The sequence below is a fragment of the Pyxicephalus adspersus genome, chromosome 11 (assembly GCF_032062135.1).
Source record: "Pyxicephalus adspersus chromosome 11, UCB_Pads_2.0, whole genome shotgun sequence".
Lineage (NCBI taxonomy): Eukaryota > Metazoa > Chordata > Amphibia > Anura > Pyxicephalidae > Pyxicephalus > Pyxicephalus adspersus.
This window is the reverse complement of record NC_092868.1, coordinates 29,696,573-29,768,661: the sequence shown is the minus strand read 5'-3', so window position 1 is coordinate 29,768,661 and position 72,089 is coordinate 29,696,573. Positions and strand designations below refer to the sequence as shown.

The 72,089-nt window shown below is 37.7% G+C and overlaps 2 protein-coding genes across 3 annotated transcripts in view; both read left to right on the top strand.

The window, feature by feature from the left end:
* Nucleotides 1-8,594, top strand: part of GRIK4 (glutamate ionotropic receptor kainate type subunit 4) — a 147,755-nt gene extending 139,161 nt beyond the window's left edge. The window contains exons 17-21 of the mRNA XM_072425981.1: nt 1,163-1,328; nt 2,780-3,005; nt 5,225-5,353; nt 5,801-5,919; nt 7,249-8,594. Of these exons, the coding sequence (XP_072282082.1) occupies nt 1,163-1,328; nt 2,780-3,005; nt 5,225-5,353; nt 5,801-5,919; nt 7,249-7,611 (1,003 nt within the window). The 3' untranslated portion in view covers nt 7,612-8,594. The remainder of the gene's footprint in view (nt 1-1,162; nt 1,329-2,779; nt 3,006-5,224; nt 5,354-5,800; nt 5,920-7,248) is intronic.
* A 16,315-nt stretch (nt 8,595-24,909) lies between these two features.
* TBCEL (tubulin folding cofactor E like) lies at nt 24,910-53,606 on the top strand. 2 transcript variants are annotated; one of them, XM_072425486.1, is made up of 8 exons: nt 24,910-24,968; nt 36,294-36,435; nt 43,708-43,847; nt 46,090-46,271; nt 47,447-47,703; nt 48,769-48,895; nt 49,340-49,456; nt 51,265-53,606. In XM_072425486.1, the coding sequence occupies exons 2-8, from the start codon at nt 36,303-36,305 to the stop codon at nt 51,581-51,583; spliced, it is 1,275 nt and encodes a 424-aa protein (XP_072281587.1). In that variant the 5' UTR covers nt 24,910-24,968; nt 36,294-36,302; the 3' UTR covers nt 51,584-53,606. The 2 variants fall into 2 exon arrangements, with proteins under 2 accessions (XP_072281587.1, XP_072281586.1); XM_072425485.1 differs by lacking the exon at nt 24,910-24,968 and adding an exon at nt 32,459-32,633.
* Nucleotides 53,607-72,089: the final 18,483 nt, after the last annotated feature.

Sequence of the window (72,089 nt, the reverse complement as noted above, 5' to 3'; positions counted from 1 at the left end):
ATTTCACCTTTCCCTTCATGGCTGGTAGAGTCTAAAGTAAACTGGCAAGTTGCAATGCCCTATAGTGGGCAACACATATAGAAATGGTAGTGCCTTCTCCCTCATATTGCCTCATTTCTATTCTGTGGTTCCATAAGACAATGACAATAGACAGTATGTTCTAATAGTGATCTAAATTAATGTGTCAAAAGCATAGGTATAATTGTTCACTGTTCAGCTTCAGTATTGAAAAAGAAATCAAACCTTTAGCCATTGTAATTTCAGTGAACCATAATTTGAATTATAGAGCGGATTCATTTAATGACTAAATAGGACTACCGGCCCATCGCTGTGTTGAATGAATTCTCTTAACCAAAATTTAAACTTGCTTGAGCCCACAACCACGGGGGCTTGCTTGTTTGCTGTACATAAATTACGTGCAAGTAGCTGGAGGTTTTCACAAGGCCAAAAACAGAGTCGGGTCACAGGCAAAAGGTCCGTCCAGGCAGCATACAATCAATAGGTCAGGAACAGAAAATCAAGTGAATCAATATACCAGCAGGAAGTCAGCCTAGCTTAACACTACAACAGGCACTGGTCGATGGAAGCAGAGAGGCTACAAAGTCTCAGCTGTTCACAGCCTCGGAGTGTGCAGGGGATGCCAAGATAGTACATCTCAGGCTGCACAGCTAAAGGGAAGCAGTAGAAGTTCCTGTTTATTTTTTCTCCTTGCTGCTGCTAGTGACATCTCTGGACAAAATAGGCAGTCTGGAATACTGCGGTGGTGAGCCCATAAGCGTTTCCTAACACATTTGACATAATCTACCCAAGTTTCACATGGAAAAGGGATTATCGGCCAGATATTGAAAATGGTTCTGGAGCCACTGGCCGATATTAATAAAAAGAACTGGTCCTTGAGACTGGGGGATTTGAGATTCCTCAAGTTGATGTTTTTGTGAATAAACATGGGCAGAGAGCCCTAAAATTGGGACTGAAGTCTGAAATACTTCTTTGCAGTGAGTGAGTTTGAAGCTAATATATATTTATATAATGATTAATATGTTTCCTCTGCCTTTGTGCACAAAGCAGCATTGTTTACATTTTGAGGTGTTAGTGTATATGCAGATGAATGGAAAACCAATAAGTAATTCAAAATTGTGATTTTTTTTTTTTTTTTGGACAGGTGGGCATTCACCCTGATAATTATTTCCTCATATACAGCAAATCTTGCTGCCTTTCTCACTGTGCAGAGAATGGATGTACCCATTGAGTCAGTGGATGACTTAGCCGATCAAACTACCATTGAGTATGGAACCATACATGGAGGATCCAGCATGACTTTCTTCCAAGTAATTATTACCATAATACTAATTTGATAATAGGAGATCAATTACATGTAAACTTAATAATTGCATGCTTGACTGTGGCCTCTTTACACTAATTAGCAACACATTAGGCTTTAATGAGATTAGGCTGTTCACTTAGCAAAGTGAATTATCACACTAAAAACGATAAATGCTTAGCAATACGGAATAATACTACTGAAATACTACTGTTGCTGTTACATTTTCTTTTCTCACTAGGTAAAAATAAGGAGTTTTTTTTATCAGACTGCATTTTCTTTCAAAGTTATGTTGTGGATTTTTCCATACTCACTGTTCATTTCATGCAGTAACTGTGCATTGCATTTGCAGAAACAAATCATGTTTAAGTATATTTCCTGCAGGGAATGTGCCAACCTCATACTTAGAAAATCAGTAAGACCTGTCATTTCAACCGGAGCGCTTAACCTAACTAATTAAAAGTTAAGATATGAACACAACGTAGGTTTTGGCAGATTGTACTGAATGCAATGTAATATTTTTTAAAACATAAATAATTTAAACACAGCTGAGCAGATTTTGCAGATTTTCTGTAATTCAAAGAGAGTGGTTATTTTCTGATTACACTAATTTTCCTATTTGCCCGGTCTGGCCTAATCCAGCAACTAAGAACTAATTAAAAAAGATATACAAGCAGTCCCCCGGTTTTGAACAAGATCTATAGGTTTGTTCTTAAGTTGAATTTGAATGTAAGTTGGAACAGATACATTTTTTTTTATTGAATGCAACTTTAGATGAGATGATTATCCTAAAATATCATACCTTTCTGTAAATGCTTAAACAGTGGTGCAACTTCAAACCATCTTGGTAGAAGATGATGGATTTGTTGGAGAGGATGGGACAACAGAAAATAAAATCTCTAACCACTGCATATACACATGGAAAAAAGAGATCAGGGAGAAATGTATATTCTGTACATTATAGACAGAGCCCCTGATTCATCAATAAAATCCGCGCTCGCTGGAAGCGCGAAAGTATGCGCGGCCATCGATCGCGGATTACCGCGGGCCAGTGTAAAGCTGCCGGAGATGCGCGGCTCCGGCCGCGATCTTTTTCAGTTGCTGAATAGCGCGATCGTGTACGATTTCGGATCGCGAATACGAATGCGCGACCGATAATCCGATTCTGCTTGATGAATCAGGGGCAATATCTCTATATCTAGAATGAACAGACCAGGAAGCATACAAAGTGTAAATGAAAACTTCATAATTCCGGAGCTGGAGCCTACTTTGTCAAGTATAGCAATACCTGGTGGGGAGTGCCAATATTGCACCGGAAATGCAGTAGGAGAATATAAGTACGATTTGAATGTAACCCGGATGTTTGTAACTCAGGGGCTACCTGTATAGGTAATTTTTTTAAACACAAGCTTATATTGCTAAAGTTACTCTTTCTTATTTTATGTTGTTAATTACCAGAATTCCCGATACCAGACCTATCAACGAATGTGGAATTACATGCATTCAAAACAGCCCAGTGTGTTTGTCAAGAGCACTGAAGAAGGAATTGCCAGAGTGCTGAACTCAAACTATGCTTTCCTTCTGGAGTCCACAATGAATGAATACTATCGTCAACGAAACTGTAATCTCACTCAGGTTGGAGGCCTGCTTGACACAAAGGGCTACGGCATTGGTATGCCTTTAGGTATGGGCAGCAGAGTTTATCTCCCAAATTTCTTATTTATTCAACGTATATATACCTTGTGTTGAAGGCAATGCAATAGCAGAAATATTTATATATACTATAATATATATATATATATATATATATATAAACTTTTTCATGTCTGTCAATCAAATGTGCTGGCAAATAAAAATAACTAGTAACATATGTTATTTATGTTATATGAAATAAATAGTTCAATATACAGACTTAGTAGATGTGGATTTGGTTACAAAAAAAAAGAACTGTTCCTCCAAAAGAGCAACAGCTGTCAGTCTTGATTTATATACAATTCATTATTCACTTAAATCCTTCTGCAAAAAATGCTTGTTTTCTATAAAATATTACAGAGAACCTCATTCAGATTATTATCATAAGCCTCATTTCACCAATGGGGAGATTTTTGTCTATTTGCCTAAATCAAAGGGATGAAAGGGAGATCAAGTGATCGGAAACCCCATCAACGGAGCCAAAGGCAGCAACAAAACATAGGAGAGGAAAAGGGTTATTGTTTGTATGTCTTCCTGTCTTAATATCATTATGGTGCCACAGGGGCAAAAGGTCATTGTATTTTTTCCTGCTGGGTCAAACCTCCTGTGTCTAAACCTCCTGTGACAATAGGGTGGTCTATTTAACCTCAAACCTGTGTTTGTAGAATAAGAGAATGGCATTGAACACAATGCCACCCAATTTGTTTGAAATCATAAATAAATATTTTAGAATAAAATTGCATATTTACATTTGGCAGCCTCATTGTGACAGTATGTGATAGCATGGTCTGACATAAAGAAGTATGTCTTAGAATTAATGTAGAAATATTGTAAACCTAATGCAGTCTGACCCTAGCAGTCTCCTCTGTAACCTAATGACAACTAGTGAGAACATATCTTTTTCCAAGAGAATAGTATATCCTTCTTCTACCTATTTGATCCAATGGGACTCAAAGTGATTAAGAATGAAAAGAGACTCAAGTGATTACCTGAGCAATCTACAATTACTGTGTCTTCCATCAAACAATTCCACTTTCACTATGCAACCTATGTGAAGCCAGAGACTGGAATTCGTGCCCAAAAAAACACATCTATTCCTAGTCATTGTTACTTTATGATTTAGCACCAACTCAGACAGGATCAAAATTCAGAATAAGTTAACAAATAAATAGTTTAAACATTAAATTTTGTATTGAATAATTCTGCAGATATCTGTTCTGGCTTTTAATAAACACTAATAAAAAATGTATACATTTGGGGAAAAAATAATTTATACAACCACTCAACTAATTTAAGAATATTTTACTAGTGCAGAATAAATGTAATAATGTATATGGTGTACATTTACAAATTATTCCTATCAATCCAGCTGTATTTTCTTTTACAGTCATGCAAATCCCTATTTATTGCTCATTTCAAAGCATATTAAACAATATTCACTCAGTCATCTAGTGGCCAATTATCAAAAGTGCCCAGAAGTCACAATAGTACAGTCTGTCTCTTCTAATAGATACCAGGACAAATGTAGGTAAAATGATTAAGGTAGTCATTTAATAATATAGAGATATACCCCTATCTCCTAATAAACAATGTGTATAGTTACACATTTGAAATTTTTTTTGGGTCTAACTGCTTTTTAGGTAGCTTATCAAGAACATACTGTCAATGGATCTGGTTACATAAAGTTTTCATACCTGAAGTTTAGTTGCTGTTGAAGTAAGTATTTAAATATGGAAGAATTTGTTTTTAAAAAAACTTTAAAATGGAATGACTGCTTGAATTAGGTGTGTACTGATCAGAAGCTAGCATTCTGTGATTTTTTAAGGGTATCTCAGAAAATCATATTTATTTTTAATAATGCAAAAACAAGTAAAAGGCATCCCATTTTTTCACTCTGTATTCCCTGTCCCTCTATTTGGGATGACCCTTGTTACTGAGTCTGAAAATCTAAATGTTAGTGTTGTCATGAGAGCAAAATGTGATGTGTTCCAATAGAAATGCGTGTTTTAGTGGCATTTGCTTTCTGATTTCTTTTCAATTCCATCTGCATCTAGAAGTCAGGAAGTAAAGCTACATCTGCCCAGCTGGACACGAACAGAAAAGAAGTAACTGATAGGGTTTCAATCTTTCCTTATTCTATCCAAAAGAAACAAGTAGGGAAAGTTAAGGCTTTACATACATCTAAGCTTCATACTGTATTTGTATTGACAGGCTCTTCTTTTCGAGATGAGTTTGATCTGGCAATTTTGCAGCTACAGGAAAACAACTGCCTGGAAGACTTAAAACGGAAATGGTGGGACGGAGGTAAATGTCCAAAAGAAGAAGACCACAGAGCAAAGGGTAACTGATTTTAATTTGTTTTTTGATTATCCATTTTATTATGTATTTTAAAACTCTAAACTTCTTTTATACAAGTGGTAAATGAGAAATGTTTTCATTGGATTCACTCTTTCAGTTTTAGAAAACACCAAGCAAACATACTTTATTGAAACCATATTTATATTGCTTTAAAAGATAACTAAACTTTCATACAGTTATCCCCCCCCCCCCTTCTTCCTCACCCCTAAAGAGATAACAAGTAGGAGCTAACTGATTATTCTGCAGTAATAAAATAGAATTACTTCATTAACATTAAAACCATAGAGTAGCTTGTACCAAAAGGTATAGCTCCATGAGAACAGTGCAGTGCAGACACAATATTTATGGCAATGTACATCGTCATAACCAGTGCCAGATCATAAGTCTATATTTCAAATCTAATATTGACATGTTTTCTCATTTTATTAGGTCTGGGCATGGAAAATATTGGAGGCATTTTTGTTGTGTTAATCTGTGGACTAATAGTGGCTATCTTCATGGCCATGCTTGAGTTCCTGTGGACAGTTAGACATTCGGAAGACACTCAGGTAAGATAGTACAGTCTACCTGTGCATCTTTTCTTTAGAATCTATTATTTTCTATTTGTATATACTATATGCCTTTGAATAAAAATGCTATGTGAATAAAGAAGCATGAGGCCTGATTTAGGTTTACCCTAAATCAGGCCCATAATGTATAATAGCACCCTGTCACGAAAATATCAGGTTACATTTTTTTTGTATATAATGGATTTTGAGTATTATGTTGGTATATAGAGACTTATAAAGAAATTATCCTATATACTCAAATATAAACTGATCCAAATATAAACTGAGGTAAATACTTTCACCTGAAAAAAAAACTAAAAAACTACATTGACTTGAGTATAAACCCAGGGCATAAAATGTGTCCATCACTACTAACATTCAAAACAGTAATCAACAGCAATGACAATACAATTTATGTGAATAGATACATCCATGGTGTAGAATTTTTTAAATAATTATTTAAAAGGGTAAACAAACCACATTAGGCTCAGTCTGTTAAGCTTCTCTTTCCATCTTTTTACAGGTTAAAGTATTTTGTACTTTGGGGTTAGTTATGATGGGTCATTTAATCATAAACAATATTCTGTGATTATGGTAGATATATATAGTAGATGGGTTGAATCCTCGTGTACAGTGGTCGCCAACCTTTTCGGACCTACAAAGCACTAAACCTATGGGCTTTGGACCATGGCTTTGGCTTTGGGGAGCCGCGTGTCACTCAAAGGGGATGAAACTTCCCCCAGAGTGACATCATGATGCCAGAACCTGCCCACTCTCCCATGGCAGGTCTGAGCCTGTGATGGGAGAGTAGACAGAGACATAACACGCCGACCTCCCTGAGCCTGCAATGTCTATCATTGTCTGCGGCTCTAGCCGGTGCGCCCCCCCTCCCCAACGGGGTCCTTCTTCTGACCCCACTGGTGGGCACACCAGCCACAGCCGCGCACCACCAGTTGACGACCACTGCTCATGTAGGTTGCTACAAACTCTGCCTCAGATGGCGAGAGTTTGCTATACACATTACTTGAGGATACAGAGCCATCTAGTGGCCCCCAGTATAAACCTGGAATTCTTTTTGTAATGGCTTTTTCAGGTCAACAAATCTACTTGAGTATATATATAATGGTTTTTTTTACCTATTTATAAAAAGACAAAGCTATTTTATTTTTCTGCTGTTTTTTATTCTGTAGTTATCACAGCAATTTTCCCATTTGGTTTGAACTAATTTTTAAATATCTAAAAAGAACAAGTTAATTTTTCACTCTTGTTATTAGATATTAAACAATAAATACCTATTAATGAGAATGTTTTGCTTCTGTGTTGTTACAGGTTTCTGTGTGTCATGAAATGATGTCAGAGTTAAGCAGCATTATTCTTTGCAAAGACAGTTTTCTGCCACGTCGAAGGCGGGCAGGCATCATACGGCCTAGATCAGCTATACCCGAAGATAAAAGAGGACGCAATACCAACATTTTAAGCAATGGTAAACTGTGTGGGGGCAGCGGCCCCGACCCTCTGGCACAGAGACTGGCACAAGAAGCAGCTCTAGTTGCCCGAGAATGTACACATATCCGAGTCTGTCCGGAATGTCGTCGTTTCCAGGGTCTCAGAACGCGTCCATCTGGTGGATCTCCAGCACAAAGTGAAGAGAGTTTGTGGGAAAAGACTACAAATAGCAGTGAGCCAGAGTAAAAGAGCCACAGCAGATAACGTGAGCAACAATACATCCAGTGCTGTTTTATTTTTGTCTTTTTTTTAAGACCATATAATTATAAAAACTATTTTTTTTAAACTAGAGTAAAATCCTATTATTGGATTACCCGCAGTATAAAACAAAATCCCCCACAATGGGTCTACGTGTTTCCAGCTGGCATTACAGTCTTGGCACCATAAAAACTGGTATGTTGTTACCCAATATAGTAGTGGACTGTTGTATTGTTTCCTTGGATTGTGAGGAACATCGTCTTCCTTCATTTTAAGTCTTTCATGCTTCTGAGCATTTATTATTTTAACACCTGCAATGTTTGTAATGATAAACAGAACATTTTGTCAAAAATCATTATTTGGTTCTGGTAAGAATAAGGTTGTTCTCCTATACATGAACTAGAGACAGTTTCAATGTGTTTCTTGGTTGAGATTCAATGGCTTTTTGTGTGTCTTTGAAGGCTGTTATGCCAGAATTCATGTTTTGTATGGAAAAAAATCATTTCTAATATGAACAATACATCCTCAAACGCTCCAAAAATGACATAAAAAACAGTCATAATGGTCATGTAAATATAATGCTTTGCCATAGTGTAACTGAGATGGATAGATTTACCACATCATCATTTATGAAAAGTGACAATTGTTCTAATGTGCTGCAAAGTCTCATTAATGTCTGCCAATTTTACAGTATAACAGTAGCTCCTGGAATGTTCTCCCTGGTAAGATGGGCACCGTACTGATAGAGTGAGGTCATTTTTGGTGTTTTTATTCTTTATTTCTTTATTCATACCATGAACTAAAACCTATGAGAATCATAAATAATGTTTTAGTAAATCTATCCCTTACTGTAAAAATTGTCTTTTTCCAGACATCCATATAAAGCTGTATATGAAAGAACTATAAGGATATTTTTTGATGAAAACTACTGTTCTATGCAATTTCTGTAAAATAAAAAGAATCATTCTTAATGGCTGTTTGTGCGTCTGTTAAAATGTTTAGAAGTTAATTGTAAAATAATTGTGTAAGGTGGTATTTGTTGTTTGCAGCCTAAGTGCAAGAAGAACACTTAACACATTCACCAGATTAGATTCTGTTACAAATCCGTATTGTATAGGAGTCACATTTGTACTGCACTTCCACCATGTGTATGTGTCAGGAGAACAAGTGCTACGTTCCTCCCCATTTCACAACCATTTCCCACTCTGCGCCCACCTGCCCCTCCTCACTCAATGGTAAAATATGCTTTTACACTGCTACTTTTCCCCCCCTGCTACAGTAAGATCTTGCTTTATCTCACTACTCAAATAAAATAATTTCCTGTGTTTTCAAACACACAGTCAGTGCTTGTTCTTTCCACCCTTGGCCATGATTATTTCCTATTTTGCCTTCCTCCATAACCGCTGATGAAAACCCTTTCCCACAATTAACTAGTACTCTATCTCGTTCCTGTACCTCCTCCTCCCTACTAAACCCTAATCAGCTTCTATTCATCTCTGCACTACAAATATTATGAGCTCCCACTTTCACCTATTTTTAGTTCTTAGTTACCTTTTGATGTGCACCCCGTTAGTCCACAGTTAGGTGCCTATTTGTCTCCATTTCCAATTACTGCATCTTTCCTTGCTCCAACCCCATGTCACAATTAGCTCCACAATTTGCCTTTTTGTATCCTCTGTCAATGATCAATTCCAGCCCTGTCTACCTTTCCCTAAATTAAATTTAAATTTACTCTGCCTCCTCTATCCCCTTTTATGACCAGCTCCTGATCTACTGTCCTCCTATCCACCCATAGTCATCTGTCACTCTATAACCAGGCTATGCTTGGTTCTACCAATGTTTTGTATGCTTAAAGGTGGTGTGTGGGGGGATCAGTTTTATGTTCTATTTTCCTAAGCACTAATAATTAAAAAAATACAGCTTCTTGTTTACTAATGTATTAGAAATGTGGAGAGTCCCAAAACAACGATCTATTCTAACTATTCAGAGGTTCTTCATCATCTTAACTCTGTGGCTAAAAAAATTTATTCTAGAATGGAGAATTCTGTGAAGTTCCCTTGTGCACTGATCAGTACATTTATAGAAAACATAATAATAGAACACACTGCAGCAGACCTTGTAAAGTGTTTTGTTTTAATCACTAATAAATTGTGGATGACACATTCATGTTCTGTTCTTTAACAGCTAAGGGGCACTTGTGCCAGGAGCAAAAACTTTAAAGACAGAGTGTATCCCTGTACAAGGCACCAAGGCCTGCCATCTTGTATTTCTTAAATATAATCCTTATGATTTGAATTATTAGGACATTTTAGTATTTTGATAAATCAGCTTTATAGTTTTTACAGATGCACTTTACACTGGAAATTTACATGTCTTGTACAGTTTCTAATAATTTTCAATGCAATAGTGTTGGCTGGTTTTAAATTTATGTTAAAATAAAGAACAACTGGTAGCAAATTTTTTATTGCTATGTCTGTTTTAAAAGCCTACTGCCTTCCTGCTTACTGATATATATATATATATATATATATATATATATATATATATATATATATAAATCCTTTGACTTGTTTTGTGTGTTTTTAATGTGTTTTTCACTTTTCTGTGTCCTGTTACATCCAAGAATCCAGCTTGAAATGCATAGTCAAGGTGGGAAGTAACCAGTGACATATGACAACATGAATCTTACAGGAGGTATCAAAATGCTACAGGATTTTGGTCCAAATGGATTAGGATCTGCAATAGATTCCCTTCATACGACAAGCAAATATTTTGATGGCCTCCCCCTGAAGAGTGATTTGAATTGTGTGCTGCTGTTTGCTTTTACAATTAGCTAAGGCATTTGTTCAGATTTTTTTTTGTATTATTTTCACATTTATAAATGAATGTTTTATAATATTTATATATAAATATTTGTGTTGATTTTCTAAATAAACATTTCATGCCAGATGCCTATTAATATATTAAATAGAAAGCTCATTTTTTAAACATGGTAGTCTAATTAAGGATCAAGGAGGGTCATGTAGATCAGAGAGAGATGGGGTATACCACTTCTCTTTTTCTTTTAGTTGTTTGTTTGCAGTCAGGGTATGGGAAAAGCACAGAGCTGTATAATAGTCAGGAATCCAAAGCCAAAGATTGCCTTTTATCAATAGGTAAATCCCAAATAGCATGGTGAAATCCTTTCTAGAGACTACTACTGATTAAGCCTGAAAATGTTACTTGTGGACATGACAATACAAAATTCCATCACTGCAAATACCAAGTCCAAGGCTTGAAAAATTACAAGAATTTAACACATGCTTTTTCATTGCTCCTGTGAATGTAAAGTAACTCTAAACCCTAACACTCAGTTTGCTAAGTACTTAGTAAAAGAAGAATATAAACAAATGCAATTGTTTTCATGTTTTATTATTTGTTGGATTATTTTTTATTATTATTATTTGTTGGATATTTGTGATACAGAACTCCTCCAACTTTTCTTCAAGTTTTCTGTATATCTACTTGCTGTAGCTTTTGCTTCACATTATGCTTTAAGGCCAATGTCCCAGATAAATGATGCAATGTCTAAAACACGTATCAGTTCTCTTAAACTTATCTGTTTTTACACTTAGATTGGTGATAGTGGATTGCGCTTAAGTTAATAAACCTGATTTATTAAAGCTGTCCAAGGCTGGAGCGGATACACTTTCATCAGTGAAGCTGGGTGATCCAGCAAAACTAAAATGAATTTGTTAGCTATTTGCTATCTGACAAACCTTTTGTGTACATGGTGGTGAATTGATACAAGGGGGTGAGCTGTATACAACTTCCTTGTAATGCAATGGACATATCCACATCAAAAAACTCCAGTGACCACATTAACACTGGGAATGGTTTGTAGCAGTCCATTGAACACAGTATTAGGACTCGTCCTAACACAATCCCTGCAAGCATGTAATGAAAACTAGGGATCAAATCAGGGCTTTTCTTCAAATGTTTTTATATTGATTACCCACTAGATGGTGCTCTAACCTGATAGTAATCAAGACAAGCATGGTATAATTCTGTCTCCTAAAACCCTCATTGCTTCCTATCACTCCATATCTCCCCTCCTATTGGGCCTGATTTAATAAAGCTCTCCAAGGTTGGAGAGAATACACTTTAATCAGTGCAGCTGGGTGATTCAGCAAACTTGGAATGGATTTCTTAAAAGTCATTTGCTTTTTGTTAGCAACTGTTTTCAATCCTGGATCAGATCGGTTCCAGGTTTGCTGGATCACCCAGGTTCACTGCTGAAAGTGTATCTTCTCCAGGCTTGGAGAGTATTAATAAATCAGGCCCAGTGTGAGTCTTCCCTCCACCTCCTAGATTGTAAGCTCTTCTGGGCAGGGTCCTCTTCTTCTCCTGTGTCACTGTCTGTAACTGTCTGTCATTTGATACCCCTATTTATTGTACAGCGCTGCATAATATGTTGGCGCTATATAAATCCTCTTTATTATTATTATTATTATTATTAATAATAATAATAATAGCACGTCCTTTGTATAATGTTTTCTGAATTAACATATATCCCTCTTTAAAAACATGGAATATAAACGTTTTTTAAATAAAAGAATTGCGTTTACAGGTAATATCACACACATACATATCAGGCATAATTGGCTTGCCAGTAGTTAGTTGTTAAACTATTCTATAGTAAACTATGTACAGCAAACAAAAACCTAAATTTACCTAAAACTGAAATTTACATGCTCTGTTATTTTAAAATGGTAGAAAATAAACCTTTACATAGGGTAAACCTACACTGTCCTAAACATAGTGCTGTCTTGAAGTGGTTGTGTGGCTTTTATACCATGATTTGGCCACTGACCTCCCAAAAACTGCAGATTAGGTCTGGCTTCATCTACTGCATACCTGTGCTCAAAGCAATGACAGACAGGGGATATCAACAGACCCCTAAAATACACATTCTTATAGCAACTGTTTTGTGTTCTTCATTCTGTGCTGTGGAATATATCATTGACAAATTAAAACAGAGCTAAAGAAATGAGGGAAGATAATAAACATACAGTATATGAATGTAGTTAAAAAAAAAGTTATTTTCGCTAAACAGAGCTGCTCACATTAACATGGGTAGTAGACTGTATGGAAATGTGGCGCTAAACACTATTACACAATCAAGGGGTTAACTAAAATGACAGCACAGAAGAGTTTCATATAATAGTATCCTATATAGTAATAAAATCAATAAGACCGTCCAGCAAAGGTCCTGCTCTCAGTCTCTCACTATCTAGCATAGCTTTGTTTCACAATTGACCTTTGGAGATTGGAAGACATCTTTTTACTCACCCAATGTATGTTGTTAACTGTTTTTGTTGATATGGTTCAACTAAATGGGTAAATTCCAATCTTTCCCAATATATGATGTTATGAATTGAACAAATTTAGGTTATATTTGTATACATATATAAAGTTTGTTTTGTATAGGTTTGAACAATCTTGTCAGTTTTGATAGGTTAAGAGGATACTAATATATGAAACTTATATGTCAGGTACTTGTAGTTGACCCTTTGAATATGTAATTTTTTTTACACCACATTTACACACAGTATATGAATATAGTAGGAATGTTAGGTTATAAACTCCTCTAGTGGAAATTATTCTAAATAAGTGAAATGTTTATAAAAGGTCCATGTATAGCAATAAGGGTAATAATAATTGTAGTGGTGAGGACAGAGTGGTAGAGACTTGTATGAGGATTTGAGTTTTGAGTAACAGGATTCCCTGACTGAAAGGATTGTGAAAAGCTTACTGTATACCTATTAGCTGGTTTTGTTTAATGTATTATTTTTAATATTATTATTATTAATAATGATAAACAGGATTTTTATAGCGCCAACATATTACGCAGCGCTGTACATTAAATATGGATGCTATATAACCTTTGGACATTTATATATACAGTGTATATACATGATGCGTCCATTTAATATATATTACCATATTCAATAAGCTGATAAAGATCACAATATCACAAGTCATCTAATAATTTAAGCACTGGTAAAATTTATTTGGAACTCACTCAATAAACCATCAGATCAAAAATCTACACTGCAACAATGAATATTGAATAATAAATGAAAAACAATTTAGATGAAGGGATGACAGTTGTTAGGGTTTTTGTTACCAAATTGTCAGATTTAACCATACATAATATAAAATCAAGATACGCTTTTTTTGCCTTACATAGTAAAACCAAAGCACATAAACTATTAGTTTATGTGATAGAAACATATATGACAAAACATAGAAGCCTGAAGGACGTATCTCACAGAATTCAAGAACTTTTTCTCTGAAGATGTAAACAAGGAAATAAATCGCATTTAACAACCAAAGCAGTTTCTTCGGAAGTTAACTCAGTGACTGGAGCTACATATTAGAAAGACAGGATGAGTAAAACCAACCAAATAGGAAGGTATATGTAGACATTCAGAAAATTACAAATTAAGCACCTACAAATAAAAGCATGACTCAGATTAGTAAGGCATAAACCAGCAGTGCTTTGGACAAGAGCACATTCCCAGGTCTTTCTTCTTTGGTAAAATAAAACATCAATCTCAGCCAGCCTAGTAATAAACTTAAATCCCATTAAAGATTTATTGAAACAAAACAACAATAAAAAGATCATCATACAAGATAGTTAAGTATACAGAGTATAAATAGTCATATTGTTTGCAAGTGGGATAAATGTAGAAAAACAATGAACATCATTGTCATGACTTCCTCAAAGCTCAGTATCATAATCATCATCATCCTCCTCACTGGCTAGTATCTTCCTCGTTATCTTTCTCCTCCAGTATCATCATCATCTTTCTCCTTACTGCCCAATTATATCATCATCCTCCACTTCATGAATATGATATTGTCACCAAAATTTCTGGTAATGTCTGGGAAAAAGTGAAAAAGCATGTAATTTTCCAAAAAATAATGCTAAAGTGTACTTAAACACAGAATTTTTACTCTACATGGAAAGGTTAACAACCCTTTTATTTAAAGAAAAAATTTTGTTTGTGTTTTTTTTAAGTGCAACACCTTTTTTTTTAAAAAAAAAGGGTGCAGCATCGCCCCCTTAACTCTTGACCCCTTAATTCTTGATTCTTGAGTGCAGAACCTCTTGGGATACCTATGTCACACATCTCGGGAGGCTCTTGGCTGCTCCTTCTGCTCATGCCCGAGCAGGAGCCCCAAGCTGGAGCCCCGAGCAGCCCTTTCATCAACAGGGAAAAAATTGCAGATCTCACACATGCGCAGTAAGATTGGCAGGTTTTTTTCCAATCTCGCTCCTGCGCAGTGCAAGATCGGGTGACGTAGGATAAAGAACTCAGAAGAAGAGAGGAGAGGATGTCGGCAGCAGGCGCTCCCTCTGTGCCAGGCCGAAGACAGATACTGGGACGACGCGAGACCCGATGGAAGAAACCTCCCAATGGATAGCATGATCTGTGGGATTGAAAGTAAGTGTGATTTTTTGGTTTTGGGTTTACTTCCACTTTAAAGTAAGGGAAAGAATGGCCATTTTTTAAAAGTAATTGCAAAGCCTCTGAACACAGTATTGTCAGCAAAATTGCTGGGGAAATGGAGATATGACAAAATGTTAGCTTTTCACTTCACTGATTTATAAATATATGTATATATTATATAAAAAATCTATATTTGAATATTTGAAATAAACCTTACTATTTGTGAGTTTATTGTTTTAGTAATTTTTGTGTTTTTAATGGCCTTGCTATTTTAGTAATAATTCTCTTCTCGCATCCCAGTACAGTAACAATTTTTTATTTGTGTCCTTGGATTAAACAGTTACAAAACACTTGCTATTTAGCTTTTTAGATTTGAACAATAACAACTCTACAGACCTATCTAGAGTATGTAACAAGTCTGTCCAACAAATACAGACAACAATGGACCCTCCCCACCTCACCCAATACCCACTCCGCCAGCTCATCCCAGGAGTAAAGAAAAAAATTAAATATGCTACAATGCTAGCTCCTTCAGTTACTGAAGCCAATGTTTATTCAAGTATGAAAAATCTTGCTCAGATTCATAATACATATTTAATGTTATTTTTAGACCCTTTAACCTTGTACTGACTCAATCTTAATAGATTTTGCACATATTCCCAAAAATAATGGCCTATTGTAACCATCCGGTGTGAGGCCAACAAACTTGCTGAAACAACTCATCCACAACCTAAACAGAGTAATTGAACTTATTTTTTGAAGGTGAGACATCTAATAAAGTAAACGATGAAGAAAACGTGTCTGACACACAAAACAAAAATGCTGCACGATAGGCCTAAGACATCCTTATGACTAAGCACGGTGCAAAATGTGCCAAGGAAAATCACTAGTGATGATCACTAAATAATGCAACTATTATTTAGCATACTACACAGGTAATAAGTCACACAAAGGGAATATATAAACAGAGAAATCCATTGTACTCAAAAGAAATGATTGAAGCAGACAGTGCAGTATTTGCTTTTTTCCTCTCTTTTGTTGCGGAGTTACCCAAATTGATGTAATTGAGTTCCACACAGAAATGGCGAGCTGGGTTGAAAAAAATACTGGATACTGGTTTGCTTTCATTTTCTATAAAGGAGGACGCAGCGGGAAGCCTCCTGCTCATCCCCCCTCCTTCTCTCTCTGTAAATATGAACAGCACTGTGTATGAAGTGCTTGTTTGTTCTACTGTCAGGGGAAACAATTATGAAAAATAATTTCTGGTGAAACTGGAATCTCAGTTTCATTTTGAATGTTGCCATTTAAACAAAATAAAAAAAAACATTTTTTACTTATTTATTGACTTTCACATTCATTGGGCTCTATTTATAAATCAGGGAATCTGACATTCCCTCAAACATGGGAATCCATTACTGGCAGTGAATGAACAGAATGGTGAACTGTGAGAAAACCCAGCGAAGGCCACATCCCTCAAAATAAACCAAACTCATTGTGGTTGCTACTTTTTGATATAGATCCTTACTGCAGTCCCACCCTCTTAGTTATTTCCTTTGCTTTTTGCAGCTCTTTCATTTTTCCCTGCAGGACTCAACTGTCAACTGCCTCACTGACTCTAGCAAAAGCTCCCAAACTCCTTCTACTGGTTTCAGCTGTTGCCGTGCAACAAACTTCCTCCTTGTCCTCCTCACCAGTGTATCATGAGCTATAGGAATCCATTGAGATGGTGATCAGGACATTTCATAGCCATGCTAAATGTGGCAGACATATTCTTAAAGAGACCCTGTCACCTTAAAAAAGGGCAAGTAAAAACACAGAAAAAAGCACAGCAGTGTTCCTTTTCATACTATACTCAAATGTTAAATTCAATGTGCTTGACTTGCTATAGAATTCATACATTTCCTAGCACAGCTTCCTACCTGTTTGTACATTGTAGTCCTCTCTACCTTCTTGGTGTGTTTACTCACAGCTCCCCACATAACCTTTTGTCTGCTGCTGTGCTATAGTGCATATGGTAACAAACATCACACAAGTTGTTGTTTATGCTGAACAGAAACCCTAATGCATTATAGAAGCTCAGCTCAATGAATGTGTGTTACAGCACTACTGTGCCTTGTGGTGTGCTGCGTCAGGAAACACAGGGCACCAACACATACAGGTGTGAACGACCTTATGGTGCTAAAAAAGCCCTGCATGTATCATGATTGTGTGCTCTAGCAGTTGTGAGAGTATCAAGCATTAGACCTCATGAGAAAACTTCTTTAAACTTCGAGAGTCAAAATGAACACAATCATATTATGAAGAGGGCATCATCTTTAACACAATCTGACATAAAGCTAACAGCATTTTGAAAACTTCTGATCTGCATATGATGCTTATTTAGGGTAGCAGTATTTTTCAAGGCAGAAGTTGCAAGCACCAAGCACAGTGTGATTCATTCTGAAAGACACAAAGAAAATGCTGCTAGTATTAGCAGATAGCAAGAGTTTTTTTATGGAGTCACATTGGCTCTGCTTGCATGAATAAATTTACCGAGCCTTTACTAAAGCTTAAACTTTGCCTATTATTAATACTATTATACAGTATTTATATAGTGCCAACATGTTACGCAGCACTATAAGTCCAGAGTGCTAACCTCTGAGCCACACTGAGCCCTAGATAAATGAAAGGTTGACTGCCAGTGGCTTTTAACTTGGTCGTGGCCTTAACTATCAGTTTCAAATAAATTGTTTATTACCACAGCCATATCTTTTAGGTTTCAAATCCAAACAATAAAGTATATAGTAGACAAAACCAATTGGTGAAAACCTAGCCACAGTCCAAGCTTTAAAACATAAAATTCTTATTGACCTCCCTAGCGGTAATCCCAGGTGTGGCTCGGGGTGAATTAACCATCCAAAAGCGGTAACCTCCAGCCACACTCAGGGTGGAATTCCCAGGGAGTTTCAAGTCTTACCTGATTCCTATATTCCCGTGGCGTCCTCCAGCGATGCCCAGCATCTGCGTCCCCAGCGTGTGAATGTTGTGGACACGAGGCAAGGGGAAGCAGATGCCGGCTGGGCCAGGCAGTGAGAGCATTGCTGGGAGGGTGGGACCAGGCGGAACATTTAAAATCATTATTTTTAAATTTACCATTTTTACATTTAAAAATACTTATTATTGAAACTGCCAGGGAGGTTATGGTCCTCCTAAAACAAAGAGACTAAACCACATAATTTTGGTTCACAACATAGGGTATGGTGTTTCATGCTTCTTCAGAATCTTCTCAACTGTGTTCTAACCCTTTGGGAAATGCGAGGCCCCATCGGTTACCTAGCTCAAGGAAAACTTCTCCAGCAACCTAACATTTTCAGGTAAGTGCATATCTATGTAAGTAAAGTGGGGGAGAGGGGATAGTAGTGAAAAGAAAAGGGGTGCAGCAAATGCACTACCCCACTGTAGCTGACAAAATCCCATGTTTTGGAGCTATGCATTTGCAATGCTTCATGGGATGAAGATGCTACGCAAGGTGACAGAAGTTTTTCAGTCTAAAGGGGAGACTTCCCAATTCCTCAGATGTTGTAAAAAATTTGTGGTAAAAGTTGTGGACCCAATTTTGGGCTATTTAGTAAATGTAAGTATGGTTATACAGTTACATGTCAATGCATTATGGTTTTTGTGGTTATTGTTACTGGCAGTGATAGAGGAAGGAGCAATGGGATAGAACTGGAAAGGAAGGTATATGTGGGACAGGCTGGGAGGATGATACTCTGTTGGTACTACGGGTTCTGACATTCCTTTATACTGATTGAAAGATGGCAGGACTTTCCATAATACTGTGTTTTCTTTGGATAAAGAAGATGTACTTTTCAGCAAATAACTCACAGCTGCATATCTATTGAACAGAAATGCTATGCATGGAGCCTCTCCCACAGCAAACAGAATCTGAAGCCAAACTGTCAATTAAATTAGAGCTGCTGAAGTGCTGTGGGTCTCCGGAGCATTTGCCATAATGTACAAGTGTGCACAGCACACTTGCCTAATTTGGCAGACACTCTAATTTGGTCTCCCCAGTGGTGCAAGATCTGCAGTCTCTTGCGTTGCTTTGTTTATTGCAACCTTTTCTTGGTCTTGCAGATTTTGGCAATAGTCTGAAAGTGTACCCAAAGTTTTCAGGGAGAAAAAAATGAGCACAGACAGGTAACAGTCAAAAAATTTTTGGGCAAAAGAGATTCACAAAATGCTATCGTTCTGAGCATGAGCAGGGAAAGTCCTATTCATTTTATAAAAAGGCTATGTACAATTAGGACACATATTAGATTAGAGTTCAAAAGTAGGATCAGCCTGTGCAGCTTCCAGTGGGCCGCACAGTGTTGATCTTACAGGGAAATGGAAAAATTAGCATTAAAACTTTCTTTTTGTTTGGGTGGGTGGGGACTCAAGGATAACTTTGCAATAATACACTGATTAGCCAAAATAATAAAACCATTAGTGGGGGAAGTTAATAGATGTGGGTATCTTGCAAAACTGGGACCTGCTGCGCAACATCCTCACTTCTAAAGGCTCTGGAGAAGACCGGGCTGTTGCTTAGACTCTGAGCCCTGTGCACATCTCCACCCCCTGGGCTGATGACAAGGAGATACCACCATCCTCTCCTGTGGAGTCATGACAAAGACATGACCTGGTCTAAAGAATGAAGGTGAGCATGGCAACTGCCCAGCTCATACCTTAGGACTATGCCAAAAGATGAGCTTGGACAGTGGCAACGCACCCGTTTGAATTGTTGTATTAACTAATAATTATAAAAAAAACTGTATTGTCCTATCAGGGATGAGAGGGCCCTCGCTCAGTGACTGTTAATGTTCCCGCACTGCAGGGACCTATAAGACAGTACAAACTTAAATTCTTGTTAGATTTACATACCAGAGGTTGCTTTTCCCTCCGCTGTGAGGCTATAAATTAATGGATTGAAAATCTCTCCTGGTAGGAAGAGGATTGTGTTGCTTTGGAGCAGGGGCGGCAAAGTTTTATGGCCACTGGGCCATTTATGGGGTGGGGGGGGCACACTAGGCCAGACCCGCCCTAATGGCTCCGCCCACCACCAGGGAACACCCCCTGAAGTGAAATCCCTCTCCTCTGTATGCATTGCGGAGGAGAGGGATTTACCTTCAGGAAGCTTTCCCTATTTACCACGGCGGCGGAAGTATCAACGCTGGCTACGGTAAATAGTGGAGCAACTGCAAGGGGGCGGCACCGGAGCTCCGGTGGCTCTGGAGCTCCAGCGGCTCCACTTCCGGTAGTTCCTAATGCCCCCTGGCCAGTCCTCTGGCAACCCACGGCTCCGGAGACCAGCCGGCATTAGGTCATGTCTAAGTTCAGTAACAGTGGAGTCATGTGACTAAGTTCAGTAACAGTGGAAGGTTTCAAGTGAATCTGATAGTTATAAGTTTAAATATATGTTTGCTGTGGTAATGAGATTAGAAAAAATTTAACAACCTTTAATAAAGGCTGAGGCCAAAAAATGTAATTGTGTTTGTGAGTGTTTATTAGTTAGAAATAGGGATTGTGCTGGATATGGTACCATCATGTTTCTTTTAGATCACATGGATGGCAGGGTTCCATGTGCATGAAATGCACTATGGCAAGATGGCAGAGTGGTGGAGGTACTGTGTCCTAAAAGATCCTGCCAATGTCTGTGCCATCTGTTACAGGACACCTTCAGAGGTCGTATGGAGTCCATATCTCCTGTCACAGTCAGAGCTGTTTTGGAACAAAAGGAACCTACAATAAATTATGCAAGTGGTTTTAATGATTTTGGTTGATCGGTGAATGTTTTATGTGGAAACACATACAAAAGACCAAGAAAGACTGGGTTAAACTAAAATTATTTTTAGCATGATAGCGAAAGCATTATACACAATGTGTACAATTTAAAAGATAAATACGAGCGTGATTCAGGCTCCCCTATACACACTAGTAAGGGAGATTGCCTGCTGTGCTAGATAAATGTCACCTATGTAATAAGCTGAAGGAGTCAAGATGGTACTTGTTTCAAACCCGATGCATTTTGCCAGCAGGCTTCATTGGGGATAGAAAAAGACCATAAAAGCGACTGTGTGAAAAATACATAAGCATTTTTCTCATTGTATCAATATTGTGTCAGAAAACAGAATCACAATCACAGAGGATCATCAAACGAGGATTTGAATGATGAGAGTTCAGTGTCCAATAGATAAAATAGTAAAGATTTTATAGAAAATAGATATGAAGGAAGGTTGTGGTGTTATTTCAATATAGTAGTCAAGTGACGTAGTTACAACATACTGAAAAAACGTGACAATGAAGTTAATAATAATAATTATTATTAATAAGGTATATACCGTGTTTCCCCGAAAATAAGACACTGTCTTATATTTTTTGGGCTTCCAAAAACACACTAGGTCTTATTTTCAGGGTAGGTCCTATATACTTTTTTTAATGAAAAAAAACACTTACCATATTCATGTATGAATATGGCCATAAAAAAAGGCACATTTTGAAGTGGTTAACGTATTAGGTGCTTTAACACTGATCCACAGATGCAGCACAGTGCACCAGTAAAGGTAACCCACAGGTGCACTGTACAGCATCTGTGGATCTGTGTAAAATCAGCACTCAGTGGATGTGGTCGGGGCAATGATTGCTCACATTTTTATTTTTTTTATTTTTCTGTGCATTTGAGAGTTTTATATGGTGACCCAATTGTAAATTAAACTCTTCATTGATTCATTGCTACCGGTATTGGTTACTGAATTCAGCATTTCTCTTCTTGCACTGTTACTGTATTAAATCAGCCAGCTTGTCCTTACAAACCTAAAATCAGCACAAAATGTGGCTGGGGCAATGATTGCTCACATTTTTATTTTTTTTTTTATTTTTATACCGTAATTGTGCTGGTTAAAATAAAAAAAAAACTTACCTTATCAGAAGACGCGAGCCGAGTTCCTGGCTTCTCACAGGCGAAGTGCATGTAATATCACTCCGCCTGTGACAGGAGCCGGAACTACAAGGCAAGCATCGGCTTGTGCGGCTCCGGAGTGTGTACGCCCGCTGTCTCCCGCTCGGTGAGTATTTTTTTTTTCTTTTTTCTTTTTCTACTAGGTCTTATTTTCGGGGTAGGTCTTATATTAGGGCAGGTTGGGGGGAAAAGTGCTAGGTCTTATTTTCGGGGTAGGTCTTATTTTCGGGGAAACACGGTATGAAAAAAGTTTCCTTGGGTAGCTTTGTCAGATATTAGTGATAAATGGTTACATTTATGGTCGCTTTTATGTTTTCTTCCTATTATCCCCTGATGAAGCCTGTCAGCGAAACGTGTCGGGTTTGAGACAAGTACCCTCTTGACTTTTTACAGCTTATTACATAGGCGACTTATGTCTAGCACAACAGGCAATCTCCCTCACTAGTGTGTACGGTGGAGCCTGAATAGCACTATATATTTATCTTTTAAATTGTATAAATTGTGTATAATGCTTTCACTATCATTAAACATAATTTAGACTTTTTGCTAGCTTAAACCCAGTCTTTCTTAGTCTTTTGTATGTGCTTAAGCATTATCTCTGACAAGCAAACCTCTATTGAATGAGTAGGGAGATACCTTCATTGTATATGTTTTTACTTTTATGTGGAAACACTTATTATCGTGTTCTGGTTTTGTCCCATTTTCCAACACTTTCTTTTGTATTTCTTTTTCTGTATTTTTTTACCAGATTTTCTTATGGCCTGTGTTAGTAGATTTTTATGCTTCCCCACACATATCAATAAAAATCCAATAAAAGTTAGGTAGTTTAACCTGGGCGTTACACTGATGTCTAGATTTCTGTACCAAAAGCGTTACACTGTTTTCATGTATTTTTTTTTTTTTAAATTGTAGACCTGTAACTTACAGAAATATGTCCGAACAAGGGTCTAGTAGATATCATGAATAAAAAAAATGTTTGAAACACACAATCATGTAAAAAAAAAAAACTATATAAAAAAAAAATAATAATATAAAAATAAAACATAAAAAAAATCTTTAAAAAAAAATAGTGTATAATGTAATGCAATTGTACAGTAGCTTATATAATATATATATAATACAATTATATATATATTATATAAGGATTTCTTTGTATTGGACTCAATACAGCTTTTTTGTATTGCGTTCAATCCAAAGCGATTTGAATTTCCCGCCCCGCCTCCCGCCCGAACCGACGCATGCAGCGACGTCACCGGGAAACCCCGGAGATCGTCACTGCACTCGCAGGGAGAAGAAGCAAGATAGAGGATGTGTCCGGAGGAGCTGCGGGGAGAAGGTATTTTTTTTTAGAGATCGACGCTAGAACAGAACAGATTATCACAGCGGGGACCAGGTAAGTTAATGCATTTAACCACCCGACAAAAGTTCGGGTTTACCGATTTTTGCTATTTTTTTTACCCCGAACCAAGGTCGGGTTTAACGGTCGAGTGGTTAATATTCCAGCTGATCGCTGTAAACCCTGTGCAGTCTTCTTCTAAAACGTCTGCTCACTGTGCCCACATAGACCTAAATAGAAATACCGTGAGATTAGAAACACATGGTGTGTGGCCGTATTCCTGTCCTTAAAGGCTCATAGTCCAGGAGCAACTAGGCTGAAGATTTCAACCCTAGAAAACATGTTGAGGTAAGTAGACAGAGTCTTGTGTAGGGGTGCTTGCATTAATTTAATTCCTATACCAGGCTTTGTTTTATTTATGAACAGCACTCCTAGCAGAAGTAAAAACAAACAAATCCACATGGTACATGACCTCAGTCATCTAACACCCATTGTTGTTCAGTCTGGAAGACCTTCGCCATACTGTGAGTGCGGGGTGTCATGGAGCCACTCCATGGTGTCATTTTGCACTAAGATTCAGCCATTTAGCCCAGAAGATCTACAACACATTGTGAGTGTGGGGTGTCAAGAGATCCACCCATGGATTCAGTACAGGGCTGTTATTCAACCCAGAAGAGTGTAGAAAGTCATGGACCCACTCCATGGTGTCATTGTGGCCCTGAACACTTACTGAAGGTGATACAGTGGATACAAGTGGACAAGAGGGCTCTTTGCATCTGGAGGAAAAGAAGTTAAAGCTCGGAATAAGGAAGGGATATTCATTGTGAAAATGTGGAATTGTCTACCTCAGGAAGTAGTTTCAGTTTTCAGTTTTTTCTACTATCGATTTCTTTAAGAAAAAGCTGGAATCGTTTTCTAGAAGTACACTATATAACTGGGGGATAAGGCTTTAAAGTAAAGATAACAGGTGCCAGGACATTTTACATTCGCAGTGTGAAGATGTTTACGTTTGCAATAAATGGCCCCTAAAGTGCTGTGAGCCCAACACTTCTGAGAGTTTCAGTGACGGACTTTGCTCACTAGTTCCTCCGGGTCTCTATTAGGTCTTTACTGAGTGCTGTGTGAAATGGGCGATGATAAATGTAGAGGGGGCATAGTGTATTGTGTTCTGTAGCAGGTAAGGTAAGTAGCTGGAGAAGCTTAGTACAGCAATATTAGCCCTGAGTACTTTAACCTAATCCAGCTCAGGGTCTTTCCATTACAAATCCCGTGACAATATGGGAAGGCGTCGCCTTGGTAACCATAGGGAATGATTTGACCTCTCCCTACATTATCCAGGACAAGCTGATTGCACTCACTACAATAACAACAAACCCCGACCCGGAAGTAGTTTGTGCGCACGCGCCGCGCCCCACTGTCCCGCGCTCCGATGCTGTATAACGCAGGAAGACAGAACTACGCATGCTTGAGGAGATCTCGCCAGTCTGAGCTGTCCGGAGTCAGGGATTTGGCGTGCGCATGCGCGGTGAGCACGGTGAGTACCACGGAGATAGTGAAATTAGGGCCAATAGATACGGACAAAATACTGAAATTGGTTTAGTGATTTAGTATTTTGCCGTTATTTGGGTTAAGTGTGCAGAATGGCAATGTAATTTGTTTGTAGTTGAGGTTGTAATGATTTGTTGCTGCCTCAGTGCACCTGTCCTGTGTGATGGCAGTCAGTGAGGGGGGTGCAGCCCAGGCCTGGCCCGGCTTATATTATGAGGGGGGGGGATAATAATCTACAAATACAACCTTCATGTGTTACCAGAGCATGCCAGGCTTCATTGTCACTCCTTAATATTGGTGTCATTCAGGTGACATAGGACAGGTGAAGTATGGCAGACTTACAGCCAAATACATCACAAATATAACAATATGTATATGTGTATATATATATATATAGAGAGAGAGAGAGAGAGATTTCCTGATAGCAGAGTTGTATTTGTCTGTTAGGCAGCAGAGCATAATAATACAGCTCAGTCACCCCCTGCCCCTCAATATAAATGTATATTGCCTTTTTCAGCCATTTATTCTAACCTGGTGATCCTGCCAGTAGCACACTTCCTGTCCTGTGATTACAATGTATCTGTAAAGAAGCATTGTCCCCCTAGGACTACAGAACACCCCCACCCTTCAAATAACATAAGATACTCACTTATACATACACTAACTGCATGTAAAATAAAGTTACATATGTTACAATGAATATTCAGCCTGATGTGTGTATAGATCTGCCTATGGTTATATAAATATATATGTGCCCATGTGGAGTATGTCAGTGTTGGATCATGTAGTACACCGGTACAGAAAACATATTGCAGCTCCTGTGCTGTGTGCAGGAAACAGGCATGAGATTCAATCATATTCTACAGCAGGGCTTCTCACCCTACACGGGGGAACCTTTGAAATAAATTTTAGGTCTTCATGGAACCACTTTTATAATTATTATATCCAAAGCTCACAGTACATTAGTGTGCTGGTCAGTGGGTAGAATGCTTCTTACATTGCTGGCCAGAAAGAAAAATGTCACCACTACAGAGAGCCAAAAAGATCATTAGTGTCACTTACTGACCTGAGAAGTACAAGTTACACATTGCTCAGGGAACCTCTAGTAACCTCTTGAGCGATGGTCTCCAACCTTTTTGGTCGTGGACCACCAAAATGACTGGCACCAACATATTACTTAGCGCTGTACAAAGTCCATCGGTATGTCACTAGCTGTCCCTCAAAGGAACTCACAATCTAATGTCTCTACCATAGTCTAATGTCATGAATAAAGTCTAAGGACAATTTTTGGGGGAAGCCAATTAACCTCACTGTATGATTTTGAAATGTGGGAGGAAACCAGAGTACCCAGAGGAAACCCACACAAACGGGGTGCCTGCAAACTCCATACAGATAGTGTCCTGGCCGAGATTCGAACTCGGGACCCAACGCAGCAAAGGCCAGAGCGCTAACCACTGAGTGCTGTCCGTTGGATGCTGTAAGCCTCATACAGATGTCTGATGGACACCAGATAACTCTCACTGGAAACAATCTCGGGTAATCATTTACAGTGCTAGATGAATAAATGAGCGCTGTACACACTGCGTCTTTCTGTTCTATGGAGAGGGGAAGGGGTGGTCAAGTGAGCTGCACCCCGCTGTGCTCCCCTCTATAGGAGTGCCTAGTTGTCAATACCAATTAGTTGTTCATCAGTCAGTGGCAGATTGATGAATGATGATGGGGTACCGCTGTACACATTTTTCATCAGAGACAAGCACAACCGTTCGTCATGCCTGATGATTATCTGATGTGTATACAGATCTTTAGGAGACATCACAGAAGGGCTTATCAGGAGTTGGTATCCCAATGATGTGGAGAAACGTAAGTTTAGTAGTTTACAAATTAGCAGTCGGGCTGCTTCTCACCAGGGTTACTTCACATATTGCAGGAAATCATGTGATGATTATAGCAACAAAGAAAAAAAGCACCAAGAAATATGCAGGCTAGGTGTATCATAAAATGTGCTACCCCTTTTTAATGTACAGCACTGCATAATATGTTGGCGCTATATAAACGCTGCATAATAATAAAAGTGATCGCCAACACCTTCTGGGGTTACAGACCCGCTTCGTTTTCAGGGCCTGAAACACAGCTGTAATGCAGCCATATAAATGTGCATTTTGCTGTGCAGAGGGGTCAGGCAGGGTATTAACCTGAATAGCCTTCCTACTGTATAGCAGACAAACAAGCGCTTGCCTTTTTTTGTTCACATTCACACCAAAGAGCACCACCACATTTAGCACAAAAAACTGCAGGACGTCTGGAAATGTGCATTGGGTGCCACAGCAAACCAACACTGGCTATGAGCATTTCAGTGCAGTGCCTTAGGCCAGTGATTTTCAACCACTGTGCCGCGGCACACTAGTGTGCCATGAGAGATCTTTAGGTGTACCGTGGGAAATTATCTAATTACCATTGTCGAGTGTCTGTGCTGTAGTGACTGGCAGAGTAATGTAATACTCTTCCATGTCAGTGGGTGGCAGTAGGTAACAGGTTTCTTGTTTATTCTTAGAGACAAAAGAATTTACAGAGTGTCATTTTGTAACATTTTTGATTTGTGGTGTGCCGCAGGATTTTTTCAATGTAAAAAAATGTGCCGTGGCTCAAAAAAAGTTGAAAAACACTGCCTTAGGCTAAGTACACACATCAGATGATTCTCTTCTGATCGTTGCCTCTTCCAACGTCGTTCATCGATCCGTCCTGGCGCATCCATGAGCGACAAACAACTGCAATACAAGTAAAAGGGGAGAGAGCACAGCGGGGTGCTGTTCCATCGGTTTCCCCCTCCCCTCTTCATAGAGCAGCGCTTGTTCATGCATCTTTCAGTCTTTTGTCTTTGGAAAGGATTGTGAAAGATTCTTTCCAATGACAAAAGTCTAACGTGTGTACGTAGCCTTTCTGGCCATTATTTTCTTCTATTTTGACACAAGAAAGACATGAGTCCCTGTGAATTGGTGCATGTGTTAATCCAAGAAAACATTCTTCTGCTTAGCTTTTTTTTAGCGTACCAGTCCTGTAAAGATTTTACAATTTAATGGTATGACTTTCTTTAAATATACCAACAACTATGTAGTATGAGAACTAATCTGATTGGATATGAATAAAATAACTTCTCTAAATAAGAGCTTTTAACACATATGTGTTGGTACTTCTAATGGATCTGATCAGATTGAAATGTGTTTGGCCATCTTAAACTACACTAAAGCCCAAATCTCTGCCAGTTTTTTTTTTTTTTTCTTGTGTTATAGATGGAGATATTCACACTTTGTCTTGTTATCCTCAGTAAATATAAATGTCTGCAGTGGATTCCCTCTCACTATGGGTGTTTTTACTTTTGTTGTGTCTCCATGATAGAAAGTGAAGGGAATTCTCCCCAGTGACAAATGGCAAAAAAAAACTTAACCAAAACTTTCAAACAGTTTTGGCTTTAGTGATATTTAATTGCTTCATTTGCAATGCAATGGTCTGTGTGCTGTAATGTTTCTTGTGGTGACCAGAACAATTTTCAGGTAAAATGCATGGTGTTGTCTATGGGATGGGGAATACTCGTTGACTTCCTGTACTGATTGATGCAGAGGGAAGTCAGAAAATATCTACAGTGTTAGGGTATTTCCCATCTTTGACAATCATATTCACAGTAGACTTTCCTTAAACAGCAATAGTTCTGGGGACAACATTTTGGCCATAAAAGAAATAAATTGATTTGTATGCAAAAGTAGCATTGCAAACTCTATTACCTTAAAATGTAGCAGTTCTGTGGGAGGGACCCAGCAGGCCCTCCCATTACAGGCTGCTCACAGAAAACTACAGGAGTGGGGTGGATACAAGACCAGTCAGCCTGCACAAACAGAGGGAGCTGACATGACTGGTCCTGATCACAGGAAGTTCCTGTTCAAAGGGATTACTCCACTGATCTGGAAAAATTACCCAACAGAACAAGTTGAATATACATGGCTCTTCCATTTAAACAATATTTGTCTTTTGGTTTTTTAATATTTTTAAAGCCCAAACTTTTTTTTCTAGTTTTGGAAAGAGTGGCGAAGTTCTAAGTTAGTCAGGTATTTTTTTTACTGATAATCATAGTCAGGTGTTCGAAAACGAAAATGGATATTGGAAAGAAAAACTATTATGAAGTTTGTTCTGATGACAACTTTTTAATAGGGAATTTGTGTAAACTGTCAGAAAGGGGTAGGGCGTAAATGTCTAACGCCACATACACATGTCAGGTTATTGTTGTGCTTATCTCAAGCAGAAATTTGACATTGTTCATCAACCCACCCTTATAGAGAAAGTGATGATCACACAGCCCAGTACTTTGTCCAAAACTAAATGATATTGTTCTCTACAGTGATGTCTTTGAAGTTGAGTATTTGCCAGCTCATGTAATTGTTAGCTCTGACTTTTGTCGGGGGAGTTAAGGGTAGACTTTAAAGTACCGCTCAAAGCAAATAAAAATAATTTATCAAAGGAAAATATTTAGGTTGCCTTTGGTATTTTTTCATCTCATTTGAAATTGGGATTTCAGCCAGCAATAAAAAAAACTATCTGACCCCTCCACACATTTGTACATGAAAAACAATACCTGTAGCACAGGTTCGTACTCTTGGTGAGAATAGACTTGCAACTTCTTGGATGTCTGCACCGCAGCGCTGGTTCTAAACCTGGGTTTGTAGAATTGATAGTGGGTGGCAGGGAGGACTTTTGTACTACTCACTGCCACGTCCATTAATTTTCTATTGGGCTGCAGTGGGTAAATGCTACATGTGATCTACCCCCAACGCTGCGGTTTGGTGGCATGTTAAAGCAATAACCTCATAGAAAGTTTGAACATGGCCTAAGTCAGTTATTTTCATATGCAACTTTCCTACCAGAGGAGGTAAGGTGTTTTTTTTCCCCTCTGGACTCCTGTAGTTTCATTAGTGCTAACTGAAGTTGGACACATCCATTACTAATGGATTAAAGGCCTACAAAAGTTATGTTTATTATTTATCAAATGTTAAGAAAGAGGTTCCACAATCAATCTTCTACATGGTCAAATAAAGTTACTCTGTGCACTGGCCTGTACAGCATTGGCTGCATATATCTACTGCAATGTTCAGTGTCCCCCAAATGCCTGGTTGTTTAAAATCACAAAGTGTTAACGTGTATGTATAGCTATATTGGTATATATTGGTATGTCAGGTTTTTTGTTTTCTATCTGTACCCTAATAGAAAAATCCGGTTCACTGTCTTATATATATTCAGCAGGAGTTGAAATTAAATCTTCCTAATTAGACAGTTGTCATCAGAACATTTTTCTCATTTGGAAGATTTCCCTTCATTCCTTACTCCCATGACCATTCTAACATTTATAATTTATTAACTATAACAAAAGGTGCCAGCAGGATGGTACAAACTTATTAGCGTATACTCAACCCCTATTAAACAAGAAATTCTTACAACCACTATAAAGATGTATAGTGCAAACATCTACATCAATAGTATTAAAATGTTTTCTGTTTTTTAGTATCAATTTCAAAAAATCCTAATAGTGATTACAATATGTTTTGGTGGTATATGTCTTTTAGAGGAATCCACAAATAGTTTCATACATGTGTGATACATAGATCACCTTGTGTTACATAGCATGACATTGATCACCTTGTATACATAATATACCTTATGTTACACAATATAACATGGATCAAAACATAGTTTTCTGTAAATACATTTAAAGCTCCAATATTAAACAGTACCACTACAAATGATTTATAATTTATCCCCTATCTTCTGATTCAGTGACAATGGTCACTTAGGGCTTGTTCAGAATTAAAGTTTCTGCAAGCGTTTCTAAACAGTTTTACTGCTCAAAAACCGTTGCAAAAAACAGTTTAACATTGAACTGAATAGGAAATCAATAGCCTTATATTTGACAGGCGGCAGCATTTCCATGCGGTTATCTGGATTCTCATAGGTTTGCCACCTATGCCCCCTCCCTAGACTTGAATGGGAAGTATTTAGGTAGGCCTGTATAGGCTTTTAGGTGTTTTTTTCTTAAAATTTTTTAACTAAAAAATGCCTAGAAAGTCTGTACAACTGGCTGTATTGGGGTTTTCAGGTGCTGGCAACAACCAGACATTTATGCCTAAAAACGACATGGATGCTTGCTCTATGCATTGTAAGGGTCCAGGAGCAGTAATGCCCATGGTTTTCCGCCACCAGTCTGGACAAGTTCTAAGTCAATGGGACAATGAGGATCTAACCCTCCTCTACTTTATCTTATACTTAAGCTGGGTACACACTTCCAATTATAGTCATTGGAAAGGATCTTTCACTGCACAATTCATGAACGAGAGCTGTACATACATCTATAGAGAGGGGAGGGGGAGAACGACGGAGTGGCACCCCGCTGCGTGCTTCTTCCCTTCCCTTGCATTACAATCATTCATCCGCCAGGACGGTCTTTCGGACATTGAACAACGCGCACTGTACACACTTCAGATTTTCATCTGATATCGGCCGATTATTGGACGAGAACCATTGGAAGTGTGTACGTAGCTGAACTAAAATGTTTTGCCTTTACACAATAACCTAATTACAATAGACTGGCAAGTCATACAGTTTTTTTTTTTTTTTTATAGGAATTGCTTTTGTAGGAATCTGAATATAAAAAGGGTATCATAACTCTAATAATGTTTTGTTTGATATGTGTTGAAATATGACAGATCTTTCAGCATGTTGTAGGTCTAATCTTCAATATAAAATTTTTATCTTTGCACTTGTATAAATTAAAACAAATGCATTAGTTGATTTAATAACCCAAAGTGGGGAATAAGTGAAGTTCATTGTTGTATTCTAGAAACCTTATCACATATACTAAAGTTTCTGAACTCATGACAAAGGGCACAACAAGATAACAGATGAAAGTACCCAGGCAAGTGTCACAAGTTATGGTTATCTAGGTGCAGTTGTTCTTTTTTTTATCTCTTGTAATGTTATACAGTGAATAATCCTGATGCGTGTATTGTATCTCACTGTGTGCACATTCACCATTGCTCTGAATTTGAATTTAGTATGGTAAGAGTGGTTCTGCACTGAATATCACTGAGGTTCTGCTATCCAGCTGTGTGTTTGGTAAACTGAATTTAGACTGATATTTTTATTTTACTCCAATTATTGTAGAATCTGATCTCATTAATAAACATCTGGGGTTTGGAGTGAAGTATAGCAGTACAGTCATTATAATACAGTCCTAGATTTGTCAGAGACATTCCTTACAATCTCTGAGCTGTTAGCATGTCAGATGAAATGGATCTAGTTGTATAACATTGGTTACAAAGAGCTCAGAGGGGTGGGAGGTGCTGGGAGTTTGAGGGGGAGGAGAACTTTAAGCTTTCTGCAGCTTGCAGCTTTTATGCAGATCAGGGGCAAAGTGAAAAGATGAGGTCATTGTTATGAGTTCTCCATAGCAACAAGCGAATAGTTCTGTCTTCCTGTACTAACTGCCAAGTTGGAAAACACAAAAACAAACAGTTCAGCAGGCCACTAGCACAATAATAAACAGTCCCAGCTGAAGACACAGCACTGTAAAGTAATGATGTGGTCCTGGAATGAAGTTATGTCCTGGAAGATGGTAAGTAACTTCTGATCACAGTTTTAACTTAAAACTTACAAAACAAAAGAAAGTAAAAAACAGTGGCACTGTTCACACTTTTATGTTTATTTTCAAGGTTGTGTTGCTGTCTAACATGTTTGTTTTGGGTCTGGCTGTAGATGAAAATAGAGCGCGGAATGTAGACGTGTAGCTGGAGAAATAAGATATGTTGTTTGCACAGCTTAATGCTTACACTGATTGTAGAAATTATTGTTTGCACTGCTGGAGAAAGTATAAAATGTGTGAGGAGTTTGGGTGCAGAAAAAGCAAAATGTTGTGTACAAGTAAGTGGGGAGAGGAAACCTGATACAAGGCGTACACTATGTTCACTTTATCCTTCAATGTTATTACTGTGTGCTGGCAATGCAAGGGATTTGTGATACAGTCTAATGTTACCGTTACTGTAATATCTTTGTGTAGAGAGCAAAAAGGAATGAACAGCAGAAAGAAATGCTGGAACATATGGGCTTTAATAATAGCATTACATAGAGCTGTATGCGGTTCAGTATATTAGTTGTAGGAACCGTTTTACTTTCTTAGTCATATAATATGTTCAGGTTACAATTCTGAGCATGACTGCAAATTGTAGTGTATACTTGCTTTTTATTTTCTACTTAAAGTGCTGGTTGCATAAGTCGCTTATAAGAGTTGTTGTTGTTATAGGCTGCTATACTTTGTGTATCAGTTTCTGCTCTTTGCCCGGCAATAATGAAGCATACATTTAGACATACAGTATTCTCTATGGTTATTGACTGTAATCTGTGTGGATGAAGACAGAGTTGTCTGTTTCTCACTTTTTGCAATGCTGCCTATAAAAACATTACACAAGCAATTCGTTCAGCACTATGGCCATATGGAGCTGATAATCAAATGTCCATTGGTATCTTTTATTATTGGGCTTCCTATAAGAGACTGGAAAAACACTTAGTGTTGCCCATAGCAACCAACTGGATGGTCAGTGTTTACCATTAATGTAAAAGTTTAATTGCTTTGTTGGTCAATTCTGCCAGTTGTTCTACATACCTAACATTCACGATAACGATACACAGTACTAAATGTTACATGTGACAGTGGCATCAGTTTGTCCGGGACTTTGTGATCAGTTCCACCTAACGTATGCTTGAAAGTTTCTTCTTCAGTTTTTGGAAGTTTCCTCTTTTATATAAAAAAGGGAAAAATCTTTATATGTACAGCATTACTCACATATGCATATTTCCATGCATACACAGATAAAACACATACACCTGCCCCTCCATGCAATGCAATACATTTAGTAAACAACACACCAAATTTGCATTGATGCACCAAAAATGGGATTGAATGGTTCCTAAAAGTCACACATGTTGTCATCAGCGATCACATTGATATGTAGGTCCCATATCTGTCTACGGGTTCTGCTTGTCTACAGCCTTTTCTAATGTTAACCTGAAGGTAAAATGTACATAGGTAACTATATGGAACACACAAAAGCTCATTAAAGGTGTACCTTTTTACATTGCCTGTGGCAAAACGGACATCAGTTGGCTGGTACCTAACTTTCCAACAACAGGACCACCAGAATCTTTTTTATACAAACATAGGTTTGTGTGTGTGTGTGTGTGTGTGTGTATATGTATATATATGTATGTATATATATATATATATATATATACAGTGCTCAACCCAGAATTTTTTTTAAGCCGGGTGGGAAGAAATTTTAGGTGGGTGGCAGCCCCTGTATTGTGACCAAACTCTTTGGTAACCACCTATATATATATATATATATATATATATAATATGGCATGTTTGTGTTGGGCATAGAGAACTGCGGCACATACTCTTCCAACTGCTGCTTGTTGTTCCACTGAAAAATGTGGGATTCACCAGAGTCCCCCAGCTAGTAGTCAGTCTGATTAAAGTGGTACAACAGTGTTACAATTTTGCTCACAAAAATTACAGAATTTAGAGGGCAAAATTTAGTCTTGTTTTTTATGGCCTAAAAGGGATCAGTGATGTAATATAGCCCAAAGGTTCCCTCAATAGATAACTTAAAGTGTTAAAATGCCATGTAAGTAAACATGTCCTAATAGCATGCTTTCTTGTGTATATATACAGTGACCCTATACTTAAATACCTTGCTATTTTGTACCTTTCAAACTGGAATAGGAGATCCCTGTAAATTGTGTGCTCTACATGTACTACACGCTCATGTGCCATGTCTCATGTCATGTGCTGTTTTATGTTGTGTGACCCCCTCCGCTGTCTATACTGTATGTGTAATGGCAGAGTATTAGAAAAGTAAAATGTGATTTTTTTTTTTTTTTTTGCCCTAGGAGATGCGCATATGCATTGTCCCTTAGCATGCCTTCCCTTTCGAGAAAACTTAGGTGTCCTTAGGTTAGGTTGACTTTAAAGAATTTGTTTTCTGGGGAATGAGATCTACCTCCACACCGGCATTCTGCTGTCCCAAGTTCGGGTTTCTAGGCCTTCCCTATATGGGGTGTAGCTCTGTTGTAGTCCATGGGCTAGGACTTGCTCCTGGTCACACTCCTTACACTGTGTGTTTATAAGATCAGTGTTTTTCAACCTTTTCATTAAAAAAATCCTGTGGCTCACCACAAATCAAAAATGTTACAAAATGACACACTGTAGCTAATTCTTTTGTGTCTAAGGATAAACAAGACAATTAAGCTACCTACTGCCACCCACTGACATGGAAGAGTATTATATTACTCTGCCAGTCACTACAGCACAGACACTCGACAATAGTAATTGGATAATTTCCTACAGTACACCTAAAGATCTCTCATGGTACACTTGGTGCCGCGGCACAGTGGTTGAAAATCACTGCCTAAGCTGGTAGAAGTTTTTAGATCCCTTGGCTGTACTGTTAGGAAAGTATTTTGTAGCCCTTTTGATACAAATAATGCAGGTTAATACATAATTGAAAGATTTATATTTATTATCTTTTTGATGACTTGTTATACAGACAGACACTTTAGAACTGGTTGGTTGATGTGGCTCCCACCCAGCTATAAAGGGAATCAGATTCCTGTGTCCCTCAATAAGCAATAGATGATTTATTTTGTAAGAACCTGGAGTATGTTTAGGGTCTCAGGACCTCCTTTGTGTTTATGATTACGCTCATAGCAGTGCTTACTACAAAATGAGGTATACGGCAAATAGAAGGCTAGCCACAGGTTTATTGGTTGGCTTATCCTTCTAAAGGTCACATAAACATTACATACCTGTGCTCCTCAATAGACCCCAGAAAAAGATAGGTAAACACCATGCAATTTTTCTTGAGATTCCCCAGTAAACACAACGGTTTATGAATCCTGCATTTTGGTTGAATGTGGCAGTTGACATTGCACAAATTTCCATTCTTTTAGAATCTTCAGTTGAGTTCAGCTGCCATATTTTGTCCAAAGACAAGGAACTACAAGTTAGATGGATATGGCTTAGAAAATCTGCTCAGAATATGCTGTGATGTTATTATGATGATAATTGTATTTTTATGGTATTGAAACTTTACCACAGTATTTTCATTTTCCATTTTTTCTCCTACACAATATATTTATTCTGTGCTGCATTTTGGTATTAAGAATGGTGTTTGCAGGAACTGTAGGTAACTGGATATGTATATTTTGCACTTCTCAGGTAACAGAAATGGAGCCACCATGTGGAAGGAGTTTTATGCAAGTGCTGTGTGAGAAATACAGCCCGGAAAATTTCCCGTACAGGAGAGGTCCAGGAGCTGGTGTGCACGTACCTGCCGGGCCTCAAGTGTCTCCTATGAAAGGTATGGCACTGCTTGAATTTACACATCAGCATATGTAAAAGGGTACTCTAAAGGATTATTCTTATAAATGCCACAGCTTGAAGGACAGAAAATGATTAATGATGGCATTTCTTAAGTAAATCCAGCTTAGTTTAATTTGTGAAACTGATTAAATCCTTGTACTTACAACTAACATAGGATTTGGGGTCAGCATTTCTGAATATATATCCTTAAATACATTTGTTCATGTAGTCATTCCCGTAAGGGGGACCCCTAATCCAAGTAATAATTTTACTGGGGCCATGTATTCTAGTGACAAATGTCAAAGACAATTCCACTTCTTTTTCTAGAGATTTTCTGTTTCTTTTTGTTGGATTTCCAGATCAGTAAATTGATGGAAAATCTTCCCCATGAATTCAGCTAGGAAAAGAATGTTTCAGGTTTTTACCAGTAGTAGAAGAGTAGATAACATAAACTAAAACAAATAAAGTAATACATATACAGTTCAGCATACTGGGCTGTTAAAGCCTAACTAAACCCACAATACTCACTTGTCCTTGTTCTATTGCATGGCACTGCCATCTCCCTTATATTCTTTCTCCTTTTTTGGCCATCTTGATGGGCCAACTCGAGATGACGTAACTCCCATACAGATACGCAGGAGTAAAGCTGCACATGCGCAGTTCAGCTTTTTTCCAGAAACGTGGACGATCAGGCAGGTAAGACAGATTATTGCGGAAGGGTCATTGTCTGTCGCTTTCTGCAATAAAGACCCGCCTGCTCATGTATTCTTTAAAGTGGAACTTTATGTCACGGTATGTCTGCAAGGCACTATGGTCGACCCTCCGTGTCACCAGTTCAGTTGGCAGACATGCAGGGGACGCAGGGTCTAAGCAGCTGCCCGGTCTTCACCAGAGCCTCTAGTGGTGAGGATGTTATGCTGCTGGCAACTGCAAGATTGCGTCCCACATGCACAGGTGACTGCTGACAGGCAGGAACAAAGCGGGCTGCCAGATTAGACAAAAAAGTAGTCAGATAAGCCAAAGGTCAGGGCAAGCCGCTATCAGGATCAGTCAAAGGTCAAGCTGGAGTCAGTACACGATCAAATCAGGAACAGGAGACACAGACTGAAACAACAGGAACCTGGAAGCAGAGCCAAATGAATTCCTTGTTAAGGTAACTTTCCTCTTGCCAGTTTATTTCTTTTAAAGGAAAGTTCAGGTGTTCAGGTGCATCCTATCCTACCACCAGACATGGTGCTGGAGACGAGAGGTTGGTGGTGTTCACACCTCCACCAGCAGGGGGAGTGCGTCTGCGGCACACTCTGGTCCTCTGAGGTAATGGAGTGGCTGACTGGGAGTCACATGACCTGGACCAGGAAGTGAGCGGAGGAGGAGATCCCAGAGCAGGGTTGGTGCAAACAGCAGGGAGGGCAAGGTGGGTGACCCTAAAGGGGGCACAGATCCCCTGGTCCTGCGGTGATCTGTGTCACTTTAATTCTACTATAGGTGCCTAGGTTGCAAGTAATATTTAAGAAAGGTACATTTTGGTAAATTTGGTAAAATGTCTTACTGAAATGGGAGAAAGATTTGAAAATGATAATTACTAGCTAGTCCAGTGTATTTCAAGGTTAGGTATCCCAGCTTTGTTCTTACCCATTTTTAAGTGCAAGGAGACAGGATATGAACCCTGCATATCTGAATTTTTTTGTTTTATTTAGACCTAATGGGTTGCTTTCCAAAGTTGTTACTCATTATTAATTTGCTTAAGGGGTAAGGCAGTTTTCTGAAAACATTTCCTTACCCTTTTGCCTTTATCCCACTGAGTAGAATTAGCCCGCCCTCTTTAAAGCATTACTTTTACAGAGATTGTGTCATTCTTACAGGTGTATCCTTGTGTTGTCCTCTTTATATCGCCACCTGTTTGTACATAGAGGAATTACAGGAGACAAAATCGTAATGCAATTTTTTACGCAATAGTTTTCTTTAATGTGAAATAACAGTTGTCTGTCACCTGACAGCTCTGTTGGAGAATTTGGATTGGGCTGTTAGGAAATCTGTTTTAATCATTATTGTTCTTTTCCATAATACTTTATGCTCAAAGAAAAGCTCTGGCGTTGTTTCATATTTCATCTCAATTTTATTTTTTATTTCAATCTAAGATTGTTTGGATTGTTCCTGGACATGAAGATGCCTTTTAGTGTTCAGAGATAGCTTAACAGATGCAGTCGATAATTTTGAAACTGTTATGCTGATCCTTCTCGGTACAAATAAAATGAAAAATAAAGAAATGTTTTATATAATTTGTAGGACATGCCTTTGACCATTTTTATTTCAGTACCATTTAAGTCCCAGTCACTTTGTATATAGCTATATATTATATTGTATAAAGTTTCAGGACAAACCTAAACAATAGTTTGGTAGATATGAAGGAGTTTGAACAATCAAACTTAAAAATAAAGCTGGACACACAGTCCATATATTTGCAATCAGGCAGGTCTTTATTGCAGAAAGGAACAGGCAATGTCCCTTCTGCAGTAAATCACACTTACTTGCTTGATCACTGGCTTTTATTTAGAAAACATCAAGCTACCCATGCACCGCGATACGATACGATGTTGGAATTCACTGGGTTTACCCCAGGGGCTGCTGGGACTGAAATAACTCCCATATACATCCCAGCCCAGCCTATCAAGATAGGTGAAAATCAGAACTAGGAAGAGAAGAAGGAAGCAGGTGGAGGTGCAGGTGCCCACAATGGAAAAGGGACAATTGAGTGAATTTTAAAAATATGTGATCAGACATGTAAGATTATTTTATTGCGGAAGAGACATTTCCTGTCCCTTCTGCAACAAAGGAGTTGCCTAAATGCAAATGTTTTTGAAACTATGTATTAAAAATATACCTTCCATATAGAAAAATCAACACTTACAGTACAGCTAGTGTAAGCTCCTGAAACAATTATTTTGTAAACAATTTCTGTTTAAAATAAACACTTGTTTCGCCTTTTTTTTTTTTTTTTGATGCTTTTTAGTGGTGCTGATGCAACCTCTTTGCAACCCGTGGTGAGATCAGTGCTCCATGCCTGTACAATGGGTGCTAAAATAGCCATTTATTATGAACAAAGACATACATTAAACAATAAAAATACTCCTCTCCCATACAAGTACCTAATGAAAATAAAAATCACATAGTTTAAATATTGACAAATGTTACGAAACATTATAAGTCTTATATAGGATTTTAGTGGTTATACTTTAATAAAAACAGCTTCCTGTAATTACCTGTACAACAATGCAGAGTAAAAGGGCAGGCAGCTGAAGAAAAAGCCTAGCTCTGCTTACATAAACATGTTCTGAACATTCTATCAAGACGAAAAAGGACAGGGGAATGAGCAAATCATTCTTCCGCTGCTTCATTGCTCTTTCACCAGTCTAGGGGTGTGTTTGATCTGTTTGTTTTGCGGCAGTGTAGGTTGATCTGCTTTGCTGTTTGGCAAGGTTTAAGAGTGGCTGCACAAAACATACCAGATATGTATTTTACCTATGTTATTAGCCGCTTGTCTGGAGTTCAGCTATAAATTCAACAACTCTAAAGGCTTACCTGACTGCATATAAATAGAATGATGGTAACAATGTAGTTTTAGGTACACCTCATTGGGATAATACAATTGTACTGCAATAGTATTAGTTTTATCTTTTGTTTGTATAAATCCTGTATTGAAGTACCCAGCAGATGTCACTATATCACAAATTCTGGAAGGATAGGATGGGAGATTTTACCCTGTGAGTGTAGCCTGATGCTACAATTGTTTAAATTATATTCTTCTCATTAATCTACACTCTGTACACCATGATGACGATTTTGTAAATTTGTATTAAATATTATAATATAATAATATTTTTATACATTATATTATATTATAAATATATTTTTATATATTATACAATATAATTAATATATTGTATAATTTGTAAATTAAGAAAAAAATGAAAGGTCGGACTTCAGCATAACAAAATGTAAAAAAAGTTAAGAATGTCTGAATAATAAATAAATTATATAGTGTTATGTACAGTATATATACTCCCCAAAAATGTTTTTAAGTTCAGTGGTGGCAGCCCTTGTATTGTGACCCAACTTTTCAGTAACCACCCAAAAACAGCCGGTGGTGCACCCAGATAAAAAGGGGGTGGGGGGAGAACACTGATATATATATATATATATATATATATATATATATATATATATATATATATATATATATATATATATATATTATACACGCACACGAGACAGAGAAAAGTGTATGGCTGGTTTAGATAGCACTAGGGTACAATTTCTAAGCTTATTTACACTAAAATAGGTATGCTGATTCTGAAATGGCAGTTAGCTTTCCTCTATCGCGCCATTTTATCGCGTTTTTTTTTTTTTTGTACAGCTTATATTAAAGGGAATACTGTAGCGTAGATTTGTATAGGCTATTCATTTACACACAAGACAGTGTGGCTAGAGGTTGTGCACTTCTCTACGTAGTGAATAAGCAAAATTTATTTTTCTACTTACACACATATTTCCTTTCTCTCAGATCATGTCTGGCTCTGCTGTTTCTCGTCGTAAGTGCCTAAACAACCCTGATTCATTTTGTTACAGTGAGGGAAAGAAGTATTTGACCCCCTGCTGATTTTGTACGTTTGCCCTCTGACAAAGGAATGACCAGTCTATAATTGTAGTAGTAGGTTTATTGTAGGTGTGAGAAACAGAATAACAACAAAAGAACCCTTAAGAACCCAGTGCTCAAAAGTCAGAGCTTGATGTGCATTGTAATGAGTGAAATAAGTATTTGATCCCCTATCAACCAGCAAGGTTTCTGCCCCCCAGATGTCTTCACTGTATGCAGGTAATGAGCTGAGATTAGGAGCACCCCCTGTAAAGGGGTGCTTGTTACAGTACCTGTAAAAAAGACACCTGTCCACAGAAGCAATCAATCAATCAGATTCCAAACTAGCCACCATGGCCAAGACCAAAGAGCTGTCCAAAGATATCAGGGACAAGATTGTAGACCTACACAAGGCTGGACTGCACTACAAGACTATCACCAACCAGCTTAGTGAGAAGGTGACAACAGTTGGCACGATAACTTGCAAATTGAAGAAACAAAAAAATGAGGATCTCCCTCGGTCTGGGCCTCCATGTGGCCTTGCCAGTCTCCAGACCTTAATCCCATAGAAAATCTGTGGAGGGAGCAGAAGTTTGGAGTTGCCAAACATCAACCTCAAAACCTTACTGATTTGGAGAGGATCTTCAAACAGGAGTGGGACAAAATCTCTCCTGAAATGTGTGCAAACCTGATGGGCAACTACAAGAAACGTCTTACCTCTGTGATTGCCAATAAGGGGTTTGCCAACAAGTACTAAGTTTACTTTTGCGAAGGGATCAAATACCTATTTATCTCATTACAATGCACATCAAGCTCTGACTTTTAAACCTTGGGTTTTTGAGGGTACTTTTGCGGGTTTTCTGGCTCTCACACCTACAATAAACCTACCATCATAATTATTGACTGGTCATGTCTTTGTCAGAGGGCAAACGTACAAAATCAGCAAGGGATCAAATACTTCTTTCCCTCACTGACTGAGAATGGTGAAACTGCCACAGATATACAAAGAGCGAATATCAGCACATTCGTAGCGCAAGCCTATTTGGCATGTTTCAAAGTTAAACTTGGTGATCAAGATAAGTCTTGGGCCCCTCATAAGGTGTGCAAACAGTGTGTTGAGGGTTTACGGATGTGGACAAAGGGAACACGTGATAAGATACCATTTAGTATACCTATGGTTTGGCAAGAGATCATTTTAGTGACTAATTTATGTTTAGTGAAAATTTCAGGATATAACAAGAAAAATAAATGTAACATAGAGTATCCTAGTCTACCATCGGCTTTACACCCAGTGGCTCATTCAGATGAAATTCCAGTGCTGGTTTTCGTTATACTACCCTCTCTTGAAGAACATGATTATGGTGATAAACTAGGTGACAACAATTCTAAAGAATTTGAAATTGAAGAAGACTCTGTAAGGGATTTGATCAGCATGAGTTGAGTGATTTGGGACTATTGAAGAAGGCTTCAGAACTCCTAGCATCAGTGAGGAAAAACTTACTTGAAAAAGGAACAAAGTTATCGTACTTTCGAACCAGAGAAATTGCATTTCTGCAGTACTTTCTAACTTCCCGGAAAACCTTGGTGCAGTTCGTGATGAGGTGAATTATTCCACCAAGATTTGAAGGTCATGGAAGGATGGTATCAGGGTAGATGGGGTGAACATATGATGGCTGACTAGTGTTGGAGCATTCGGCGGGTTTGTCCTAACACTGAACACTCCAGGAAAAGCTATAGGCATACATTTTTACCTTAACCGCTTACCTGAAAACTTTTCAAATGTTTTACTTTAAAAAAATGTCCTAGAGTAACAATAAATCCTTTTATTGAACAAAAGAAATGTATATAAACAGTACATTCAAGTTATTATTTCATTATTTTTTCATTGTATGTAAAATTTGTATGTTTTTTTGACAAAAATAGAGGGTACCCTGTATCGTAAAAACTGGATGTGATAGCAAAAACTGGGGTCATTTCTGGATTTACCACCCAAAAATTAGTAAAAAACAATTGTAAGATGTAACTCAACAAAAAATGCGTTTCCCAGTGTAGTACATAGCAGTATTCTCCTCAAACACTTGGGAAAAGGGATAAAGGACCTAGGTAAGGCTGCAGTTAAGTGATGTACTGCAGATTTGCTGATTTCTAGTTGAAATCCAGGTCCGGAGTGTCTTGAAAGTGGTAGACTAAACATTCCATCCCTCTTCCAAGCCAAAAAATTGGAAGTGGTATTTGGAGCACCTGTCTGATTTTAATAAAAGAGAATTGCATTGGAAGCGGAGGGTATATGTATTGTATGTAGACTGTGCAAAGCCTGTGTTAAAGGAAGTGGATTCTTCCTATAGTTCTTTGCTGCTGGTCTGAAATGATTTAAATGAGGTTCCTGTATAAGTTGCAGATCTCTGTGATATACTTCACCTTCTTCGTGACATTTTAGGGTAGAGCATCAATAAAAATTAAATCATGTTAATTAGATATGGTTGATGTACTTTGTTTTACACATTTTTAATATAGAATATCTATAATGTGTAATAAAGTCAAATGTTTTGATCACATAAAAAACTGTGGTTATCTGTCAACCATCTTTAGGCCAAAGTTTTGCAAAATAAAACAATTAATTGCAATTTTGTGTTTTAGACCGCTTGAACCTCCCCAGTATCTTGGTATTGAACAACTGTGGAATCAGCTATGCTGGAGAAGAGAATGAGATTGCTGCCTTTTGTTCCCATGTGTCAGAATTAGACCTGTCTGTTAACCAGCTTGATAGCTGGCAAGAGGTAAGAGTAATCTACAAACTGAACTACAGAATAAAAAACTACCTGAAAATGTCTGCAGACAACATCACAACTCTGAAACATTGGATGTCTGGTAATGGGACTCAGCTATTCATGTATTATGCAGAAAAAGTGCTGACCTAATGCACAGGAAGTGTGAAGTACAGGCCATGTAAATCTTGTTACAAAGACATTACACACATGTTATCAAACTAACCCAGAGAAATGCATGGCATATTAATGCTAGCAATTGGTTACATTTCAAGTTGAGGTCAACTCAAATGTAATAAACATATTTGATGGTATCTTTAAAATGAAAAGGTTTTATAATGTTACAAATTCACTTGTCTTACAATGGATAAAAAGCACAATTGTGTGATATAAAACATTGTGTGTAAAAAGAATGTCTGTCTGTGACTACACCACCCAGCTCTACATCATTTTCCCATCTACAGGGTGGCTTAGAGAATACAATACTAAAATGTCCTGAATAAAAAAAATGTTGAAATTATTTTTTACCTAAATCTATTTTTAACTTCTGGATTGTTTGGAGAAGGTTTAAAACTTGTGCCAGAACAACAAAAACTAAGATTCCCATCCCATCCTAATCATGTGCTCTATTGGTATCTGTGACACTGCTCTCTCTTGGTTTGCTTCCTATCTGTCTGACCGCTCCTTTCAAGTTCCTTTTAATGGTAATTCCTCCTCTTCTACTCTCCTCCCTGTTGGTGTTCCCCAAGGGTCAGTCCTTGGACTGGTTCTCTTTTCTCTGTACACCTCCTCTCTCAGTAGTCTCATAGTCTCCTTTGGCTTACAGTACCATCTGTATGCTGATGACAGTCAAATCTATCTGTCCACCCCTGATTTGTCTCCCTCCCTCAGGATAAGGTCTCATGCTGCCTGTCAGCCATATCATCATGGATGTCTGATTGATTTCTGAAACTCAACCTGGATAAAACAGAACTCATCACCCCCCCCCCCCCCCCAAAAAAAAAAAAAAATTCCAAATCTCCCCCTGACATATTTCTACCTGTTAACAACACTGTTATTCGTCCCTCCCCTCAGACATGTTGTCTTGGCGTCACCTTTGTTTCTGCCCTCTCATTTACCTCCCATAGTCAGAACATTTCCAGGTTTTGCCACTTTCACCTGCACAACATCTCCAAAATCCACCCCTACCTGTCCCTCTTCTGACCTGGTAGAAAAATACTCCGCTAGCCGTTGTCTTCGCTCCTCCAATGACCTAATAATGACTTCCTCACTCATAACCTTGTCACTTGCACGGCTCTAAGATTTTTCTATAGCTGCTCTGGACTTGCCTACCCATCTTCTGTCTCCTAAACCCTCACTACTTCCAGCCACTCCACATCTCCTCTCCTATTGTGTGATACTTCACCTCTCCTAGATTGTAAGCTCTTCTGGGCAGGGTCCTCCCTTCCTCCTGTGTCACAGTCTGTAGGTGTCTGTCATCTGTCAGTCTGTCTGTCACCTTCCATACTCTTTCATTAACCTCTGTGGCGGTAACCCCGAGTGTGACTCGGGGTAAAAAAAACATGCTGAAAGTGGTAACCCCGAGTGTAGCTAAAAACATAAAAAAAACACTTGCCCTGTCCAGTCGGCGTCTTCTGGCATCCTGCCTGTCAGATCCCATCCTTGGGTCGCGTCCTCTTCTGATCTTCCGCCGGCGAGTGCACTGACGTTCCTGGGAGTTCCCGGTGACGTTGGTAGGTGCGGCGGGAAATTCAACTTATTTTGTATTGGGTTCAATTCAAAATAACTGTATTGAATCCAATACAAAGTAATCATTTTATTATATATATATATATATATATATATATATATATATATATATTATATGCTACTGTACAGTTATAATACAGGTTTCAGTATTTTTCACCCTTGTTTTAACAGATTTTTGTGGGGTTTTTTTTTATTTAAAGTTTTATTATTAAATTTATTAAATATTGGACATATGTTGGTGAGTTAGGCCTAAGAATTAGGGGCCTACAATGTAAAATAAATTTCTATGCAAAACAATGTACCGCTTTTGGCATAAAAATACTGGCATAATTAGACCGCCAGGGAGGTTATTATATATATTTAATAGATTATCATATATTTAAATTTAAGTCTCTGATTTTCTAAAATAAAAAGTACATTTTTGGGTGGGGTTAAGTGTATGCAGCAATTTTGTTACAGCATTATACCATCATTTATTCTCTTGCTTCTTTGCTTGTACTTACAGGTCAGCAAGATAGTAGCTAACGTGCCTCAGCTGCAGTTCTTGAATTTGAGTTCTAACCCCTTGTACATGTCTGTGTTGGGACGTGAGTGTGCTGGATCATTTTCTGGTGTCAGAAAACTTGTTCTGAATAATTGCAAGGTTTCCTGGGAAACAGTCCATACTCTGCTGTTGGAACTGCCATAGTAAGTATGATGGTGTTTTATTTAATTTTTTAAGTGGTATCATTTGTAAATTGATATTGAAGTGTTCGGTATAACAGTCTTAGCCCGCGTTCACTCGCCACATTTTTGTAATTGGAAACGGCATCCCGCTGCACTCATCACCCTTCACTTCTATTGTGTTTGTTCTTCTTCTGTTGTTCATGGATCTGCCAGGAAGAATCCATGAATAATGTTGGTGGGCAGCTGCTGTACACGTTAGATTCTCGTCCAAGATGAGCCTTGAAGTCACGTCATCTGATGTTTTGTTTAGCCTTACAGGCCAGCTCAGTCTAGTACTTAAATTTTAGCTTAAAGCAGATTTTTAGGCTTCCTAAAGTACCATTCACACCTTCACCATCTGGTGAATTATGCAAGACAGCCTTTTTGAATAGACAGCCAACACAATAGAAAATAGAAGATGTAGTCAACAGCTCAAAGTAGCCACTATGTTGTCTTGAGAAAGGGACCCTGCACAACCCCGAAACTTTGACTTTTTAATATGTTGCGGCTTTTACAATAAAGCAAGAATGCTGTACTTTGGAGTGCTGGTGACTTTGTCTTCTAGTTCTGCATGGTGCTATCCATTGTTGTCATTTCAAGCACCCTTCTTCTATTACAAGGTCTGTTGCTTTAAATAGTGCATTCCTATCGAAGTCAACACAGTAGAACTTGCAAGAAAAGTGCGATTCAGAATATATAACTTGCCAAAGCATGTGATGCCCCACATTAGTGTTTTAAGATATATATTAGGCCATATATGAGAGTGGGAAAAGCTGAGGGAAAAAAGAAGCGAGGGGGTTAGTAAAATTTTCATCTATTGTCAACATCTGTGATTCTTCCATTTTTCATACCAAGGCTTTATATGCATGTCAGAAATTATTTCCTCATCTGTGGTAAAAAAAAAGTAATATGGGGTATGAATCTAAATATCGTTTTTACATGTGTTGGAAAACAAAATCTTTAAACGGTTATAATAAAAAATCTAGAAATGTGACACTGTGAAGCGTTCACTTTAATTAGGTTATCACTTTTATTATTTAGTAATTGTCAAAATAGTAAAAAATTTTGTGACACAATATAAGTTGCATAGAATGTAGATCCATGTATCTTCTTTAAAATATTGACAAAACATCTATGGGCCTTTTTTTCTTTTCCAGCCTGGAGGAACTGTTCTTGTGCCTTAATGACTATGACACCATAGTGAATTCACCCGTTTGTTTTCGTTCATTGAAGCTTCTTCATATAACAGATAACAATCTCCAGGAGTGGTCTGACATTTGTAAATTAGGCATGATGTTTCCATGTCTTCATACTCTTGTCCTTGCAAATAACAATATATTGACAATTGGGGAGTCTGAAGAATCCTTGTCACGCTTGTTTCCAAATCTGTGTTCAATAAGCCTTCACAAATCAGGTAACCTTTTGATGTACAAGTTTCATTCTTTTTTTGGTGACTTTTTTCTTATGGGAAAAGCCTAGATCACGTCAGTTGCTTCTCCCTAAAGATCTCCTCTACAGTTCAATTGCCAATAACAAGGTGATTTATACTAGTCATGGGAATCCTCAGGGATTTTGTTATTATGCTTGTGTGTGTTTGCATATGGATATATAAAGTATATACACACAACTAATTATACATCACCATTTAAAAAAAAAATGTTGAAAGGCCTAAATATATGAAGGGTATTCAAAAAGTTTCTCTATCAAGAATTTTAAACAATTTACATCACTTTTCTACATAATCACATTTTTTTGCAATGCATTTTCCTGGCATCGTACTAACTTTTTAATGCCATCAGCATAATTGCTTTGGGTTGAGAGCGTAGCCACTGATGCACTGATGCTTTCTTATCATTATCACATGAAAATCTTCTTGCCTTTAGATTTCTTTGAGCAGTCCAAAAGGGTGGAAATAGATGGCGATAAATCCTAAATTAAGCTGGGTGTTCCATAACCTCCCACTTTAATTGTCTCAGGGTTTCCAATGTGTAGGCCGTGGGGGCAGTATTGTCATGCAACAACACAAAAAGCATATGAAAGAATGCTGTTGCTTGTTGGTGTAAATTGTAAATTTTGCAGCCATCATTACCACAACTTGACAACTCCTATACTAAACTGCAGGGTCAGTTGGTTTGCCAGACAGACTAGTCACATTCTCAGACACTCTCAGACACAAACAATTACTACTTCTTCCTGTCCTCACTATTTTCAATGAAAATATATAAGTGCGGAAACTTTTTGAAGACCCATCTGTATTAACTTTGCATCTTTTTAACCACTAAAAGTGGGTAAGATGCATGAATAGCAGTTTTGAAAAAAAATGTGTCTACTATATTTCGTACAGCAGAAGGAAATCTTTTTATGATATATTTTATGTGTGACAATACAAAAAAAATGCTTCTAAATCCCCCAATGTGAAAACAAAGAAATGTTTGCATTCCTAGTATGGGTTAACAAGCCTTTCTGTTCTCTTTTGCAGGTCTTAGTTCCTGGGAAGACATTGAAAAGTTAAATGCTTTTCCCAAACTAGAAGAAGTCAGGTTATTAGGCATTCCTCTAGTAGAGCCTTACAGCACAGAAGAACGAAGGAAGTTAATGGTTGCAAGGTATGTCTTTAAGCAGCCTTTTAATTTTTTAGCTAGATTGGGCACCAAAATAATTCTTACTTTTTCCTAATTTATTCATGCAAAGATTTTAAAATAAACTTGAAATTGTATGTGTGATTCTGCACTTTTTCTTGCGTTCCGAATAAACCTGCATCTGCAAATTTGACAGAAGACAGTAGTGAGTGGTACTACGGTAGTACTGGCTCACTGCTGCCCCCATTTTATGTTTCTAAGAGGCAGCTGTTCCCTGGCATGAAGAAGTGGTAAATGTACCGCAAGCTCAAGGCCAGTGTGAACACAGCCTTAACATGATATGCAGCTTGTCCACACATATTTGTGTGTATATGTTTGAGGCATTCTTTATAAATCTAAAAAACTGAGGATATACTGGCTCTAGTGCATAGATGACCAAGCTAATTTTGTTTCTGTTATATGAACTTTTAGATTACCGTCTGTTTCTAAACTGAATGGCAGCGTTGTCACAGAAGGTGAAAGAGAAGACTCTGAGAGATTCTTTCTCCGTTACTATATGAATTTCCCAAAGGAAGAGGTACCTTTAAGGTGAGACTAAAGACAGAGCTGAGGAAGGTCTTGCGTACTGATACAATATACTTTTTTCAGAACAAGTTTAAAGTGTATACAAACAAGTCCTCTGTTGGCCCTGTGCTAGAACAGTGACTATTGTTCACCTCCGGCTTGAATGTCTGTTAAGGTTTAAGTCAGATCTAGAAGACTTGCCCTGAGCAACAGCTGTGTCACTGAAGTTAAGTAAATGTTAATTTTTATGAAAACATCTGTATATAGTTTTAAATTATTTTGTTTTATAGCATTAAACTAATTTTAGCATTAATTTTACAACTCACAATTGGTATTAAATATGTCCTAAAGTGGACATTAATTCTGCGACAGGAAGACTTTTTTTATGCAATAAACATTTCTTACCTACACATTTGTTTAGATTGTACACTGTGCTGAGCATGTGCAGCTTAGTGTCCAGACTCAGCGTTCCTTGGATCTAGAATAAACTCCTTATGTGCATGCAAAATTATGGTGTCTGAAGACACTGTACGTGGAAGAAAAATGGGCAAAGAGGCTGATGCTCCAATGGCATTCTGCTTTAATTTTAACAAAATATTTCACAAAAAAAGTGTGTATTGTGCTTTTCATAAAGATACTTGCCAGACAGTATTATTAGTAACATTTTGCATTTCCTGCAAGGTCTGTATTTTTTAGTATGGCATCATCCACTGCAAAAAATTTGAACACCAATAGGGATAGAAATAGATAATGCTTACTTTTCCCCCCAGCCTTTGTAGTTCAGGGAATGACCTCATCATCCTGCAGAAAAGAAAGTAGAGAATATTGAATACTGAAATTCTTGCAAGAACTTGCTGCAGCACAGTGCCTAATCCTCTTTTTAGCACAATTTTACCTACCTAACATTTTCCTGTATTTCCCAGGATCAGATATTTACAATTCCGCATTAAAATTGTAGGCAATATTATCTATAAAATCTGCTATGAAAAATAAAGAGGTACAAACTGAAGACTGCTAAGTTTAGATAAAGACCTGAGGTTCAGTGATTGAAAGCAAGCAAAGGAATTTTCACTATCTTTTAGAGACCTACAAAACGTCAGGGAGGAGGAAGACTTCTATCTTCAATGGAAATCATTTTATTGAGCTTTTAAAATGAAATACTGTAATGAAGATTCAGATTCTTTCACTGATTCATTAGATAGTTATCACTTATAGGCAGCAAATAACTTAAAACTTTGAGACTCGGCTAAGAGACCAACCTCTCTGCTGTCAATGAATCCTTTGTCCATAGCTTTCCATCTGTGCAATGTGAAAAAGAGACACTGATAGGTCTTGTGCAGCAATTAATGGTTGAGTCTTTCCAGTTCATAGCGCCAGTATGCTATTCCAAACTGCTGCGCCTCATGTTACAAGTGACTGGGTCATTCTTTCCTGTGAATCATCATGTTTCTGACTTACTCAGTCCTGGATCTCTTTTGTGTTAACTTTATGTTCAACCCTCCCAAGAAATTTCTATATGCCTTCATGGGTGACATACTGTATTGTTTATTAAACTCGAAAATCGTTAAGCAAAATATGTTCCAGCTTCAGGTTTAAAAGTAATTTTACCAGCTTGTATTATAGCATGTAAATAAAAATAAATCTGTATTAAAAAAAAGTGTTCAAATTTATGCAAAAATATACTTGTTTGTAATATAAAATGTAGTGTATAACTTTTTATATCTGAGAATTTCACTCTCCCAAGCTAATTCTTAGAAGTTGATCATGATCAAACTGATGTCTTTGTAACATAATAAGGCTTCTAAATCCTTTTTTTGTTTTTTTTCCCATAGGTATCAAGAGTTAGTTACAAAGTATGGTAAGTTGGAGCCACTTGCAGAGGTGGATCTCCGACCACAGGACCACGCCAGTGTTGACATTCACTATGAGGAGAAAATCCAAACAATAAGTGTTCGCCTTGATAAAACCGTTGCTGAATTCAAGAAGCAACTTAAAACGTTAGTACAGTTGTCCACAAACAATATGCGACTCTTTTACCTGGCTCATGAAGCTCCATTTGGACCTGAAGAGATGAAATTCAGCACACGAGCCTTGCATTCATATAATGTCCAAGATGGAGACAAATTTTATGTAGAACCGAAGGTCAAATGACCTTTAGCGATATGTAAATGTGTACATATATATATGTATTTACAGATTTTGTATTTTACGTGTCTTTTAAGTTATTTAATTTTTTAAGCAATTCATTAATGAAAAGCTATGCACTGGAGCGTCTTCATGTAGCAGTTAGTAAGACATATGCTAATGGTGGCACTCCTAGAGCACTTTGAGTTTGTGAAAGCATTATATTTACCATGTATCTTTATTCCATATTTTATGAAGAATTTAAATTATATGGGAATACCACTCAAAACTAATTAAGGGCTCGGTTACTAGGGGACCTTGCAGACCAAATTATTCCTACCTCTGTAACCCAGATGAAAACACCTACCTCAGTTTACTCCCATGTCTGGTCTACTTCCTGTGTACAGTAAGCCTGGTTTATAATAAGTTAATCGGGAACTGGAACCGTTGGTCATAAAACTTAAGGTTTGATACTTCCATGCTGTCTTTACTATAACTATTTGAAAATCAAATTAAATTCAAATGAGTCTGTAAAAATGTCACTAATGTAGGGAACAGACCAGGTTATTAGATCAAAAATTAGTGTCATAAACCTCAATGTATAACAATAAAAGCACAATAGCAATCCAAAATAATAACAAAATGACACAATCCCAAGTGAGGCATTTGCCAAAATAGTAAGTTCTATAAGGCAGAGGCAAAAAGAGGACATGGAAATGGCTGGGATGTGAAAATGCTGTGAGGGAAGTGAGGTTACCAAATTGTGGAAGCTTTATAGTGGGGCAGTCCAACTTTAGTCCTCGAGGGCCAGGATCTGTACACATTTTTAGTATTTCTCCAACACAAATCGGTATATTTATTAAGGTGTGGCTCACAAAGAGTCACAAATTCCTGATCTCTATGTGGCAGTCAAGAACTAGGTTTAGACATCCCTGCTTTAAAGGATTGCTCAATATGGAAAGAGTCATACATACTAAAACATACTGTATTGCAAAAAAAAAAATGGATTGTTAATTTACTTTAAACATTTATATATTTTTAAACAGATTTTTTTTTATATTTTTTGTGTTACTATTTAAATAAATTCTTTGTTTTACAAATAAACACGTTCATGGGTTTTCCAAAGGCAGTACACACTAGTCGCTTTTTCCTTTGAGACAATCTGTATACATTGTACAGGGAAGAAACAACAAATGGGTCATTCCTGTGACTCAAAAACTGAGCTTCAGTTTTTAAGCTCTGTAAACAGGTCTTTGTTTTAGCAAAGCTAAAGCTAAACCTAGTGTGGTATATGTGAAAAAGAACTTCACTTGCTGGTTTGAAATTGTAAATAAATTATCTTCATATATAGTATTTACCAGTGTAAAAAAAAATGTTTCCTTTTTAATCATCCCTTGTATACTTATATATATAAGTGTACCATGTTGTCACTTTGACCAATGTAAAGGGCTGGTCAGGTTGAACAACAAGTGAAAGTGAACCTGATGATTTTGCAACTTTAAACCAACCTGCCAAAGCAGCCTTCTCACCTAAATCCCCCTCCATAGGAGCACATACTTCTCTTCCCTCAACCCTTTCCCAGCACCCAAGAACAAATATTCCACTTTTTAGCATAGAAAAGCATGTCACTAACCTGCTACAATCTTGGTGATTTGCTTAGTATTTTTTTCCTCCTAATTTATGGTAGATGAACAAAGTGGCAGGGAGTGGAAAAAAAATGGTTATGCCCTGGTGGGGTGGGGCCATTAAAAGTAAGTTTTTTCACCTTGGGTGAAGAATACCTTTGCTTTAAGGCTATGGACATAAATATAATCTTCAGTGTTTCCTAATTGCTGCCATTAAAAGCTCAATTATTAGTTTTGAGTGGAATTCTGTTAATACAAATCTCCCTCCTACACAAAGCAAAATACAACTAGTGACATTTGTTTTAATGTATATCCTCTTTAAAAACAATAGATATTGCACCGACAAGCATCTTCTTAGCAGGCCAGTCTTTTGGATTGTCCATTCAAATCACTGATGATATCTTGCAATAAATTGCACCAAGACATTTTGTGGCAATGTAGTTTTCTCTGTGTATATTTTCCCTAAAGCGGGAAAAATAATTTTTGCCTTTTCAGTATAGCCTGAAGTTACTTCTTTTGTTACAGGTAATCTTCAGGTCACTGATACAGAAGAATAAGAAAAAGAGGGGGATTTGAGGCTTACAAAATAATTATGTATTGATAATTGAGTAATTCATAAATAATTACATTGCAATCACGTTTTATATCATCAATTCCATTGTATTAGCACGGAGTTGAGATATTCATGCTAGACAATATTCTGTTAACACTTAATAAATTACTGTTCTAGGCTAATTCTCCCGACGCGTTTAGATCAACCTTATAGTGTTTAAATGGTGACTAGTGAGTCCCTTGTGGTGGGAGAATATCGATCTAGTATCCACTGATGATATTGGGTCTCCACAAAGTTATCTCTTAGTTTGCTGATTATATAGTCCCCACTTAGCAGCAGCTCAAGTGTATTGGGTGCAGTGGAAAATGACAGCCTTGGAACTCCCTATTCACCATTTAGGCACCAAAAGGTTGATCTAAACTTTGGGCAATATATAAAGGAAAAAGTATATAAGCGATCCATCAATCTACCTGATTTATTTTCCAAAAACCTCCCCATCCTTATTGTACCAGCATCTCTTTGATAGGCACAAACGGCCCATCCACTCTGTTATCTAAATAATTTTTGGATTATTCATTTTGTCCTAATATCTACATAAAAACTGTCACAGCATACCCCTGTAGAAGCCTACCAGGCCAAACGCATTGGGTAAATTAGACTGGAACAGTTAATTGTATGCACTGTGTTAGCAGAATATTGTCTAGCATGAATATCTCAACTCTGTGCTAATACAATGGAATTGCTTGTATAAAAAAAATGTGATTGCTATGTAATTATGTATGAAATACTCTTATTATTAATACATAATTATTTTTTAACCCTCAAACCCACGTCTTTTTCTTGTTCTTCTGTATCTAAGCACAACACGGGGTGGCTACCTACCCACCTATATACTAATATAGAGAGACGGAGCATCTTTTATACTTCAGGTCACTTGCTGTTTTCTAGTAAATTTTTAGAGATGGATCTGTCTGTATTCACAGAATACAAGGAGCTCTGTGATTGGCCAAAAAGACATGGGAAGGGAACATGCAATTGGAACAAAAGCAACAGCTTTGATGGTGGGACTGTAATGTAAGAATTAACCATAAAACAGCAGGGAGTATGATAAGGAACCACACAGAGGAGTTTCTGATAGAAAATAATATTATAAGTGATAGCATGGCTTCAAGAAAGACTGCAGTTGTCAAACAAATTTACTCTCTTTTTATGAGGAAGTAAGTAAACAGGTAGACAGTGGAATAGCAGTCGATATAGTGTACTCAGACTTTGCTAAAACATTTGACACAGTACCCCACAGACAGTTAATATGCAAGGTAGGGTCAATAGGTTTAGAAAAGTCAATCTAAATGGATAGAGAACTGGCTTAAAGACTGCATCAAGAGAGTAGTGATACTCAATAATCTCGATAATACAATTAACAGAGAGGTGGCTCTACGTAATTCATATCTAGCAGAGACAAGAATTAATATTTTATACGTAGTAACCCCTGGTCTAAGGTTATTAGTGGTGTACTCCAGGGTTCAGTTTTGGGACCCTTACTGTTTATCATCTTTATAAATGATAGCATTTGGAATAAAAAGTACCATTTCTGTGTTTGCACACCAAACTATGTAATAGAATTAAGTCCATACAGGATGCCTATAATATACAAGCAGACCTGGATGTACTGTTTGATTGGGCAGCCAAATTACGTTTATTATAGATAAATGTAAAGTTATGCACTTGGGCGCTAACAGCATGCATGATTCATACAATAGGGAAGTCAGAAATGGAAAAGGGTCTGGGGATTCTGGTAGATCATAGCATTAGGGCCCAAAGCACTTCTATTTAAACAACAGGCACGGTCACGTTGGGACCCTGGTCACGTGCCAAAATTATAGGTGCAATGGGAAATAATCTAGGGAATTGGCATAGGAATTGGAACAGATTTGGACATACTATTTTACTCTTTCAATCCTATCTCCTGCCTTTGGACTGATTTATCCACCTGGACTCCAACACATCCTCTGCTGCTGCCATTCTGAACTGGTATTTCATCAAACCATCTCTTTGACTGAATCATCATCCCACTCCTGGAACTCAGCAAGTTTACAAGCCTCACTTCAACCCGTATTACAGGACTGCCTCTCTTGGACTTTAGTTTGCCACATTGTTTATTGTACGCATATGGTTCGCAATTATCTGTAAAAATGTATATTTCACCCTGCTCTCTCTTTGTTGGCACTACTCCCTGTCCTCCCAGTCTGATAACTCATTGTCTCACTGCTCCTTCATTCTCTTGATTTCTCTGTCTGTGCTCCTGCACCTTTTTTCTTTACTGATACTTTCTGGTGACATCTCACCCAACCCTGGTCCCCCCACACAGCCTCCCCCTTCAATATACTCTCAGCAAGACACTCCCTTCTCCTAACCTCATCCCCATTCACCCTACCCGTAAGTTCTTACCGCCTCTCCCTGGCAGTTTATGGAATCCTTGACCTGTTGGCAATAAAATAACCTCCATACACAATCTTCTCCTTTCTAAATCTCTGAACTTTCTGTCTCTCACTAAAACTTGGCTTTCCTCCTCTGACTCTGCCTCTACACATACCCCTAGACCTGGCAACAAAGTAGGGGGTGGTGTGGCTCTTCTTCTCTCACCTAACTGTACATACAGAGTCCTTTCTACCCCACCCTCTTTCATTTTCACCTCTTTTGAAGTCCACTCTGTCTGTCACTTTAGCCCCTTACACCTATTTGTTGCTGTTGTCTACCACCCCCCTGGCCCAGTATCACAATTTTTGGATAACTTTGCCTCCTGGCTCCCACACATTCTTTCCCATGACCTGCCCACCCTCATCTTTGGTGACTTTAATGTTGCAGTGGATGAGCCCAACCTTCCCTCCTCAGCCAAACTGCTCTCCATTACCTCCTCATTTGGACTCACTCAGAACATCAATGGCCCCACACACTTAGCCGGACACACTTTAGACCTGGTGTTTTCAAAACTCTGCAACCTCACCCTCCTTGACAACTCACCATTCCCCCTTTCTCATCACAACCTTATCACCTTCAACCTATCGAGCTCTTGTCCCCCCTTGCCACATCCCAGACCTGGTCAATAGCAGAGAGATATCAGTAACCTTGACGCAACCTCTTCTCAACAATTGACTCCCTCCTAAACCCCACACCTGCTCCCCACCACAACAACCTTCTTTGCCCAAGACATTGCCACCTTCTTTAAAGATAAAACAGACAAAATCAGACATGATGTCTTCTAACCGAGCCAATCCAACCATACCGTCCCCTTCCACCTGTAAATCATCACTGGCCTCCCTCAGCCCTGTTACTTTGGACGAAGTCTCTTCCCTCATCATCTACTTACCTGTCTTCTTGACCCAATTCCCTCTGATCTACTCTGTGCCCATTCCCCCACCTCCGGCCCCTGCCCTAACCGAACTATTCAACCTCTCCCTTTTTACTGGTAAATACCCCTCCACTTTCAAACATGCCATAATTCTCCCTATGCTAAAGAAACCCTCACTGGACCCCTCCTTTCCCTCTAACTACCGTCCTATCTCTTCTCCCATATGTTTCCAAACTTCTTGAATGCCTTGTCTACAAAAGACTCAGCAATTGCCTGGGCACCAACTCTCTCCTTGACCCTCTCCAGTCTGGTTTTAGAGCTGCCTACTCCACTGAAACAGCCCTTACTAAAGTAGCCAATGACCTCATCAGAGCTAAGTCTCAAGGGAAGTTTTCCCTGCTCATTCTCTTTGATCTTTCTACTGCTTTTGACACTGTTGATCACCCCCTTCTAATGCGCTCATGCGCTCCATTGGTATCAGTGACACTGCTCTTTCTTGGTTTGCTTCCTATCTGTCTGACCGCTCCTTTCAAGTTCCTTTTAATGGTAATTCCTCTTCGCCCACTCTCCTCTCTCTTGGTGTTCCCCAAGGGTCAGTCCTTGGACCGGTCCTCTTTTCTCTGTACACCTCCTCTCTTGGTAGTCTCATATCCTCCTTTTGCTTACAGTACCATCTGTATGCTGATGACACTCAAATCTATCTGTCCACCCCTGACCTGTCTCCGTCAGTCCTGGATAAGGTGTCATGCTGCCTTTCAGGCAAATCATCATGGATGTCTGACTGATTTTTGAAACTCAACCTGGATAAAACAGAACTCATCATCATTCCCCCCTAAAATTCCAAATCTCCCCCTGACATATTTCTGTTACCAGCACTGTTATTCGGCCCTCCCCTCAGGCACGTTGTCTTGGTGTCACCTTTGACCCGGCCCTCTCATTTAACCCCCATATTCAGAACATTTCCAGGTCCTGTCACTTTCACCTACGCAACATCTCCAAAATCCGCCCCTACCTGTCCCCTAAGAGGAATAGACTGCAGAGATGGAGACATAATCCTGCCCCTGTACAAAGCATTGGTCAGACCACATCTGGAATATGCAGTCTAGTTTTGGGCACCAATTCACAAAAAGGACATTGTGGAATTGGAGAGAGTGCAGAGAAGGGCAACTAAATTAATAAAAGGAATGGAGGAGCTCAGCTATGAGGAGAGATTAGCTGAACTGAATATAATCTCCCTTGAGAAGAGACGTATAAGGGGGGATATGATCATCATGTATAAATAAATTAATGGTCCATATAGAGAACTCTCTTCCCCATTATTCACTTTAAGATCATTACATAGAACAAGAGGGCACTCTTTGTGTCTGGAGGAAAAGAAGTTTAAGCTCCGGATAAGGAAGGGATTCTTCACTGTGAGGTCTGTGAAAATGTGGAATCAGAACCGTCACGAAGTAGTTTCAGCAACTTCTATAGATTGCTTTAAGAAAAAACTGGATGATTTTCTTGAAGCACAGAATATAACTGGGTATTAAGGATTTAAAGTAAATTTAACAGTGACTGTTGTTCCAGGGAACATCCGATTGCCTTATGGAATCAGGAAGGAGTTTTTTTCCTTGTTGAAGCAAATTGTACCAGGGTTTTTTTGCCTTCCTCAGGACCAACTATGTCTTATAGAGTTTTGTATCTGGGATATGTTTATTTCCCTAGTGGTTGAACTTGATGACTTATGTCTTTTTTCAACCTAACCTACTATGTAACCTTTAAATTACCTTGGAAGAGGTAACTGTTATGTATAAGTGCTATACTGTAAAGTCATAAACAACCAAGAATTTTTCCTTAAGGGCTTGAACACAAAAACTAAAAGGGCAGGATTGGCATATTCCTTGGACCCTAGTTTACTAGGGCTTTACAAAGGTTTACTGCTCTATGCACATTTGCTTTTTAGTGTCTGCTTCCTCTTGATCTGTAGTGCAAGATTGTGGAATGTGGCATGTTTAACATTTTTACTTGGGTTAAAGTTGCAAAAGTCTATTTAAAAAAAAATACATAAAATGCTTGAAATGTTACTTTTGATATTCAAGCTTTCTTAAGCACTGCAAATTTAACACTATGGTCATTCATTGCTAACAACATTCAAGAGAAAATACCCTAAGTGTGTGAATGCTGGGTAATTCACACTGAACAAATATACATGCATGTTGAACATATAACTAGAAATTATTCCCCCAGTCAATTCCTCTGAAGTTTGCTGGTGATGAATTTTATTCACATGTTTTTTGTCACAATAGGAAATGAATAGGAGAGAAAAACATTTTATGAGTGAATTGAAAATAATAAGTTATAAAAGAGCTCTATGAGCTTTTTAACAATAGGTTTGGCCAAGTGTCTGGCCTTTTTTATATTGTGGCCTATCTATCCATATTCTTCAGACTTGCAAAGGCACAAAACAAAGCTGCTGCCAAGCTCATCACACCTAATGTAAAAGTTAGGCAAAAGTATTTGATTTGATTTTGGAGTGATGGAGAGTGCAGATTTTCTTTCACCTGCCAGATATTCAGGAAATAATGAGACAGAAACCACACTAAAAACATGACAAATGTTTTAACGATGCCAACTGAAACGTAACGATGCCAACTAAATGTATTTATTGCTATATATGTCTATGAGAAGGTAATTTCTCCTGAATTCCTATTCTGGCATCTGACAGATAGGAAGAGAGTGAAAATTCACAGACACCAATAAAAAATTACCAGAGGTTATAACCATTTTCCAAGCTATTTAAAAGAAAAAACTATCCTGGTTCTTAAAAAAACGTCATTTCATTTTTGCGTTAAGCCACAAATAGATACAGTAGGTACAGATTGGAGGCTGCAAGTCCCCACCTTCAACCTACACTCTGATTGTAGGATCAGACGCAACAAAGAAAAAGGGTTGTGGTGGTTGGGCAGTGATACCCCTGTTTGCACACCTTTAGGTGCGCCGTGGTGCAGGGCAATGGGCCTGATTTATTAAAGCTGACAAGATGGGAGAAGATATCTTGGGCCTGATTTATTAAAGCTGGGGAAGATATACTTTCATCAGTGAATCTGGATGATACAGTAAACCTGGAATTGATCTGGTCCAGGATTGAAAACATTTGCAAGCAAATAGCAAATGACTTTGAAAAAATCCATTCGGAGTTTGCTGGATGATCCAGCTTTACTGATGACAGTGTATCTTCTCCAGCCTTGGAGAGCTTTCATAAATCAGCCCATGAGTGAACTTTTTCCTATATATTTTTTTTTAAAGTTTAAAGTAGACTTTTTAATTACAGACAATAGTTTGATCTGCATTGTCAGTAAAATTTATTCCCCAAGATTAAATCTGAAACTATTATGGATTTGATTTCAAGAATTCTATTCCATAAAAAATGTAAAGTATTTGGACTTTTTATCTGTAGTACACTGAGAGAGTTTTAATTCTACTCATTTCTTTTGTTCTATAGTAACCGGGTTTAGTATCTTTTCCCCTTCCATTCTTTTCTGTTTTTTCCCTGTATATCCTTATCACTCTAGTCTTTCTCCCTTCAGTAATACACTATCGCTCCACCTGAGAAAGTTCATTCACGTCAAAGTGACCTTTTCATCAGTCCTGAGAGATGGGAAGTGCTGTATAAAAAAATAAGTCCCCAATTGCCCTTCTCAACCTATATTCACTGTTTTTTTTTCTTTTAGCAGAGAATCTTTATCACATTTTAATTAAACTTTAGTTGATTTACCTCTATATTGTTTCCTCTGTGGATTTCTTTCTTTGTCCCCGTTCTACATTGCTTGTATATTTTTTGAACCTGTCACTGCTATGCTCATGAAGTCTACCTCTTGAACAGTGTTTGACAGATTCTGTTTCTTTCCTGTTAAGTTAATATGAAAAGGGAACAATGCAAATTGTGAAGCTTTCTTCCCAAAGGCATTGCTTCAACTCATATTTCACTCAGAGGGCTCACATAAAAAGAACTATTTAACTCGTAGAGACTTCCAGAGAACAATAAGAAAAGAGAAATACAACACATTGACCTAAACAACTATGCAAAAAGCCACATCCATTAAAACAGATGACATCCTTCTTATGATATTGTATGTCTGTATGTTGGGATTCATAGTGCAACTGTATCCAAATATGGGAAAAAAGTGTTCACCTATATTTTTTATATCACCATAAAAGTCCAACTAAACCCAAAATCAAACAAGTAAATTCTTAAAGAACTCCTGTTGATTAGTGTAAATTTTAAGTATTACTTTTAGTACTGAACTTTTCAAATTCAAAACCCCATTGTATAACTATGTTTGCTGTGAATTCACACCTATACACACAGCCAGAACCTTGCATGCCTTTCAGTTTTGTTTTTGCCGATTAAAGTCCAGCAATTGCACATTACATACTTCCTCTGACTACAAGTTATAATGCAGTGTAAAAATAAAATTTATCCTGTTCAATTTTTGGGTTTATTTGGGCTAAACTGATTTTTTGTGTCTAAGAATTTGTCAATCAGGTTTTTTCTTACATAAGTAGTAATAAAGTTATGGGGGCGGGGAGCCCTGACATCACTGGACGGGCCCACAAAATGCTGATGTGTATTGCACATATGAAATATTAGGACTTTCAGACTGTCAGACTGCAGACAAACTAAAGGAAGAGATGGTTAATGGCTCTGTAGATGATACATATTTGGTTGTACACTGGGAACATGCTGTAAAAGCCAGTTGGAAACTGGGGGTATAAGGCAAGAAGAGATCACCCCATTTCAAACCTATTCTCCCAAAAAAAATGATTGGTCCCCAATGAAACCTACCTTTTAATCTCATTTTTTTTGCTGTTGTTTTAATGAACCAGCCTTGAAGAAACTGGCTGGGAAGTTACATTGAAAATCCATATTGGAAGATATATAAAAAAAACTGAACATAAAACTAAAAAATGTAAAAAGGAGACTTTTGCTTTTACATGGTAGGCAATTCAATTTAGCATAATTTCAATTCACCAGGATGCCAGCTATGGCTGTTTCTCTTAGAACACTTGGACTCTAAAGAGTTTGTTTATTGTTGGTTGCAATTGTTGATTTGTTACAAATTTGAATGCTTGTATCAATTGGTACATGTACAATATATACTGTATATTGGTTACAAACATCCAATGTTAATACCAGCATAGGAAGTTTTTTTTCTAAAACCATGTACCTTCAAAAGTAGGGGTATTTTCCCAACTAAATACACAAATAGCATTACTATAAACACAAACTTTTTTTGACAAGCCTTGCACAATATAAGGAAGCAAAAAAACCAAGCAACCATGGACCAATGAGTAGGCATGACATATTACAATATATACCCTGGCTCACCTTTCTTTGCTGAGGTTTATTTTGGCCACCTGAAAATCAGTTCATTCCAATCAAAAATTCTTTACTCCAAATTGTCAATACTGTTCTGCAGATGCCAAATTGCTAAATATGGGAGTCTCTGCCTGATTCCTGTATGTTCTGTTCAATTCTTCCTGTGTTTATGTTTCTCTAATGTGCATACTTTGACCAAATGAGGAGGAAAACACTGAATCTAAGTTCACATCATTAGACTCTTGCTATCCAAGATAGTAGACTGTGACGTCATGTCACATGGAGGGACGGACCACAGGAAATTACCAGGATCATACTCAAAATTTGCAAAATTCAAGGAAATGAGAAGTGTTATTGTAGTTTTGCTAGTATCCATAATCTGCTATGCTATAGATGTTATTTTAAGTAAAGATCTGTTTTCAGTTTGGATATAAAGAAGGGGGGAGCTTGCTGTTTTGAGGGGGTTTAGGTATACTGTCTGTTAGAACTCATAACTTGAAACCTGGTTTCAGCCTGGTCCTGCTATTGGCTGCTAGCCTTATTTATACCTCCCTGATTCCAGGCTCTGGTTGGTGGATCCTCATTCTTGCTACTTGCGATTTGCTCGATCATACTCTGCCATTTGTGCTCTTTTAGATTCCTGACCTGTGCTTGTACCTGGATTATGCTTGTCTGCTGCCTGCCCTGACCATCAGTCTGCCTGGACCATACCACCTGCTGTCATCCTGCTGTCCCTATATTGGAGCCCTTCTGTCCCGCTCGCTCTTGTTGGGGAGAACCTGGGGGCCATGACCTGGTGTGCTCCCCGCAGCAAAGTAGTCTGATTGCCATTAGGGTCACCGGCTCATCATCCCTTGTGGGGCGCTCTGGTGAGGACCGAAAGACACTTTGACTAATCCCGCATCACCTGCCAGGGGGCACAGCCCTAAGAACACAGAATTGTTCTCATTCTTTCTTAAATGTGGTGCTTCTGGTCAGAATCAGAACCAGAACAAACAGGGACTCTTAAATAAATCAAACACTTTATCCGTTGGCTCTTCCTAACCCCAGGTTCAGAGCTTTTTACAGTGCAGAGTCAGCAATCACTGTTGTAAGAAACCCAATGGGGAAAATTGGGAAGTGAAAACAAATCATTCAAAAGGCTCATATAGCATTTGCCAAGGTGGCATTTTTGTTACTGCTATTTTAGGAAACTGAGTTTAAAAAATGAACGAGTATTTACAAAGACTGTCTTGACTATGCAAGGTCTGTGCACACTTCAGCACATCGTGCACTGCAAAAAGGCACTTGGCCTTGCCCACAGAATGGTCTCTTATTCTTCAAAATGATCTGTGACCTGCTACCCACTGGAATTCAATATTATGTATTCTGGATTGCTGTATGTGCAAGTGGTAAATGGTTATACTGTACGATACACAAAAACATGGCTCCTGGGTTCTAGGGCAGTGGCATCTTATTTGAGATGCACGTTATGTATAGAAGTGTAATAAAGCCTATGGAAGAGGCAACACAATGTTATCCAAGAAAACTGTAATTTAGGTGCAGTGACTTGGCTGCTAATTTGGGTGCGTGTGTTTTTTGTTTTGCTCCTGAATAGCCTAAAAGTGTATCATTGTATGACATACACATTATTAGTTCAGCCAATTATTTTACAAAATCAATAAAATGGTGAAAAGTGTTTATATTAATTTTATCTGTAGCTGAGGTAATCTGGTAAATCCTGGTATACCTTGCATCATGAAGATAAACATCCATTCCATTCCATGCATAGTACCGGATGACACCGAGACCCCATCCCCAATCTGGCAACATAACCCTTACAGTGGGGGCAAAGATGATTTTTTTCTGGAATATAATTTTAATTTCTTTTTTTTAAATACATTGTTATTAAATAAGTAAAGAAATGTAGAACAACAACTGAACAGTACAACAAAGTTACAAGCAAGAAGAATAATATTAGTATTGGCCAGGTGCGCAACTAGAAGAAATAACATTTCTTGGTTTCATCATCCACAGTTGGGATAATTGCATATGCAGCCAGTGTTCAACATATTTCTGACCGTTACCCATTATCTGAGACGAAGCTCCCTATGCCTTGAGTACCAACAGAAGAAAAAAAGAGAGAAGACGGTTTATAAGGAGCCTTACAGGAAGGCAACTAGGGGAAACAAGTAAGTAAAAGGAAGAAAGGATCCTCTATAGAAGAGAAAGTAAGGGGGCTCAGACAAGGTAGGTTAGGAAGGAGTAGGGGGTCAGGTTATGTATAGATGACAACATTACTAATAAATTCTTTCTTTTACTGCCAATGTCTGCCCAAGTTCAGCTTGAAGCTAACAGGGTGAAGCCATGTGTAGGTGGTGTGGTCTGCTGTGTAAATTGTAAGTCACCAAATAAAGGATTGGTGCAAATGACATTTCTATTATTTTAACCGTTTAAGACAATGATTTTTTATTAAACACAGGTATCCCCATAAGACTAGATATTAAGCAAATATTTGATGTTTTCACTAGATGTCCTCACTGTTTAACTACTTTTCTAAAAATGCTTTTTGTATCATAGTTCAGTGTTTTAAGGCTTATATTGTATAAAAAGTGCACTCTTTTAATTTAAAATTTTTTCTTCTGTTATATTGTGTTTGTGACTTTGTAATATGTATACAACATTGCTTTTGAGTACTTTTTCCAAAAGATCAAAGAGACATGTTATTTTAACTGCTTAAAAATGTTAGCTGGAGTTCAGGTTTTATAGGCTTTTCTTTTACGTAAAGGCCATTCAAAACTACGTTCTACTTCTTTTTTATGGTGCACTATCCATGGGATGGCAACATTGCTGTGAAGATTTACTGCAGAACAGCGTTGTCCTCCTCTTACAGATATTGGGGGAAAACGTACACACTATCAGGATCAACAAGTAATAAAACTACAGGACTTGTGTTATTAGTAGTGACAGACGGCATTATGTATTTCACTATTTACAGTACACAATCTAATGTTTGTATGTTTGTAGCTACAAAGTTTATATCCCTAAAAAGGACCCCATAAAGCTGTAAATTAAATTTCGGTTAGCATTTCCTTATCTTGTCCTCCAAGCTACATGAATCCTCCCTCCTTTAATAGGCACAATAGTTCTTAGACTTATGGTGGTCGATTTTGGTGCATTTCGCTGCAGAGATCAGAATAATCCACCCATAAATTTCAAAGGTGTTTGGAGTCAAGATGTTTTGAATTTTTGGACCAGTCCAACCAAATAGGCCCTAGAACTGAACTGAGGCAAATTCTAGCTCAGGCTGATATTTCTATAGTTCTGTCACTGTTGGTTGATGCAGACATCTGCTACTTTACTTTTTTTTTTCGTTCAAAACCTTTTTTATATGCAGATAACAGGAAAACTGTACGTTGTTTCAAGGTGCATTCCTAAATCCATTATATTGCAATATTTTTTATAGTTTGATGTTTTAGCAAAGTGCAGGAAAACCCCAAAAACGTGTCCAAACATAGATGATAAATAGAAAAAAAGAAAAAATCCTACATATGAAATATATATATATATATATAATCAATAATGGCAATGACACTGTTTAACAAGATATAAACAAAAATAATGAGAAAAAGCTGTAGGCGCAATCCCAAAGTCCCACCAAAATCTATGAATTTATAAAGTCCAATAACAAGATGACAGCAAACATAATTTGGGCGTATGGAGAAAATATCCTGCAAGCAAAACAAGACAAAATGGGGAGTATTGGCTGGGGTAAAAGCATAGATTCAGAGAAAGAAAACATTGACCAAAGTATCAGAGAATAGGAGAAGAAAGCCCCACCTCCATAAGTGGTGTCTGTATCAGTTAAGTTGAATATTGTATCCACAGATCCCAAATCTTTAATTTAATAATTAAAAATATACATCCACCTATAAATTAATTACATTTGCTGTACATATCAATCCCATTCTGCTTTTTTTGCCTGAAAAAGAAAGTCAAACTGTTGTTTTTGTCACTGTAAACAAGTTTATATTTTAATACTATTTTTTTTATTTTGCTTCTGTGTATACATAAATCAACCCCAGTGTACACAGCTTTTTTTTTTATTGTAAGGAGGAAATGTATTGAAAAATCTGTGCTTCTAATCACTAGAGGACTACAGAACACAGACTCTAGTAATTCTGCCATCTAGTGGTCAAATACTATAAATAAATCACTCAGTAACACTGAAATACCAGCAAATTGTTTCCTGATAAAATAGAATAGAATTATTATTTTATTGTGAGATCAGATTCAGGTTAGTACTTTCATTAATATTTTCAAAGTTTATTAAATATAAACCTTGCTTTAGGAACACTGGGAGGATTTTGCAAAATTGATTTATTTGGGAAAGTACTGATTTTACCATCACATTAAAGTTTTAATGTCTGTTTTTTTCTGTAAAAAAAAATTGTGGATTTTTTTTTTTTATAGCACAAGTTGGGTCCAGAATAATTGTAATTGAGGATATTGTATTAATATAGGGCCTTTTTAAAGCAGAATAAAAAAAAAAAAAAATTCACACTCCTTTACTTCTGCAGAGCCCCCAATTTCTCCAGCCCTGTGATTGTTTGAGTCCCGCGCTGTCCTGGAATCCGACATCACTCATTGCCAAGTGCCACCATCTTCTTCTTTCCTCTGGCTACATCACCTGATCTTGCACTGCGCAGGTTCGAGATCGGGTGACAAAGCCTGCGCTAAATGGGGAAAAAGTGTTGAATGCCCCTTCTCTGCATGCCTGAGATCAAGCATGCGCAGGGGGAGCAGCCAGAAGCCTCCTGGGATGTGTGACGTACATATGATGTATCCTAGGTGGCACTGGGCCCATTCTGAAGTGAGGGGTTTCACCCTTTTTTTTTTCTTTAAAAATGATTAAAAAAAATAGGTGCATTTTTACTGTACATAAAATACTTGTCTTCTCTTTTATGTAAAGGAAAATGACCTGATAGGTCTGCTTTAATAAAGGGTGCAACTGGCTGTTTGTCCGAAAAATAGCATTTTTGTACTATTTTGTTTTTGTTGCATTAAGTATGCAAATGTGATGCCATTTTTTAGTTTGCTTTTTTAAAAAAGTTTTTTTAAGATGAAAAAATTTCCACTTTTCAGCCTGAATGCCACATTTATAATCAGCACCACTTTTGCCATTATGGTCTTGCATATAGTCAATATGAACAAATCTCCCTGACATACGGTTAGCCTTTCAAGTTCTTGGTGGTAATGTTTTAATGTTTTTAAAATTTCTAAATCATTTTCCATTGCCTAAAGTCAGGGCCAAATTTACATCTCAGGAGCCTATGGGCACAAAATTTCAGTGTCCCCAAGCCCCACCTTTAAAAAGGACCCCAAGGCACAGCTTTGTTTCACTGTTTGTTTATATTTTTTGGTTACTATTTTATAATGAAATATTTAACGTTCCTTACGAAATATTTATTGAATAAAAAATAATAAAAAAAAAGAACCAAAACTACATAGAGAAAACCAAGGCTGATGATGATGTCACCAAATAAGGCATAACCTTATATATACCTTTAATCTTATAAGGCATTTTTTTGTACTTTTTTTTCCAAATCATTTGTAAGCTTAAGAATTTTCAAGTTCTTTGATGAAACAGTCATACTCTAACAAAATTTTGAAACGTCCATATATATAAGATAATGGTAAACATCCAACGTGGATTATTGTAATGTGATTTGTGGTGGCAATCCTCTTCCTGAGACTAAAAATCTATTAGATATAACACCTGAAAGTGGTCTTTTAAATCACTTGTTCCTGATAACCTCTAACACAGACTTTAGGACAACCAAAGGGAATGCAAAATCTTATACAGGTAGTCCCTGAGTTAAGGACACCCGACATACGGACGACTCCAAGATACAAAAAGGGCTTCCCTGCTAGCTGGATGCAGGATGGAAGCTTGAAGGGGGAGGGGAGCGTTTTTTTCCCTAAACCTCGGATGATGACATTTTTTGAAATATATATAAAGGTATTCTCTGGTTTAAGTAAATCTGACATATGGAGGCCTCCTAGATATGAAGGGGGCTTGCTTGCTTGCTCCTGTGCAGAACAGAGGCTTTAAGGGGGAGGGCGGCCGTTTTGCTAAACACAGCTGAGGTTGTAGGTGATCTTAAGGACTGAGCTGTTCTGCAAGCTCTTGTAACACTTTAGTGACCAAGACAAACTCTGCAGTTGTTTCTTTTTCCATATCAAAGCACAGCTTGCTCCAGAAGTTAATGAATGTCTAGGCTCCATGAAGTTTTTTTTTGCTTTGTTTGTGATTAACTCACCGTGAAGATTTTATACAGTAACTGACACCACACTGCTTAATAATATGTTGAGACAAACATCTGTCCTAATTGTATTTATTAAAATAATGTACCTGTTCCGACTTACATACAAATTCAACGTAAGAACAAACCTACAGTCCCTATCTCGTATGTAACCCGGGGACTACCTGTACTCATACATGTCAGGCCAGGGAGTCCAGTGTCAGTACACAATCACCTCTGAACCACACTGCCTTCATGTACCAAAAAAATGCACATGAAATGTAAATGGAATTACAAAAAGCATGATGGGACATCATGTGCAGAAGGACCGAGAGTATGGCAGAGGCAGTAAGTACAGAAGAGGACCGTGAACAAGCTGGCTCAGAGCATAGAACAAAAGAAAATAGGCGGAGGGCCACATGACGGGATGGGGGGGGGGGGGGGGACAGGAGAGAATGTGTTAAGGTAGGTGATTGGTTAAGCAGTATGGGGAGATTGGTGGAATAAGTTATTAGGTGGGGTCAGAGGATAGTGGTATATAATGCAGAGGTGGGAGGGCAGAGGTCAAAAGTTTTCATGCAGCAGAGGTAAAAGTTGCCCGCCCACCCTCCCTGTAGTTTATGTTGGGATTGTATAGTTTTGTGATGGCAGAAAGGCGGTTTTTGGAGGTCCATGATAATGGGGTTTTGGATCACTTGGTTGTAGAGAGACCTGATGGGATTGGTGGGATACCTGCATGTTGTCCCAGAGCCAGTGTGTTAACGGCTGGGGGCCTAATTGTAGTGTGCAGGAGTATCCAGGTGACATTTTGGGATGCAGTGGTACTGTCATGGACCGTCAAAAAACATATTTAAAAAACTGGAATATTTTGAATGTATTTGTTATTCGTTATATTGTGTTTACTGTTGTGGATTTAATAAAGAAAAAGTTATTAATGTTTTATATTTTGTTAATAAAAGGCTGCTATGGCCAGGTATATCCAAGACAGGTCTTTGTGTATTCCTAAAGATTTGATGGGTAACAGGATGGTCTGGTGGGGGTTGACCGGCAGAGGTAAGATGACTTTATTATCCCCCCTTATTATTATTATTATTATTATTATTATTAATAATAATAAAAATAAACAGGATTTATATAGCGCCAACATATTACGCAGTGCTGTACATTAAATAGGAGTTGCAAATGACAGACAAATACAGACAGTGATACAGGAGGAGAGGACCCTGCCCCGAAGAGCTTACAATCTTTACACTTGTCATGACAGGAAGATGTGGACAAAGGTTTAAACAAGACTATTTGCCTCATGCTTAAAGTTTTTGTTGTTTTTAATACTGTAAGTGCCGAGAGATGGGAATGACTATTAGTTTTCACAAAAATTATTTTGCTGTTAAAGTTTTATTTTTTTGGCTGCAGAAATTTTTTGAGAAAAATGGGCAAAATTTCAACATTACACAAACTTAACAGGACAACTGAAGGAGATTAGTGGGAACATGTCATAAATAAAAAAAGCCAATCAAAGTTAAAATATGAATGGAAAGATTGTTTTAAAGTCACTTGCCAACTTTTCAATGTAATTCCAAAATCTGTTACCATAGTAATGTAATCACTAAAATTGCAAGTGGGTAAGGAAGGCTGGTGGGAAAGTATCACAAGTATCAAAGGCGTTTATAATTTTTTTTTAGCATTTTAAAGCTTTAAAACGCTTGTAAAAGTGCATAAAAATGCATATAAACGTGGTAGGAACTTTTATATGCGTTTTTAAAACTGTCCATGTACACCCAGGTTTAAGCTACATAGTGAATACCTGTATTTGTCACTTTTGTCAAATAAAACTACCTCCTGGTGTTTTTTTGTTTTGGTTTTTTTTTGTGTTTTGTTTTGGTTTATATCTACTTTAGAATAGAAACAAATGGGAAATAATGCGACCAGGCTCATTATTGCAGAAGCGACATCTCCAGTTTTTTTAAGTTATAAGCAGCCAGTAAAAATATAAAATAATCTATGCTTTGGCCAAGAAGGATTCTCTCCCGCCCTCATTTCACTTACTACCATTCTATTTGACAACTACAAGCAAACAAAGGAAACCCTGGGTAAATTTTAAGTAATTATAAGTACAGTATTATTCTGAATAGACACCATGTATAGGGGTTTTAAATGGATGCCAACATCATGTTAAAAGTTTTAATTTTATTGTAAATATTAACTAATAAAACATTGCCATTTATAGTAACCACATTAAAGTTTTAAAAGACATCTTAGTCTACAGCTATTTACATGTTTGATATACTTGATATATCATACAATAATACATTACATTTCAGACTACAATCAGCAACTACAACCTGACTCTGCTTGAGTCACATTGTGGTTTTTTTGACGCGTTTCGCAGAACATTGTCTGCTTTATCAGACAATGGTACTTAGAAGTTGTTTGGAAAAAATTACAAACATAAATATTTTTAGTGGCGCTGGATTATCATTGACATCCCACAGGAAAATGTCATATGGAAAAAGTCTCCCATGTCAGACATCCACCTTACTGACTACTTAAATAGTCCCAAAGTTCTTGTAGCATACTTGGCAAGGCTGATAACCCTCAGGCAAAAATTTCATATTGGCATGATGGTCTGTAGGTCATCACATTTTTTTGACATTATGACATGAAGATAACATGGGGTGAAGTATTCTCTATCCTCCTCCATGTGCAGGGTGCTTGAGAAGCCAGTCACCAAGGTCTGTCAGGTGGGAAAAAAGAAAGTGAGTCACATTCTTCTTATTCCTGAAAGTTCTGGATATTTCCCTTTTCTCTTCCTAAACAAGTGGTAAGGAGCAAATGTAAGATGATCATTGGCAACTGGGGAGGGTGGCAAATAAGTGAACATTTTTTTCTTGGGACAAACACAGTTTTACTTTATATTTAGGAGAGAAAGTCATACAGGTACAGTTGATTTTGTAAGCAGTAATGCTATTTGAGCTTCTTACATCCAGATAATAAAGCTCAATTGTTAAGACCATTCAATTTTTGATCAAACAATATTGATATCTACATGTCTCATACCCGACACGTTTCGCATATTTGCTCCCTCAGGGGTTATTGACCAAGGTTACTTTGAGATGATTATGGTGGGAAGGGTAAAGAAGGTCTTTTTATCATGAAAAATTGTTTCAAACTTGTTGAACTTAGTCCAGAAATGTGATATATATTAGACCCTGGTTTTTATTTAAATTGGAGGATCCTATTATACTTTATATCTGGTTTGATTTACACTTGTACTAGATAAACTTATGATTGTTTAAGAATATGTATAATGGATTCTTAGTACTTTTGCTGTGTGTCTCGGTCTGTTGTGGGCAGTCAGAG

Bases quoted from the DNA above. Each gene is read 5' to 3' on its own strand.
- TBCEL (XM_072425485.1), top strand. From the start codon at position 32,595: ATGATGTGGTCCTGGAATGAAGTTATGTCCTGGAAGATG. The intron at 46,272-47,446 runs GTAAGTATGATG...TTTCTTTTCCAG, and splicing joins CTGCTGTTGGAACTGCCATA to CCTGGAGGAACTGTTCTTGT. The intron at 48,896-49,339 runs GTATGTCTTTAA...ATGAACTTTTAG, and splicing joins AGGAAGTTAATGGTTGCAAG to ATTACCGTCTGTTTCTAAAC.